The following is a 72,089-nucleotide window of genomic DNA, read 5'->3' on the forward strand; positions in this document are numbered from 1 at the left end:
TTTATTATTACCATATCACTTTAACTGTGTTGTGTTTTATAGTGCAATACTGTATGTTTTTGTGTGGACTGCTATTAACACCCTCACACATACAAAAATAAAAGAGCAACCAGAAAATTCTTAAAACAAAAAGTAAGAAAAAAGTTTGAAGATCCAAAACATACCCAACAAGCTGTACTCCATTATTTCACTCCAGATGTTCTACACATGAATGAAAATATGAAACACTAAAATTCAATCAGTCTGCAGTGCTCAGTGCAAGTCACTTTAAAATTCACAAATTGCATTATGATATATCATGGAATCAAAACAGTCATGAATGAAAGCCAGCTGGGGGAAGCAACCTATAATCCTAGCTTCCATATTGATAATTCTGAGTTCATTTTGTGACAGAAGTAAACCAGAACTTAGAAGCAGTCACCTTTAGGCACAAATGTGAGCGACTATGATCACAATTGGCAATGATTAGAACATCTCCATCTTACAGCAAACATTCAATAACAGAATTGACTCTGATGAAAAGAACATCCATCCCGCCTGAGTCACATTTGTGCATCAACTGGCAAGCATCAACTGGCAAGCAACTCATTCATCCAACGATCATGCACGGTACATGATCTGTGTGCTTTTCCGATCCATCTAGCTTGACTTGGAGTGCGTGCGCGAGATGCATGCTCATATAACGATGACTAGATGATGCGTCAACGAACCACTGAGCAGGACTGGAGTATCATTCAGCCAGCATAGAATGGATGAGAGCCTCTATGAAAGTGGAGCTGAGGGGGCGAATGTTTGCTTTGATAATGCCCAGGATATTGTTAAAGGGATATGATTTGATTTAGAAAAAAAAAATTAAAAAGGGGCAACTAAAAAGAAATTGAAAGGAATATCATACCAAAAAAGATCTAACCAATTGATAGAAATACAAACTAAAAAAGATAAAGTTTATGAACCATGTACATGTAAGAGAATATTTTAGAAATGGATAAAAAATATAAATATTTGACAGGATAGTCATAATTACCATGAGTGTAAAGTATGGTAAAGCAAAAGATTTACCTGTATATCAGTAAATCTATTCTATTTGGCAAAGAGGATAGCAAAGATAGTAAAATGGTCTCCTTGATTTTTGTTTTAGTTTTTAGACTGATGATGTAAATGTCTATTTTCGAACATAATGTAATACACTACACACACCAGTCACAGAAAAATGATTTCAGAATGAATCACATTAAATGACCCTCCCCCTCGCACAGAAGTCCTCCCAACTGCTTATATCAGAAGATGGTTAAGAATCCCCATTCAAATTCCATTAATCAAAACAATAGTTTATAATTATTTTGAAATAATGACAGTCTTGTTAAAAACTGGTTGTCCCCTTAGTGGGCAAGTATTCATTGATTCTAACTTAACATGTAAAGATAGGTATTATTCTTAATAAAGGACAAGTCCACCCCAACAAAAAGTTGATTTTAATAAAAAGAGAAAAATCCAGCAAGCATAACTCTGAAAATGTCATCAAAATTCGATGTAAAACAACAAAGTTATGACATTCTTAAGGTTTACTTAATTTCACAAAACAGTTAAATGTACATCCTGGTCGGTATGCAAATGAGGAGGCCGATGACATCCTCCACTTACCATCGGTATTTCTTTTGTATTTAATATGAAATATGACATATTCTAATTTTCTCCTCAATGTCATGTGAAACAAAGATTTATTACTTCTTGAACATGTGGTATTACCATTATTTTAACATTTTATGTTTCAGTGAAGTTGGTTCTTATTGTAAAATGTGTAAATATTTGAATATTGTACAATTCAAACAATAAGAAACAAAAGAAATAGTGAATAATGGGCATCATCGACTCTCATTTGCATGTCACCGAGTTGTGCATAACTGTTTTGTGAAAAATAAGCAAAATATTAAATGTCATAACTTTCTTATTTTACATCCGATTTTGATGAAATTTTCAGGATTATACTTGCTTGATTTTCTCCATTGATTCAATTCAACGTTTTTCTGGGGTGGACTTGACCTTTAAGCATGAAATGGTAGCTGAGGAACAAATGCATGGTTTTAGGAGACTAAGAAAAAAATATATATATAAATTCACTGAAGGTTTTAATTGTTCATAACTTAAAGACTAATTTTACATCTTCTTTAGATGATGAATCACACTTTGAAAGCAGAAATCATATTGACATCCGATATGTCTATATTGGAATCTCTTTTTAAAATTAATTTCTTCAAAAAACCAATGATTATTCAGAAGAATTTATGAGAGACTTGTTCTACATCTTCAGTAGATCATTAATTTGGAGAGTTGTTTGGTATGTTGTTTTACATCTTCATTAGATATCAAGTGATCAAAGTAGGATATGGCATTTTATCTGGGGACAACTGTTTATGTGGAAAATCTACTTTATAAAGTCACACATGTATATGAATACCTTTAACTCCAAACCCCTTAGAAGAAATGTAATTTCATAAAATCATCACACAATTTTTTTTACTTTATTGAAGTAGCTTGTTATCGACCCAATTGATGTAAAATATATTTTATAAAAATATGTTACAAAAATCGATGGGTGACAGTATGTGAGGTTTCTGTTATTTGCTAATTCAGTTGGCTTTTATAAATGTAATTTTACACAATCTTTCTCAGCATGATTCCAAAGATCCATACATTTCTATGCACTCTACCTCTTGCCTGTACTCTTGCACAGCATAATGGTCAAAATATTGGTCATATAGCATCTAGATATGACAGAAAATAAACAATTTTACAGGAAGTACAACTATTGGAACTTAAGATTTCTCTAACTCTATTCACACATTCTCATCTTGTTCTCTAAAAGCCTCTCCTATTCTGAATATTTTACAAACTTTGCATCAAATATAGCTGTTTCTGATAAAAATTGATTTTTTTATTATAAAAACTGGAACAATCCCCTCAATTCAAGACCAACTGCACCCACCTGTTAAGCAATAGATGATTCCATTAAATATGATGATTTATCATCGTTTCCTAGCAATATGCTTTGAACACTCAACCGAAGAACCTTTAATATGATTTGGGTGTGCAATACAGTTTGAGCCTTGTAATATATATTTTTCAGACCCAATTTTTTATGATTTGATCAGCTAGACAGCCTCCTGTCAACGATTTGGAATAAATAATGAGATATTTTTTGGCTCTCTTTCTGCGATTCATCGCAAGCATGTACACAGACCACAGTTTTTCCAAGACTTGGGTTCATACAAAGTTCAACTGTGTGCTGTGTGTGTCATTACATGCACCAGAGATGCAGCGCTCTCAGAAATCCATCGCTGAACACTGCTGTGTTGTGGACGCCATGGTATACATTCACAAAGGCTAACCGATACATTCATGGGACACCATTGTCAAACACAATATCATGACTGAATGTTCACATTACTATGCCAACGTTCTGCATCTCATTAGAGTACTCAGCTGTTTGATATCTGATTCGCTCTCTTCAATAGCCGAGGGACGAGCTGCTAAATGGGTTGCTCTCCCTTCTCTATGGGCAATGCATGGATTGCAGGATGCTATATAAAGAGGATGCTACGGTGGATTTTACAATCGTAGGAAATGTGCATTGAGTTCCCAATATTTTGAAACGACCAAGTGAGTACAGATATTCAATAAGTTTCATGTTGATTTTTGTCAGATCAATCATACCAATGTTATAATAAAAAATCAATTAAATTTCTTTTTTAATTTTATCTGATCAGTCAAAATTCTAATTCTAGAGAACACCTCCCACTGAACAAAAGTACACTAATAATATAGACCAGAGTGAGTGATATGTAAATACTATAAATTAAAACAATTAGATAACAAGGTTTGTAGGCCTATAGATTCCAAGGAATATGGTGACCACTTAAAGACTGCATGCCTGTATATTCAAATCTTTGGGATAAAGTGACAAAAATATACATGCTTCCATTTTGAAAATCAGTGGAATTAAGAATGATGCATCTCATTATTGCCATCCTCAAAAATTCTCTTTTGTAATTTTTTCTTCAAAATCTTGACTGGTTATATTAGAAGCAACTTTGTAAACCATTTTATTACACAGTAAAAACGCTGTTTTTTTTTTAAATGTTGATACAACTACTGTATGAACCATACAGTAGTTGTTTATTAAAAAATGCTTAAGATATTTTATTTAATTTTAATATTTTATTCTAGTTTAATTTTTAATATTTAATTCTCAATAAACTAAGCATGGTAACTAAAACTGTTAAACTACTAAAAGATTTATATAGTAAATAGTGTTTTATCAAGTTTAAAAAGCTTTTTTCTGTGTAAGGAACACATATCATTATATATATATTTTTTTTTTTCCTCAATTCAAACCAGCACTTTATTAAAGGGTGCATTAATTGCAAGTATCATAATAGACTGGAGATCTATAGGCATACATGCATAAATACATTGTACAGTATGTCAATGTAAACGATTCCTCTCTGTTTTGAATGCTAAGCACAACTCATCCAGTTTGAATGTATCAGTATACAAGACAAACAGAACACCATTTTTATCTTTGCTATACTGATTATAAATGGGCACCATTTATTTATTTATATTTTACTCCCAAGAAGCTGCATTACTGAACCCAATTTCTTAATTCCTACGTGCAGTGTAAGTCCTATTTGGTTTACCCCCATTAAACCTTGAACTAAAGTGCATATTGAAGCACATAAATTATGAAGTTGGTCAAAATTATCATTTTTTTAAATAACTACTAAAACCAATATTATGGATAGAATGCATGCATAGTTTTGCCTTTGTTTTCAAAGTGGGTTGTATACAATTATTGTAGGGCATCTTCAATTGCTAAAAACTGAAAAGAAAAAAATGTTGACATGTACCTCTAGATATCTAGACTATAGTATATATAGAAGGAAAAAATCAAGGTAGATCCAGACCCAACTCTTATTGTATTCATCTGATCCATCATCCACTTCAATACTGAAAAATGTAGGTCCACATCTACCTCAAGCGATGTTCGTGCAGGCTCCACTCCACTCCACTACCACTTCGGGTAGGTGCAGCGTAGTCTACGGCCGTAGTAGGTGGAGCGTAGTGTAGCGGTAGTAGTGAAGTGGAGCCTGCACGAACATCGCTTGAGGTAGTCCACATCCAGATCAAAAATTATAAGTTATACAAAATAGATTACAATAATGTCACATTACAGTAATTGTTAATCAAAGGCCGCTCAAAAACAACAATATGCCATCAGTTATAGAATCTAGCCACTAACTGTTAGATCTAATCTAATTGAACACTTGAAATGATTCTGACTGGTGACCCATGACTGTTCAATAAAATATATCAAGTCAATATGATAATTTGTAAAATGTAATTAAGCAATTGATTGATAAAATATATTTGTTTTATGCCAGTGCATGGTAGATTGATTTAAAAATTGGTAGGTCTAGATCTAATTGTGACTAAGTATCTATAAATGAACTTTCCACTTAGCACCCTTGAAATAAGAAAAGAACTCACTTTAATTCTTATGCCATTCCATCCAAAAACCCACTCTCTTGATAGAAAATAAATCTGACTGTATCAAGCACTGAAAGTGAAGTTACAGATTCTCATCTTAATCCACTGGTAGGTATGAAGTTCCGAGGTCCACCGAGACAAAACTAAATGAGAAGGTATCGATGATTAAAGTCGAGTCAAACTTGGCCCAAGTAAAATCATGCCATGATTCATAAAAGTTTCGACCATGTCCATGTCAACTCAAACTGTAATGTAAGACGCCGATAATTGAAACGAAATTAAATAAATTGCCATTCAAGTTTAACTGTAGACGTATTTTGGCCTGATAGCTTTCATTTCAAATTAACAATCTTTTTAAAAAACTTTTGGAAAAAGCACCAAATCAAGTTTTTTAATGCTTGATTCGTCGATTGTGCCGAAAAGATGTCCGCCCACGCACTCTTTTACTTTCAAGGAGCCTACCGTACCACCAAGCAGGCACGCGAAGACTTGAATAAACTCGTTCATCTCGACTCGATCGACAAGACCGAAACGTTGCGAAGCTAGCAAAGCTGCTCCAACGAAACATGCACGCCACGACACGAGCGTACAGGCTTTAGCGATAGGGACCTTACTACTCCTAGCTTGTAAAAATCAACAGAATGGTAAAGAGCTCACAAAATGCGGGAATTGTTCAAAATCATGGTAGGCCTACTGAAGTCAAAGGCACGAAAAATATTCGTAAAGATAAAACTTTTCTTGATAAAAGAACAAAAAAGTGAGGCAGATAATGCCACTCTTTGAAGGAATCTTGATGAAATTTGAAGTAACTTACCTGAATTTAACTTTGTCTTTGTTTTTGTGGAAATGCTCGAATATTTCTCTCAATGTTTACATCAGTAGTTTTCCTAATTTCCCGCGTTATAAAACTTTGGCCGAGCTTTTTGTTTGTAAGTGCGCAAGCACGGGCGCCGTTTTTGGTAACTGCTCTGAAATGATGTCATCCTTGGGCTCCAAATAAGGGACGGCCTCTTCCAAAATGTGCATCGGGTTGGTTCAATATTCTCATCCTTGAAAGCAAGGGGGTGGGGTGCCTTACTACCTTTAATCGACCAATGGTAAAGAAGAGCTCTGGGTATTGCAACATGTCAGGACACGAATTCCCGCGCTTTTCTGGCAAGAGCCCAGGATGACAGAGTATTTTGTCGATCAACAATTCTCCTTTTTTCACCATCACCAATCGACCGGTCATTTTATAACATTCAATTGGCCCTGGTTTCTCGATTTCACCGACCAAAGATGGCGCACTGCCATCACACACATCAGTGCCGTATCGTCATCACTCAATACCAGATCAATTGATCCTCTCGATAGAGAACATACAACGTTTCGTCACACATTATAATCTTCCATCATGCACAACCTATTTTAGAAAATAATCACAATAAGAGCAAACCCTAAACAAAAACAACAATAGAAAGCTCTAAAAACGAATACATAATCCTCAGCAATATGGCGGATGGGGCATCATCGATGATCTATTTTTGAAAGCAAAATTCGGAATAAAAAAGGAACAATAAATTTAAAAAAATCTGTAGATCGTAGATCACTAAATTCAGTTGTACACTCTAGTTGTACACTCTGTAACTCCCATTACCATATATTTTTTCCTCTCTTGTTTAAGTTTTCAGTCTTCATCTGTCATTTACCAAGAATAATACTATCGTTGAAAAAAAATACTCTAATGCTGTTTAATTAACTGTTTCGCACTCAAGATCTAAATTTGATTTGAAGTTCACTTTGACCTACAAGTAAATGTATATTCTAAAAAGAAGAAAGAAAAGGGGGGGGGGGACAAGAGGTCATGCTGGCCAGCACAGATCATAAACTAAAGATTGACGTTTTTTCAAAATTATGAAAGTTTTGACAATTTTGAGCTTTCCGGCACAATTCACTACTTTGATTGATGTATTGATTGATTGATTTTATTTGCGAAGTTCTCAAATGCAATGGATTTTATACATCGAAGAAAGGAACTCATGCTTATGTAGTAAGCCTACTCACACGATCTACCTTAACTTTTACTCTAATCATCCCACATTGTCTAATCGTAGTTCTATCGCCACCTTTTGCATTTTATCATATAAAATTATGTGTATTCAAATTTTGTCCCCCAGGATGATATTGTTTTAAAAGGAGTGCTGATTAAATGTGTAAGATAATCATTGCTGCACCTCGTTCTGTTACAAGGGAGACATGTTATATACACATGTATGAAAATATGTAATAATTATGATTTTATGTATGTAATATGAAAAAGGAAATTTGGAACATGGCGTTTGATAAGGTTTTCTTTCCATCTTTCTCTTTTAAAAGTCAAACTTTGTTTATTCTTTCGAATCTGAATCTGAATAGCTGAGTTGGCATATTTCGCTTGATGACACATCTACGCTAACTTGGAAACACTAATCTCTTCTCAGAAAAACTATATAATACTTCATTTATTATCATCTTCAACTACGAGTGTCTTTAAGAATTTGGGGGAACCCCCTTGCTTTGAGATAAAAATAGAACTTGTTTACAAACGTATTTTGACCTTTCAGATGTCTGATGCATTATGGGAAAACTTTTTACAAACAGAATGGCGGCCAAAGTCTGCGATAGCGATGGAAGAACTGGATTTTCACAGCCTTTGAAGTGAGATATCTATATAATTTAGCATTTTTTATGTAGAGCTTTATCTAGAATGGGGGTATCGTATGTCTCGGGTTTTATGAATTAATTGTTGTTATGTGGAAATGTAATGAAAATAACAATTATCGGTGCATTGTCGAAGCGGAATCTGGTGCGTCAAGTACGCCGAAGGCTCGGGTGGATATGACTTACAAGTACGGTACAGTACCCGGTCAGTGTGGCGGCACCGTAGTTCGTCTACTGACTAAGTGAGTAAGTCTAACTCTAAGACTCGAGCTCGAGGTTCAGCTTGATTGAATTGACGATGACGCACATTGAATGTTTACTTGTGTATGGGGTGTCTAAACATAACTTTTTAGTTATTATAGATACAATTAGAAATTGACTATTCAATCAAATTGTTATGACCCTGGTACAGGGGCGGATCCAGCCTTTTGGCATTTGCCAATACTAATAATTACCAGTAGGGGGGGCCCGGAATTTTTTATTCAGCCATATTTTCCCTGATCGGCCGCTCGAAGATGATTTTCGGTTTCTTTGAAGGGGTATTCCTAATAGTTACTTCTTAGCTTCATTCATATAAATTGACAGAAATGTAATATCATAATCGTTATTTATATAGAGCGCGAGCTAATTATTTAAAAAATCTGTTGTATTTTCTCATAAATTTTGAACATTCTGGGCAATGATGTGTATGCAACTACATAATTACTACAAACGCGTAGTGCGAGCAGAAATGAACTGATGGAAAAGGTACCTATTAAAGACTGCATGCAGCTAGCCATGAAGACGTACATATCTTACAAATGAAATAATGCTTAAACAGAATAGCCATAGGTATATAGCTAAACAATTGATGCGAGCGCGAAGCGCGAGCGGAAAATTTTGAGATTTAGACCTACTGAATGAGACACTTTATTCATGTTTTGTAAATCATGCAAAGGATGAGTAATTACGTTATTAATGTAATCCTTACATTAATAATGCGAGCGCAAAGCGAGAGCAGAACATTTTTCATATACGTTTTGAACTGTTCTAAAAGGTACCTGTTAAGGACAGCTTGCACTTAGCCATGAAGACGTTACATATTTCAACAATCAAATAATGCGAGCTGAAAATTTTTGACATTTCTACATAAAGAATTGAAAACTTTAATCAATTTTTTTAATCGTGAACAAGATAGCTTCATAACTAAACATGGAAAAAATTGAGGTATTTAGACCTAAAAAGGGGACACTCTATTCATGTTTTGTAAATCATGAAAAGAATGAGTAATACTAATAAGGGATCTTCCTACATTGATAATGCGAGCACAAATAGCGAGCAGAAAATTTTTGATATTGTGATCTGAAACTGAGAACAAGATGAGTATATGAACATACGCGCGCGTGTTTCATATTTAGACCTAGAATCTAGGCATTCTAAATACATCTTTTATCATGGAAATCAAAGCGAGCGCAAAGCGCGAGCTTAAACTATTTTATATTCCGATCTGAAAAAAAGAGTCAATTTCAGCTCTATATTTCAAAAAAAATTTGTAGGAAAATTGTGAGGTGGATATTGATTGCACTTAATAAAGAGTTGATATTATTCATTATAATTACTTTGAGTTTTGACATAGGACCGGGACATCCTTCGGATATGAAAATGATGACTGTCTTCCTATTCCTCTTGCTAAGCGCGAGATGAAACAAAAGGGACAATTTAATTATTAAATCAATATCTTATTCATTAATGCCTAATGAGGGTGCAAAATCTGATGATATTATGACCTGAAAATTGGAAATTTCAATCACTTTTGTAATTATGAATATGATGCATCAGTTAATATATTTTCAACCATTAAATCAAGCGCAAATTATATGTATATATTTTTGTACACTGTCATGAAAAGGGGATTTTAAGTAGTTTGTTGTATAATCAATATTGAGTCATACAAACTCGCCAATCAAAATGCGAGCATGCAGCGCTAGTTGATAGTTTTGGCAATCAGACCTGAAAAGTGATATTTTGAAAACTTTATGGAATACCGTACATGAAAATAATAGGTACCTGATAAATCAAAATTTGCGAACGCGCAGCGAGAGCAGAAAATGTTGATATTCAGAGCATAAAACTGACATTTTACATAGCACTTTTTAAAAATCAATTTGTAAATCACACAAAATAATGAAAGTTCGATTTCCGAGATGAAATATGTTTTGTATATTGACTTCCAAACTTGATATTTAAACTCCATATTGAACAAGATATGGAAATCACCTAACAGGCAATGCGAGCGTGAAGCATGAGCGAAAATTTTATATAGTGACATGAAAGATTATATTCATTTTTTAAGTCTTCCCCTCATCTTATTTTATTCACTCGTCTTCCTCCTCTCTTTTCCCTCTTTCCCCCCCTTTTTTTCTTTCTTTCCCTTTTTCCTATTTTATGCTCCGCCAATAGGGGGGGCCCGGGCCCCATCGGGCCCCTCCCTGGATCCGCCTATAGATGTGCTACTCCAGCTACCATTTTTTTTGTGCAGTCAGTAGAGGCGCACGGCCAATATGGGAGACTCTATCCAATATGGGAGACAATCTCCCATATTTGAGACTTGCTTTGCTAAAGAACAAAAGAAACAACACTACAAAAGCGTTATTTTTCCACCCAAAATGTTGTCTCAGAGGTCAGAAGCCCATTTATTTTGCGTGTGGATGACAACAACAATCCTTATCAAAACAAAAGTAGACAGTGAAAAGGGGTAATTTTTCATAAGGAATATGCTTATCACATTTTTATTTGCCGCCAAGGTAATCATTTTTCAGCAAATGTAAACAAAGGAAATTGGTCTCCCAAACTGGAGACTGTCTCTGAAATTGGATACCAAAATTCTTTACAAAAGTCTCTGATATTGGAGATAATCTCTCTCACGGGAGACAGTCTCCCATATTGGCCGTGCGCCTCTACTGGCAGTGTGCCAGACTAACGTTAGACCATGATGTAGACCAAAAGCTTCGGTCTCTGTTAAATAGATTGTTCCGCTGAACTCCGTTGGCTCCAATCACCAAATACACAGAGACTGAAGTTCTAACTCGATCTGTACAGGGACTCAATGGCCATATGTTTATGTATTAAGTTCGGATAAACTAAGGAAGTGGGAGTTGCGCGACAGCCGAAGTAAATCACTGTTTTTGTCCTTTCAAGTTTATTTTTCCCGTTTTGGTGCATTTCAGGCAAAAACGGAATAATAATCTTTATTTTGGTCCAGTTCTTTTTATATATTTTGATGAAATAAAGACAAAAATTGATGAGCCCCGTCTTGGGGATTTTTTAATGTTAACCCCTAATGGTGGCTGCACGATCGCGAGCCATCTGTGTACAAGGAGAAATAAAAAAAATTAAAAATGTAAAAAAAAACTCCTCGAAATAGACGGCTGCCAGCTGTAAACCATGATGTAGACCGAAAATCAGTTTATTTCGGTCAGAATATACACCGCTCAGACTTTGTCTGGCTTCGCAGTATCCCCTCCGTCTATAGACTAAAGTCTCCCATAGGACTCATAGTGCTGGTGCTTTGCATGACGCTTAACTACAGCGTTTATGCCCTATGGAGAAAAAGCTACTGCACCCCCTCGATTACTGCTTAATTCCCTCTTTTGGTGGGGGAAACAGAGCACAATGTAAAGTTGTTAACGAAGAATTAATCACTTTACCAGTTTCGGGAAATATGTGATTTGATATCCAAAATTTTGATTTCAAAGAGTCGGTGCAGGTTACAACAATCGATTGTTGTCATATTTATTTTGCAGCGTGAGCATACAAATGTGCCAGTCAACCATGTTCATGTTGCCATTTTCAGTTCATTATAAGCAAGAACGTCATGAATTATGCAAATTTGGAATGGCAAAGTGATTGAAGGGTAAATTTTAAGTCACCTATTTGAAACATCCAATACACTTTACAACACAACCATATAGCACATGTGCACTTACATGCATCATAAACAAAGAGTATTGACTCGCTGCGTTCTCAAAGCCTCTCTGTGTGTTGGGATATAAGTTACATGTAAGGCACCACCCCTCTTTCTAAAAACATTTATCACCCCCATTTTCAGAATGGATTGATTGCGAACAATTTTTGAATATTTTTATTTTGAGATCAAATATTGTTAATTAGTGGGAGCATCTCAATCCGTCGCCCGAGAAAAATGGCAGCTAAAATTTGGACTGAGTATGCGAGTCGAATTTTGACTGTGCTAAACTCCTTTGTCTTTAGCTGGATCCCTTTACCAAACATTGCAACATTTTAGGGAATTACTAAGGATTAATATCAGACGTCACATGACACCCTTCAGCATTGCAAATTGAGCAGCATTGAGTGATCGAAAGCCAAGGCTTTTGACTTTGTACCTCTGCTCTATTATACAAATATTCAATGTTGATGAGTGCGATCGTCCAGAATATTACATGAGTGTGCAAGTTGAATAGACTGTTTCAACTTGCACGGAACAACATTGAATATTTGTTTTATACAGCACCGATAACTTACCGTCGAACTAGCAATAACAAAGTTTGGGGTAGCCATGATCTAGTCCTAGGCTCTTATAAAGCCCACATAAACGCTAAAGTGCGTCGTCCAAGTATAGGCAGCCGTACCCTGGGAATGATTAGCAATTAGCAACGTACGTATGCGCATTATGTTAAGCTAGCTTAGCAACGTGCACATATGCGCAGTGCGCATACAGTCGTTGTCGATCTATCTATGTGTTGTATAATTGCTAATATAGCCAAGAATATTTTACAGATAGGCCTATTGCCTACCTAGAGTTTGAATATAACATTTCCTCTCCCCGACGGAGCTATATTTTTCCCAAGGGAAAATATTCTCCCAAGGGAAAAATATACCTTCAGAGGGGAGTTGAAATGTTATTTATTAAAAAGATAGACCAGGCAATGTCTGTTATAGTCTATGTGGATTAGCCATCAGAGATTGCATTCATCTCTGGCTCTCTGATTAACCCGAAATTCTTGCTGCAGCTCTGATCCATTTACATGAATGTCTTAATAGAAAAATTTTGGAAAATAAATCAAGCGCGTTCTTCATGCAATCGACGCGTTAACACTAGCGCGTACATCAAATAAACTACCCGATTACGCTACTTGTAAGCAGCGAGTGACGTCACCTTAGTGAATATAACGCCGCAATACAACGCAGAACTATTCACCGAGGAGACGTCAAAACCTAGAATATAACAAATGCGATCCTCGCAGCTATGGTCACGTGATGGCGTATTGACCTATCACTGATTCATATCTACATAACCTATGTAATATATCATATTGTTCAATGCCTACTTGTACATGAAGCTTGTTGTACACAAGCAAATGGAAGGCTGGATGTCAAATAAAGCTGGGGTAATAGTGCACCTCGGAATAGTTTATTTTAAGACTGATAACACTATATAAATGCCTAATTTGATGATTATGTTATTATTATTTTTATTAATATTATTTTAAGTAGTAGTAGTACATTTAGTAGTAGTAGTAGTAGAAGAAGTAGTAGTAGTAGTAGTAGTAGTAGTAGTAGTAGTAGTAGTAGTAGTAGTAGTAGTAGTAGTAGTAGTAGTGGTAGTAGTAGAAGTAGTAGTAGTAGTTAGTAGTAGTAGTAGTATCATTATTATTACTACTACTACTATTAAAGATTGTGTGATCTCAATATGAGTGGGTTCGAGTCCCACTCTTGAAACAATAGTGTTGTGTGTTAGCATGCCTCACAGTTCATTGCTACATGTAACTTGAATGCAGTTGGAAAACACTTTGTCTATTGGAAAAGACACAAATATTCTTCCTGTGTATCATGTAGAATCACAACCTATGCATGTTTAAAACCAGAGTAGGGTGTTTATTGCACCTGTCACTCCCAGCATACTATATAATGGTAAGATACATATAATACACCCAAAATGAAAGGTGGTTTGTACTAAAAATGGAAGAAAAACAATATTTTGGTGGAAAGAAGTTAATCATTTCATACTCCAGGCTGAAAATGATTTGAACAGATAACGCAATATCAGAGAAACAACTTTATGCCACTTTAAAGCTTTGCATTATTTTGGTATTATAACAGTTGTAAGCATGTCCTTCTATATGTATGTTAATATGCAATGATCAAGCTGATGATGTCTATTCCAACATCCTTTTGTATATACAAATTTTATCCACCAAGAATATAGAAAAATAGAATGTCAACCGATTTAATGCATTTATATTAATTCCTGCAACTTACTTTGCTAATAGTACAAGGGAGTCATATCATAAAAACATGTATGAAAATATCCAATAATTTGATTCCATGTAATAACATACATGTAAGAAAAGAGAAAACATCATTAGCCCACCTAATGAATATTTATGATGGTGTGTGTATTTATAACTGTTTTCACAAAATATTGTTAGAATTTAAGATTCAATATTTTTGTCATTTGTTAACCATATTTTTATGAAATTTCCAGCATTTTACTTTGTGATTTTACTATTTTTATTTATTCAACTTGAAATACCCCTTTAATCTAGAGAGAGGGTTTGTCTTGCAAAAATCCGATGTTGGTAGAAAATGTGTAAATATACATGTACTCAATGAAATTATAAGATTTCAAATAAATTTTTGAATCTTGTCTGATGCTCCTGAATATTCATCATAATCTTTCTTGTAATGTACATGTACATGTATATGTATATGCACTATGGAGTTGTTATATTAATATCTTTGTTTAGTGTCTTTGATATGTTATCATTTTAATTGTCCTTATGCTATATTTTCATCAGTAATTCTAGAACATCAGCTGGTGAGGGGGGGGGGGAGGGCAGCCAGGTGATAGCAATTAAGTTTGCTCTCCTTTTTCCTGGCTGCCAACTGGGTGCATTGGGTAAATTGCAACTAAAAATTGCACTTTAATGATCTGTTTTTAAATTGATTTTGTAACTACATTAATAATGTGTTTGAATTGCCGAATAAGTAATAAATTATAAATAGTATGCACAGACTTATGGGGCATTGCCAAAACTTCTGTTCAATTGCAAGTTAAGCTTCAAGTATGGGGTGCTGGAAGGAAAGTTGAGTTCTAGTTTAACCCCAATCTAGAAAAAAATTGCATTTAATCAAATGATTAAACGCTTTATTTAGAATTGAATTTAAGTTTATTGCAACGCGCATCGACCATTCAGGAAAGACACCATGCGGCTACCAGATTTTTTCGTTTGACTTTCATCACTTATTCAGCTAGACTTTGCATAGGTCGTGCTCTCATTATTTTCAAACTCATTTTCTTCACCCCTTTCATCTTGACAGAAATTCAAGTACAAAATGGCAACCCCCTCCAAGAAAACACTGTATTGCTCAAGTCACAGGTGGACTAGAAGACATCTATACAAAGATAGAATCTGGTTGGCAAAATGCAGATGAAGGTAAAAGTTTGTGCCCCAGTGATTGTTTGTGTGTTTTATTTCCATATATAAAGTGATATAATACATACAAACTACATACATGTAAAACATGAAATGATATAGGTCAAGGTTAGAATACAGTAACAAATGGTATATATGGCTGGTAATTCATATTCACCTGCAATATTGTATTGCTGCTGGTCTTCCATGGAGCCAGTTTACTTGAATAATGGATAATGATTAACGCAATGTATAGGAAGTTGACCATAAAAAATAAAAAATAATTAAAAAAAAATCTTATAACCCACACCTAACCCCCCTTTTCCTGGTACAAATCATTGATTTAATTTCAATAGGCACAGATGTATTTCAAAAAGGTACTCTGAAAAGAACTGAAAGTGGTGACATTACAAATTCCACTTTGCATACTGTGTCATTAGTTTTCACAAGAATAATTTTGCCTGTAATGTTTTGAATTATGCAAAGACTTGGTGGTCATTTTGCTTTATTATTACAGGATAGGATATTATAGGATGATTTTGTCATTACTACCATGACAATGGTTTTTCCACAGAGATTTGAAATTTCAAATTGTGTCTGGTTCAGGTATTGGTACATATTTGTAATGCATCACAAAATTGGTCAAATCACACTCGTGGGATGTATTCTACCCGACATAAATGAATGATATTAAATAACATGTGGGGTTTGGCAAAACATCACCTTAGATTTATTGGTCTCCAAGTATCTTTATTTTGATAATTTGAAGATATTAATTCACTATTTAGTGCATTGTGCTCTTCTTTACTTCAGATTTTTCAAAGTGCATCAATGAGGAAAATTTCTTCCAACCAAATTCTAAAGGTGAGAGCACTAGTATTTTACAAATAATAATAATAATAATATTGGTATATTTACCCAGGGAAGCCACTTCAGTTCTGAAAACTGTTCTCCCAGCAGGCCCTGCTATCACTATTACCCATGTTTTAGCTGGGCTGCCTAGGCGCTCAAAGCATTCAAGGAATTTCTTCCTACCGGGTACCCATTCACCTCACCTGGGTTGAGTGCAGCACAGTGTGGATAAATTTCTTGCTGAAGGAAATTACGGCATGGCTGGGAATCGAACCCACGACCCTATGTTTCAAAGTCAGAAGACTAATCCACTGGGCCAGAACGCTCCACTGTGGGGATAATTTTTTTTTTCTTTCAGCTATATACATCAGAACTGTCACTGTCACTGTCACATTTTTAGTAAGATTTTTAAGGGAAAGTGACACTGAATACAATTTTTCCCATTTGAAAATCTTATAGGATTTTTGAAATTGTACATATTTAAGAATGTTATTATTTAGTATGGTTTTCCTTTCTTGAAATTTGAAACAAAAATAAGATATTAGGTTTTAATAGGAATTAAAAAAAATTAAAAATACGGTTTTCCCCAACCAAGTCTGGCATCTCGGAAGTGATGTAGCAGAATGTAGATATTGATTGAAACCATTGATAAGATTTAATGAAGTTAAATTTGATTTTTATTTTACTTTGTGGATTTCTCCTAATTTACTGGATTTTTTTTCAAAAGGAGGACTGCTAGCAGGGCGATACCAGGTAATACGTATACTTGGACGAGGTATTTCATCAACCATCTTACAAGCTCAGGATACATTTAGACCAGGTCTCTATGAAGTTGCCATTAAAGTTCTGAAACCAGAGTTCTACAGACTGGGCTATCAAGTAAGTATTGAGCATAGACTGTATGAAAAAGGAAAGCCCTGTTCATTTAAAACAAATTTGTAATCAGCCTCAGCTCTATGATTACAATTAGGTATAAAGGACTGAAGGAACACATGAGAACAAGAAACATATGGAAATAAATTTGAAAATAAATTTACATGTTTTAGCATTCAAACATGACTTCCTTTGCATGATCTACATCTTATTTTGAACTTAATGTTGTAAAGCTGCCTGAGGTGAAAACAATATTTCTACTGAATGAATCTGGAAAAAAAATAAGGCATGTATGGCAATAAGAATGATGATGGTGATAACAAAATATCAACCAGAGCATCAACATAAAAGCAACAAATTTTTATACAATGACGTAGATAGAATTATTGCAAGTATTTGATATATTTTAAGTGCATTTAAATGGAATAAGTAAGTCAAGATAAATAGTATGTAACATGTATTATGTTTTGTACCAGAACATTTTGCTAGTTAACCAAAAAAATTTATAACTTGTAGAATATGATGAATTTTAATGCCAGAACAGTATACTAACCGAAACAAATTTATAATTTGTGCAGTAACATGAATGTGAAAATGAATATAACATGCATTAAACTATTCCTTCTTATTAACCTATATCAGGAGAGCCACCTTATTGCAGAGCTGAATAAGGCAGATAGTCATAACTTCTGTGGAATCGTCAGATTGTTGGTAAGTAATACTATTTATTTTTCAAAAATGCCAATATTCCAAACAACTTTTTTGTCATGCCTGTTTGGTCAACTTCATTGGCTTTGTATTACTTTGGTGATTTGCCTCCTCCTTTGCTGATGAGAGATATACATCTTTTGCTGCATTTTTTTATAGTTGATATTGCTACCTTGACAATGAGCGTCACAAGTCACCAAATTCACTTATCTCTTCCTTCCTGAGATATATTGCAATCACAATTTTCTATCAGATATGGATTTGAACAAGATTAACTTTGAGTATAACCATAGATATCCCTAAATTTCTAAAAGGAAATTCTTAATTTAGGTAGATATACATGTAGTTCAGTTTTAGTTGTAGGTTAAATATGCTGTCAGAAGGCTCACATTTGTAATGAATAATAATACTGTTTGTGACAGGTTTAGACATGTGCAACTAAATTTATCTAATAGCTATGAGTGGGTGAGTTAAACAACTTAGAAGACAAAGGATTTTTGTACTTTTTTTATTGAAGTTAGGAACTTTTGTATATTGAACACATTGCAATTGTGCGGGCAGTGATGGTAGTCTCAACATGAGTTAAAACAGAGTCCAATTAAATGACTGTCTAAGTATTTGTATATGTATGAATAAAAATATATGCCAAATGATTCTGGTAGAAAGTAATAACACACTGTCCCACTTGTGCTTATCTGTGTTTGCAATCTTCAGTGATCATTTTTTCAGCATGGATTTTAAGATTTCACAAAGTTAGGTTATATACCTCATCTATATCTACAGTGATGTGGTGACAAATTTGACTTCAAAGATTTTCTCATGCAATCATTGTTTGCTGCAGTTAAATAAGTTTAGCTTTAAAGAGTTCTTGATCATGCATCATCAACTTTCACACAATACATGTAAGTAGTCAGTTTAAAGAAGCAAGTTATAATTGTCATGTTTAATGTACATTACATAAAGAGTATGAATAACATGATATAAACTGATTCAATGCATTATTGGTGATGTTTTCCTTCCAGAATACATTTACACTAGGATCTTTTTTCTGTATGACATTTGAACTTCTACGACCTTGGCCCCTTCACCAAGTGTTCAAAAAGATTACTGACAAGAAAGAGGTAAGTTAAAAAACTCCAAAAATATTCAATTGAAAGTATTGATTTTGTAAGTATTTTTCTTAGCGGTTTACTTGGCGAAGCAAAATGCTTAAACTTGTATTCAGATCACATCTAAGTATTTTACTTTTATCGAGCCAAATTTAAACAAAATACTGACTGGTAATAACCATTGTGATGTCATAAAATTTGAGCCAACTAACGTGCAATGTATGTATCCATCTGTACGCATAATATGTAATTATGTGTATCACATTTGTAAACTGCACGCAAGCCAGACCTAAGTTTGGTAGGCGGCTGACATAGAATTAAGCAAAATATTTAGCCAAAAAATGCAATTGAATACCAATGGTTGATAAGTACTTAAGCAAAATACTGAGTAAAATACTTAAAATTCTGGCTTAAGTATCAAGCTGAATACCGGCCCCGGTATGTAGGTGAGACCATGATTGTTAATATTTCAATTTGCAGACTTTCAGTTTCATTATTTTCACTTAAAGAAATATTAGAAATAGAAGACACCTTGAAAATACATACCAGTACAAACAAAAAAAGTCCTACTTTTTACAAAATGCAGTTGTTATTCAGTCTGCATATTATTCATTTGCTTCCTGATCATGCCTATGGCACAATTCTGTTGAAAAGTAAGAAAATAAAATATAAGTTCTCTCTAACTTTGTTTTTATGTTAAGTTTGAAGTATGTTGTCAAATGAAAAGGAAAGAGTTTTATTAGAGAGAGAGAGGGAGAGAGAGAGAGAAAGAGAAATAACAAAATAAGCATGGTGCTTAGATTCCATCGAAATCAGAAGTAATATTGGATAATGGCATTTTGGAGGGGAGAGATAAAGAGTAATTGGAGTAATAGTGTATTTGAAAAGATTCCTTTAAGTCTTGTTTTTACCACAAAGAAATCATGGGTTCAAGAAGGATTTGCAATCCAGGTACAGTATTGTGATGGTTAAATCATGCTTGTTAATGGAAGCTTTGATTGCTTTCCTCATTTTGAAGAAAATTTCTGTATCCCTGCCGTATTTAGTCTTATAAGAAACATTGTAATTTCAATCTGTATTTTGTGTATTATCTCTGCAGGAACCATTTAGCGAAGTATTTACATAAAAGGGAAAATTCTCTTGGGCTAAGCTTTCAAAGGATTTAAATGGCATTACGTGATACATCAAAGCAATATCATTTCATAGAATAACTGTTGGCTTATTTCACTCACTTGATATCACATAATTTTTTTTAAAGATTCCAAGGTGCACACATTCTTGAGAATGTAGGAATCTATAGGCTAATTATCAGTTTGTTGACACTTCCTTAAAAATTAGTGTTAGCCGATACATACATTTTCCAATTAAGGCAACAATATACAGACTCAACTCAATAAATGATAAGGAAAATCCTACATGTATATCCTAGCTCTAATAAGGGAAGATATGGTACATTTAATAAAAAAAAATTAGTGATCATTTCATCCCAATATGTAAGAAACACCATAATTATATAAATGTTATGGGAAACATTTCAGATTTTTTTCTTTTTTATTCCCGGATGCACTGTGAAGTTATAACATAGGCAATATTGTGTTTCTTGTATTTAGATGCTATTTAGTCATTAGTAGCAGATAAGAATATCTTGCGATCATCAGGTCTCCAGAGGAATAAACTTTTTCCAAGTCAGTAGGATTGAGAAGCAAAAAAACAAAAACAATATAAAAACAACAGAATACCTTCAAAATTTTGGGAAGGAATTGAATTTGTTTTGGTTCTGTCTCAATGCATTCAAGTAAAAAAAAAGACTCCCAGTAGGCCAGAACCATTTAATATGTATGGTTTGTCTAGATGTATTTGATGTACCCACATATCTACAATAAAATCTCATAAATCTCTTTACTAACACTAATGATGTACATGTAACAATAAAAGGCATGAACTTTTAAACCATTTATGAGTACCAGTAGAAAGTTTGAAAGAGAAGTTGAACTCTAGTTCAACTTCCTTTCATAATTCAGAATATTTGGTAAGAAGTCTCAAGGTGCCATGCAACCAAATTTGATTTTTTTTGTTGATGTGCACATGTATGGATGCAAACAAATCATTTATCAAACAACTATATAAAAAAATATTTTCTGAACCATCACCTGGTCTTTGCAAAACATGATGTTTTTCAGGATAGGTACAACTGAGACATGTAGAGATGAATGATAATCATGTACACTTCTTTCACTACATTTCATAATCAGAACAATTTTACAAAATACATTTTTTAAATGTCCCCTTTGAATTTTGATAACCTACAATCTTGCTTTTATTTTTTACTCATTATTATCTTAATGTATCAATTACATTTCTAAACAAGTAATGATAAATATTGATGGGAATAAATGTACTTCATCCAAGCTATTTTTGTATTTTTTTTAAAGTTTATTTTTATGTTTATGAATATTTCATTTAATTTCCAGGAACAGGTAACATATAATAATATGAAAAAAATGAAAACTTATTGATATACATGTATACGGTACATGTTTAACCAACGTAAACAACAACCAATGCCTTAGGAATCCCTGAAAAGAAATATTCTTGTTTAAAGGCTCTTGTCAGTGGGAAAAATAAGTTTGCGCCCCGGCCCACGCGGCAGGCTAGCCTCTGATTTCGGCCACTTTTAGACGTTTTCGGACACATTCGGAGATTGCTGGACTAGTCCGACAAATATACATGACGTACGAGGTTTGTGTACGATTGAATGGGGCTTACGGAATTGCACATTCTACTGTATCTCCCGATTGCTTTCCACTTTAAAAGTTGGTGGATCTAGTTCATAGAAATAGGACATAAGAGCAATCAAGTATCCTTGAACATCCTGTGCCAGATTCAGGTCACGTGACCAAGGTCAAAGGTCATTTAGGGTCAACAAACTGGTAATGTTGGGGGTATTTGTGGAATTGTCATCATAACGTTAAAAGTTGATGGATCTACATACTTTTAGTTCATGAAACAGACATAACATCCTAGGTCACTTCAGATCAATGGACATAGTATTTTATTGTCATATGAATGTTTTCCTTTGTGAATAATTATTCAATGGCTATTTTCAAAGTCAGCACTGATGCTATATCAAATCGCGTAATGCAGGAGAGACTGCCAGATGTGTTGCACTTGTACATTTTAACAGTGGTCATATTTCATGTACACTGTGAGAGTTTTTCATTTTTGTTTCTACATAGAACTGTTTTAATACTAAATACTATCATTTTTTGTGATGATGTTTCATAAAAAAATATGATGGATTTGTTAGAGATTTTTTTATTGACATTTACCCCTTTTATATGTTCTTCCTGGAGCCAGGAGCCAGTAAGCCTATTTTGAACATTTAAATTAATAAAACATAAATAGGAATTACAGATCATGTATTTATATCAGGCAAAGAGATCATTACATCAAATGCACTTAATTTTACACTTTGTTTTGATAAGGATTCTCTAATCTTTCTCAACTTTAGTTGGAAGTAAAGATAATGTGATCTCAGTGCATTTGATCAGTTTTTCAGTTGTAATGAAAGAAGAAAAGCAAAATCACCACATATCTTTTCACAACATACATAATTGTGATTGACAATGCATTATGAGAAATAGGTCATGTAATTCACTTACATGTAGCTTGATATTATATAGGATCATGCACCCTGTCACCTTTGTAAATGATATATAATGAAGTTGGAGCCTGTGTAATCATGGATTTCAATGTATGTTAGGTTTTTTTTTTTGGTTATATTTTCTTTACCAATACTCAACGGTAAACATGTCAGCTTTTTGCTGTAACACTAAAAAAAAATGAAAATAATGTTAATTGAATTTGACATATTTTCTAAGAACAACTTTTAAAATTTTATTCGAGTTTCTTTTCTGAATATTCATTTGTTAGCTTCATTAAGGTAACTTTAATAATGATTGACTTGCCTAAATTTAGGCATACATCTCTTTTGTATGTTTGATTTGATTGTGATTGCTCTTATACCCTTCATTTAAAATCTACGCAATTTTTTTATAACTTCCTGATGAATCAAAATATATTGAGTGGAGGCTTTAAATATTGATAGATAAACTGTTATTCAAAAATCAATTCAAACATTATCTACAAATTCAAAGTACATGTAAGTAGTGATAAAAACACAAATCATAAGATGTGTCTCTATGAAAGAGAAAAAGACAACACTGCCCTTCTGCTGAAGTTAATAAACTTGCTTTCAGACTTTTGCTAGTAAACCATTTCTTCTTTTGTTTTCCAGTGCAGTCTACTTCCCTCAAACTTTAAGAATCTTACAGAACTTGTCAAGTTTGATGAGATCAGTAATCTATTTTTCTCACTTCCTTATGTACAAGTCTGAGATATCATTAGCCTTATTACTTTCGCTGGCGTTTCATGTTTTTTTCTTAAAAAACAAATCCCGACCATTGTTCATTCATGGAACATGTGACTTAGATAGAAACTCATTGGTATTCTCAAGACATGGCAATCATTCAATTTTCATAGGAGGATGAATCTTTCAATCTGGTTCACATGCATTGTACTTGTAGTGGAGTCAGACAGACTGTCTTGGCAGGCTTTTAGGCTAGCATGCCGGCAATCCAGCAAATGAATAAATTGTTTTTAATTGCTCAAGATGAATTGGAAATGTGGTTGTGGGAGGAGTGTAAAGAAGAAAACGCATCTTTTCATCTTCTTCTGACTACATGTCAGTTGCAATGGATGAAGATTATGGATGGTTCTTAGCAGAAAGAAACATCTCAAGGCTTATTTCAATTCAAAGACTATTGATCAGAAATTGATGAATCCTGTCCATGCCACTCAGTTTGAAGGCATTTGTCAAAACAAAATAAAATAAAGTACAAATTAGAATTTTAAGAACTTCCTTTTTTCTACAAAGTTGTGAAAGATAAATTGCTGAAGGATAATACAACAGAGTATGCATACCAATGTCAACCTTCCATAAGCTGAAATAATCACTTAAGTTGAATAAGATTTTCTGATCAGTTTCAGGAAAGCTTGATTATTTACCTCTTCCATGTTGAATTTTGCTTAAGTCAGACAAATAAATTTCACTTTTGACTAGTAAAGAGTCACCTGTGTATATTTAATTCTGTATTTTGTGATTGAAGAAATATTTTGATAACATTTGCTGCCAAAATTATGGTACTGTAGCTGGATTAATATACATGTAGTCTTAGATTAGGCCTATTGTGTACCTTAGGACCACACTATAAATTTCTGTTCATGATTTTCAGTGAATTTTAGTGTATTTCTGAAGACAAAAAAGAGAGATAACAGTCACTTTATTCACGACCTGCACTGTCAGGTGTTAACCCCTCACTCCACTGCTGATGTAGCTGCTGCCCACTGGAAATTAACACACTGGCCAATGCACAGTTTTTGTTATGATAATTCAAAAGGCCCTGAACAGTTTATCTCTGTAATTTCAAATACTAAAATGGATTCAGAACTTTGAAATTAAGCATTCTCCACTTGTATACATGTAGATAGCCTTCAAGCCGTCTATGCCATGTACACTACATGTAGTTTAGGGCTGTTATCGATAACCTATTTATCGCTAGTCTTGTCGATAATCACTTGTTTTTTGCCACTTAGCGATAACAATAACCTTTCGCTCGTTGTCAATAATACCTGCTATTATGTAGGGACATGACAGTGATTTTCCGCGATTTCATGGAATTCACAGAAACGGCATTTTGAAAGTAGATTTTCAAACGGAAAATCGCAGAAAACATATTTTACCTCAAAATGCACAGAACAGCAACAGAAATTACTCTAAAATCTCAACAAAATACAAATATTTACTAGCCACAAAACACGATCTCACTTCGCTATAATCATGACAATCCAAACATCGTGACTGCACTCGACTCCATTCGATCGTATTTCGAAAACACAAGCACAAGCTCAATTTTAGCAAAGTACCAACATACATGAGAAGGCAGCACACAGCCGTGTGTTGCTGCCCTCTGCGTTCAAAGATGTACAGCACGATATCAAAATTGCGGATAGGCAAAAGACGTTGACTGCTCAGAACGATGTCCAAAAAGCCCCAAAATTATCAGTAAAACTTCATCCAACCCTAAAATAATGCTAATAACGTGAAAGGTGAGGATGTATTTATGCTAAATATGTTCATTAAAAGATGTTATGTAATCGTTTACATCCAATGAACGCGGATTTAAAAACGTTCTTGGTCCAGTGGCAGATACAAATTTTGACCAACGCCAGTATTGTGTAATTGCTATAATGCATAAAAAATGTGTATTGATTACTTATGTTCTTTCGTTGATAGTTATCGATATCGGTAAGAAGTTTTTTTTGCAGAATAACGACAGAGAATTTTCTTAACAATAACAGCCCTACTATACCTATGAGAGGAAAAAGAGTATGCATTACCACAGGATTTCTAACTCACTATACTACTATTGTACTTACATGTAAATATTTGAAACAGATTTATGGACTGATTTAGACCCCTATATTAGACAAGAATGAAGAGGAGGACAATACCTCTTTCCCACCTTGCTATTAAGAGTTTAAACAGTGGAATTAAAAAGTTTTTATCCAGTGATAGGCCCCATTTTCACTGTAGTGGTTTCATATCTTCTTTTGATTGCTTACACAAACTGTCTTTAATCCCCCATTTTTGTTTATTTTTCATTCACCCCAAGTTGGTATACAGCAGGGGTTCTCAAACTTTTTCTTTAAAGGGCGAGATGAGACTCTAAATAAACCTGAAAGGGCCAGGGTGAAGTGGATACTTAGAAAAAAAAATGTGCGCGAAGCGCGAAGACCCTTGCGGCCGGGGTCCTAGATGCTCTCTGGTGAATTCTGGCCCTTATTTTGGGAGAATTTAATCCAACAAATTTATAACAGTTTCATATAGAACAAAGGCAAAATTAGAAAAGATTTCAAAATACAGCAAGAGTCAATAGAAATGATAACAAAATTGTAGTACTTTGTTAAAAGGAATGTATATTGTACCTATGTCAATTTAACACATACCTGTAATGGAAGAGACAGATAATGTTTTGTAGTAGGCCTATCAATATTTTTTTAGTCAAAGTAGATTGGCCAACACATTGGCCTTGTGCTCGATTGCGGCAAAATGAATGCATATTTCTCTGTCCATTGTTCATGGAAAACACGATTTTCAGCATCCACCTTTCTTTTCTTTGCAGAATTTGCTGCCATCTTGACCTAGCTAACAATTAATGATGACTTATGTATCCCTGAGAAAATCTGTTAAACTGAACCGGCAATTGAGTTTACATTTTAACCAAATTGATCGCGTGTTGGAATGTGTGCGCACGTGTTTTCAAATGCAACGTACGTGTTATCACGTTTGACGTGAAACTACTTTTTTTTCAATGTAGCACCGCGCTGGTCATCTAATAAGAAAGTAGTACAGACAGAAAAGACTCCACTAAACTTTGTTTAAAAGTCAAATTAATTTGACTGCCATTACTTTTATTACGGTTTCATGGATACACATTGTTATTGAGCTATGTTTCATATTGTGACTTAAAAAACAAACAAAAAATAGCAGAGTCTTGCGGGCCGGATAGGGTGGCTCCGTGGGCCGAATCCGGCCCGCGGGTCGTAGTTTGAGAACCCCTGGTATACAGTGTGAACTGAAACCAGCTTGGTAAATGAATTCTGATTTAACTTCCATTCAATATGATATGATGCACTTCTTATTTTCTGTGTATTTCAAATAAGTGATAAGGTATGTATGTATGTATGTATGTGTGTAAGTATGTGTGTTTGTGTATGTGTGTGTCTATGTATGTATGTATGTAAGTAATTCATGGATTTCTTGGACAAACTGTTGTAAAAATAATTTTGACTGTTAGGAAAAAGAAAAAAAAAATGTAGAGGAGTAGGAGGGGAAAAAATGCTCAGAAAATGCGAGGCAAAACATTGCTTCAATAAAAAAAACCCTCACGGTCATTGAGAGCTGAAAGAGAGAGTCTTTAACCAAAGTGAGAGAAATATAGGGGAAGAGAGTGGGGAAGGGGTGAGGGAGGAAACAGACAGACAGAGAGAGAGAGAGAGAGAGAGAGAAAAAAAGAGGGGGGGGGGGGTAAAGTAACAGACAGAATCATATCCAGAGTGAAATGAGGGAATACAGCTGACCTGGGAATATCTAGCCTTGACAGATGGGGTTTCCTTTCAGTAGTCTTTCTTGCTATAATATCAAAATACCAATAGTAGTCAAAAGATGTTCCAAAACATTCTCTGAAAAAAACCCCAATCACATGAGAATAAAAAATCACGCACAAACAATTATACCCTGTACTTCTGAACAAATCTCTAAGTCTGGAAAAAAGAATCATCCATTTATGCCCTGACTTTAACCCCAACAAATCCAACGGTTACACCAATGCGGCGATCATTTTGACATAGCCTGGAGAAAGGTTTAGAGTTGCCGGTGTGTGAGTCAACAAGAACTAATGACACGTGGAGGGAGGGTGTGGTGATGACTCATACCTTTCCAACATTCCATCTCTACATTTCTCACTCTCTTCATCTTCTTCGCTTTGCTCTTGTTCTCTCTCTCTGTCTTTTCTGCTCTTTCTCTTACTATACTGCTCTTTCTTCAAGTTTTTGGTTCTTGCTTCTATAGTTTCCCTTTTACATTCTTCAAGAACTTTGGCCTACTTTCAAGAACATTTAGGAACCCCTGTATAAATCTTCTTCCATTTTCATTTGCATGAAAGTCCTCATATAATAGTATTAAGTGAAATAGATTATTTCGTTTTTAATCTATAAAAAATACAATGTGCATCCATTCCAATGAATCACATTGGTTGCTATGGTAATAAATGACTTTGACATTTATATGATGTCAAAAGAGCATCATGACAAGATGAATGGTGTACAGACTTTGTAATGGATTCTATAAAGTATATAGCTTCTGAAATTCTGTAATGTATAGGAGACATCCTTGAATGTTCATCATTTTAATGAAGTACTGCTTGCATCAATTATTCTTGTTTAAGATTTCAGCAATAGAAACATTGAGGCCAAGGCTCGAATAACGCTGTTTAAGAACAAAAGATACGACCTTGCCCTACAACGTGAGCTTCTGTTGGATTCATTCCAGGTTGTACAGTGTAGGCAGAGGTAATCAAATTAATGCAAATGACAATTAATGCAGATTAATGGTAAGCTGAATAAATTTCTTTAATAGACATGGATATGTGCATTGTTGCAAATTAGTGCATCTAGACTCTAGAGTACAATTATAGCAAGATTACTAGAGTGAATCAAATGTAGAGGGATGAGTGGGTGAAGACATTAGGAACCCCTGATCATTCCAAAGCAAACTCCATATAAAATTAGTTATTGGGTAATAATTGCTTTATTCTGACCCAAAGAGAAACATTTGCTCATCTACCAAACATTCTTCCAAGTTCCAACCAATCTCTTCTAGTCTTGTTGCATGTCATGTTTGACGTCAGCTTGTATTGATTAACCAGGTGTTTCCACGAACAGCGCTCCATCACCTTGTATCCGGGACGGAGCCAGGGTACAGGGTGGTAGCTACATGTATGGGAGTGAGGGAGACGGGAAGGATGGAAAGAGACATAGAGAGAGTGAGAGAGAGAAAGGGCAGGATAAAAGAGGGATAGATGAACTGAGAGATTTAAAGTAAGAGTCAGAGTCAAGGATTTCTAGTGAATTATATGATATCAATCTTGATATGTTTGTCATTTAATTTCGGCCTTTTGTGTGTTCATGAGAGATAGAGAGAGGAAGAAAAAGGACCAGGAATGTACATGTGGAAGAGGTGAATTGTGAGGGAAAACAAAAAGGAAAAAAACCCACAAAATAATACTATGCCAGACCCTACTATTCAAGGAGATAAGAAAGAGAGTAAGAAGAGAAAGGGTGAGGGGGATGATTAGATAAAACTTCATCTCCTATGTAATGATTGCGTCAATGTCAAGCACCAATGCCCATCTTACCTGGGAATGGCCTTGTCAGAAGATTGAGATGCTATGCTTCATCTCTGCTTTCTCTCCGCTATTGTGACAATTTTTATCTCATTTCGCCCGAACAGCAATCATAATTGTGTAAAAAGATTTTTCTTCATCTTTATTGCAAAAAAATTATAACCTCTTTTCTATAAAAAGAATTTTGGTTAGATATACATTAAGTTATAAGTGAATTAACATTTATAATATAGTAATGGAAGCAGATATTGCAAGCTTTATTTTGTCCTTCTCATATACTATTTGCACATTTTCTATTTTAACTATTTTGTCATCCTATTTTCATGCATAATTCACTGTCAGAGGTAATACTAGATATTTATTTGATAGAATTTGGGATAAAGAAGAGTTAGAAATTTACCTTTCTACTTTGAAATAAAAAAGAGATTAGAGGAAGGAAAGGTGGAGAGAGGGTGTGAAAGGAGATAGACAGACAGACAGACTGACTGAAAGAGAGTGAGGCACACATACACACACACACACACACACACACAGTCAGAGGCTTGTTACTCTACACTGTGATACTTTGTTTATTCTATAATGAAACAACTGGACCAAAATTCCTAATGTAATCATCTGTATGGAGCATTCTGCAAATTAAAAAACAAAAAATGCCCAAGCACTGAAAATTTGATGAGTCGAGCCCATGCAAGTTTGAGTAAATGACACTGAATAATGAGTAAACGACACTGTTAACAGCCATGCAGTTACAGTGTTCCATCCAGGGTTCAATTAAGCCGGACAAACGGGAGATCACCTCATGCATGGTGCTGTAGCCTTAGCCAATGGCAAATAAAAAAACACCGGCCAACGAGTGAACGTGACACAATGTCTCTAGCCCTTGTGTCCCACCCACAAATCAAATCAGGTATAAACTTGATTGAAAATTGGTAGGGTGTGGGCAAACACTGAGTGCAATAAGTCTGACTGGTGGCCAGAGATAGGGGGAGGTCAGGTGTGAAATTATGTGATTAGACTCCATGCTTTTTTATTGGTTTAACATCCATTTGTCAAATTGCTTTGCTTAAAACTGCTTGAAATAAGGAAAAATAACACTGAATGACTTAGCAAAAATTGCATTTAGCTTGTCCAATAAAAAGATTGAATTTTAAGAAACTTTTACATAAGCAGAATTCATGATATATTAAACAGAGGAAGAGAAATAGGCTGGTTCGATATCATATTTGAAGCATTATCATTTTTGATAAGCCAGTAGCAAGTCTCCAGTCATTTGTTACATTATCTTTTTTCAGAGGAAAAAAGGGAATTTTATATTATATTATAGTAATGATGATGATGATCATGATGGAATATTCTGCGTATGAAGTATAAAAAGGCTACAGAGCAAAGATAATTTTTAATGTGAAGAATTCATTCAATCAGCTGACCAGAGAAAATAATGCTTACTGGTACTTAATATTCATCCCTTCACATTCTTATCACAACAATGAATTCAAGATGTCAAATTATCTCTTTTTTGTTTGCATTACCACTAGTTACAGACTACATGTATAGAGGTCTGCAAACAACGTAAATATAGTGGTTGATGGGTTTAAAAATTAAATCAATATTTAAACCTTAGGTTGAAAACTTCCTTCTTCCTTTCTATTAATAGTAGATAATTTGTCTTGCACTTCTTGTCGAGACAAAGATTTTGCAAATAAAAGAGCCATATTAAAAACACATCATCTCTTTATACATATTACACTTATCAATTTATCTTCATAGTTACAAGTTCTTTTTTAGCTTCCAGAATGAGCTGCAGAAGGGATCGATTGTTCAAGGTACACCTTTGTAATTCTTATATCATATACATGTATTCTTAACTCCTTGCTTGCCATTTTTAAAAACTTAAGTTTCACTTGTATTACACTAATATCTTGAACACAGATAATTTCAATCAAACTTACTCCATCATCGAAATATTTAAGAGCTCACTCCTATTTCATCCCAATAGTTTGATCTATCATCTTTTAATATCTTATCAATTTTCCTAAACTCATGCATCTATATTAATTGAAATTCCTACCTCTTGACAGATCATAAGAATAGTGAGTCAGATGATTTCTCTCCCTGAGTAATATCAAGTCATTTATGAAGCAGGAGAAAGTACTTTTCCATCTGAATGTTGTGGATAAAAGTTACAAAGTGACTGATGCGAGTATCACTCTCTGATATCTATTTAGGAACCCAAGGACAGACATTGAGTTTCCACAGAAACAGATCATAACAAAGCATGAACAAAATATTTATTAAGCAACTAAAAAAAAAACTTAAAATACTGCTTAAAGTGCATCATGCACTGAGTGGAAATGATCAACTTTCTTTTTCAGCAAATTAGGATTTTGCCAGTCAATTATGATTGCACCTCAAGGTTACTCTTTGGGTGCGGCAGACCGCCTGGGGTGTAGAGACAACAGAGCTACGTGCGTGTGCCTGGCAATTTACCCTTGTCACGTATCCTCCATCCTAGTTTTGCTCCCAGTATACCCTGGAGATTTCCTGTTCATTCAGCCAAGATTGCTTTTGGCTTTCTCATCTTCATGACTACCAAATTTGTGATTTATGGAAATTATTTTCACACTTCAAGTGACAAAGCAGTTTTAAATATGTCTAATGATGATTACATAATCAGGTTCCCCCACCCCCTGTTGGAAGACTGTCTTAGTGTTTGTCTTTAAGCATTTGAGCAAACATTTCCCCCAACTAAGTCTTAATTCTAGACTAGGCTCAGAGTGTCTATGTGACAAAAGCTGCGATGCTTAAGGTCTATTTGGATTAAGCTCATAACAGCCTGACATCCTCAAATATTTAATGCCTGCTTTTTGGATAATGTAAGGTGTCTAACCAAAGCAAAGAAAAGTTATCATTTGAAGCTTGTTTCCTCTCTGACTGGAAAAGCCTAGAAGCAGGTTTTTGAAATGTTAAAGATAATTTAAGACATAAGTAGGTCACAAATCCAACAAATTTTGAAGAATTAATATTTGGTTCTCTCTAGTAGTACTTTGACATCTACTATAGATGCGGTTACAGATAAGTCGCTTTTCACTTCCAATCTGTCCTCACCTTCACAATTTTTTCCACAAATATATAATAGTTATTGCAGTTTGTTTTCAAAATACAAATGATAGATTAACATTTGACACCTTTAGATGGTGGAGATGGTTTTGTTAGAAATAGTTTGTTCATATCTAACACTGATTTACATATGATGGTCTTCAAATTTGTACTTTAAAAGACTAGTTTAAATTTTTCTTGTATGTCTTTCTGATTCTATTTACCTTATTAAGTTGACCTCTGATGACCTTATATTTGCCATTCATAGGGTGAAGATGGTATTGCCAGTAAGCTAATTAAGATAGAAAAGTTGGTTTATTTCAATTATTCTTGTAACCAGCCATCCAGATGTTCCCAGTCCGTCTTAACTGACGTTTTTTGCTTCAAGCTTGATCAGACCACATAAAGTGGCATTCTTGTTAACCTGCTTGTGTCTAGCTGTTAACCTAGTTTGTAGAGGAAGTATCTCCTAGGTGACACATGCGTAGCAAATCTTTTGTCTACTTTAAAAAAAAAATATCGCATAGAGTCTGCAGAAAGCTTTAATTGTTGCAGGCAATCTGCCCTTAACTGCCAAAAGGAAGCAAGTGACAGAAATCCTACAATATGGCAAATTGAGAGTGCTTTACATCATCCAAACCGTGGTATCACACATATGACTGTGGAATCCCATTTCAGAGAAAATCAACTTCAAAGTTTACTATAATATTCACACTTAGTTCCCCAACCTTTCAACATATTCATTGCTAGAAAAATACATGTTGGAAAGACCAATACAATTGCTTGACATTGGTATATTTATTTTTACACAAAACCAAGGATCAGAGAAAATATCGCAAAAGAGCTACATACGTGTAATTTCGGTTTAAGAGGTTTAGATTTCCTTTGTACAAAAACGCTATAGGGGATACAACAACTCAGACTGCGATTTCAATGCGCGTGGTCAGTCAAATGTCTATCGCTTTTTCATGTGCAAAGTCAATGCAGTGCCAATAGGATGGTCTGGCTGACTGCTCATTTGCATATTAAGTGCGCACAGCTGTTGTTTGCTTTGCTACAGTACACGTTTCCAATGGGAGTTGCGCATTTTATCAAAAATTTGTATGGCATCGCCGTGGAAATCGCCACATACCTCAGAAACTGAAATAAATTGCTGCCTAGAAATTTTGTTAAGAACAGAATATGACGTGTACTTTCATTTCCTGCAAAAATCTCAAAATAAATTTTTTGACCAAAATTTACTGATACGACGGTTCAAATGAACACCGACGATAAGACACCAATGCATTACCATGATGGTTAATCTCCTTTTAATAAATTTTGTTCTGAAGGGGACATTAATATGTAAAAAAAAAACCCAACAACCCAACAGAAAATCAGTTTGGTCAATATGACACTTCCTTTGGTTAAAGTAGGAAAGCAATGTCACCATGGCTTGTTTGATGTAGAAGTAGCCTAGGGCTTTGACATCTTGATAGAGCTCTCAAAGACTAGCTTGAACATTTTCACATACTTTTTAACTAGTGATATCTGTCAATGGAAATGGCCTCATGAATGGCCTCTGGGAACGATGTGTTCTGATGGTGCTGACTCTTACCTATGTAATAGAGGGCCAAGGATTTGAATCCCAGCCAAGTCATAATTTTCTTCAGCAAAAAATGTTCTACATTGTGCTCCACCTAGATGAGGTGAATGGGTATCCAACAGGATTAATTCATTAAATGAACCAAGTGCATTAGGTAGCTGGAGCTAAACCTTGGGTAATATATACTGCACCACTGATAACAACTAGATAATTGGTGCCTCGTTGTTTAGTATTATTTCAATAAAAAATTATCTCAATGCCCAGGTGAGAGAAAATGTATTTTCAGGAAGTTACATGGAAATTATAAGCATTGTATAATGTTTGTGCCTGTTTCTTAAAAGTTTGCTAAGTTATATGACTTTATGAACAGCTGAAATATGGAGTGTCAAAATATTACCTTTCTGGCAATTTGATATAATGTGAGTATTTTTAATAATTTCATACACATTGGCTCAAATAATATTGAACTAAAGATATATGTGACAATTGTAAAGCTTGTTCATAACATTTTACGTGACATTGCTGTACTTCAACTTTAGCTGTCACAATTGAATATAATAGAGAAACACGCTCGGCTGGCCTTATTTAAGTCCTGATCAACTTTACAAAAAGCTTCATGAAATTTATTCCTTGGTTCATGATAAGATTAAATGTGAAAGGGATAATTTTCTGCAGTTGACATACAATTCACTCTCTTGTTTTGTGAACGTGAATTTAAAATATTGATAGGTTGCTTTGAAATCCAAAATATTTTTTTTTCTCTTAGGCTCCTACATTTCAGTCCATAAAATATAAGGTATCAGGTTTCAATGGGTATTAAAGAGAAATCTTAATTCCTGAAAGAATATTATAACTTGCAATGGATTTATTGGGAGCACTTCAATATGATTGTATATTATTGTGGTGTCAAAGCTGTCAAACTGACCTGGGAAATGCAAGGAGTTTCTAGATTATTATATCAAAGCCTTTCCTTTAAATCTGTAGCTAGTCAGGAAGGGCTGCGGCTACTTCCACTTCTATTGATTTTCCTGAATAATTAACAAGGGTTGAGAGATAGACCTGGATTGATTTCCCCTACTCCCTTGGTATTCCAGGCTTCTCATCTTCAAAACCAGTTTTGTGTTGATTTAGTTCCACATGCGATAATAAATCTGTCCTCGGATTATGACGTTTGGGACTGAGACCACTCCCAGTCTGCCGCTATCAAAACAAGGGCGGCAACAAGATGCGGTTCCTTAAAGATGGTTGTTGCAATCGCCTCCTGAAATCAAATATTGAAAAGTAATTCCTAATTCAATCAAGCATTTATGAAAAGGCTTGAAGATAGGATTGTCTTTCTGTGATTCTTGTAGAGCTTTGTTTATTATCCTTACCCATTAACATTTGATGAAATGAGGAGGGATATGACTTTCAATGTCAAAAAAATATTTTACCATCAAATCAAGCATTTATCTGTACATCAATGAGAATGACTTAACTGAAATTGAATCATATATTGCCATCTATGTTTACACCAGATTCCAAATTGAATAATTATTTTTATATGACACCTAGATAGATCCTTGTGATTTGATTGATTGTTTGACATCGTTCATTCAGCCCATTTTACAATGACGTCATCAACTGTGCAATTTTGGATCCATTCATCGTGCAATTTTGGATCCATACGATTTTGTCCATTGCACGCGCGCACCGAGACTGCAGCTCAGGCACCAGCAGTGCGCGTGTTGTAATGACGTAACAATCAACAGACCAAAATCGCACTGCATGAGCATGTTTTGCATCGAAATTCATAAATTTCATATGAAAAAAAAAAAAAAAGATTTTTACTTTTTTTTAGGTGTCATATAAACCAAATAATGAATGTTTTTTTCATTCGTGCAATGGACAGAATACTTCATTCGGTGAAGGATGAAATAATGATCCATTCAATTCGGCTACGCCTCGTTGAATGGATCATTTCATCTTTCACCTCATGAAGTATTCTGTCCATTGCACTCCTAAACATTCATTATTTGTATACTGTTGCTTTTATACTAGACTTAACATGTACATACTTGGCTCTTCTTATTTTGAGCTATATGCTGTAATTTACCTCATCTTTTTGCTATACCATAATCCCATCAAGATTACAGTACATTTTCCCTTTGCATAAGTTTATCTGTATTTACTAAACATTACAAACAAGCAATTTACACAATTTTCCTGAAGATTTATGAAGAGGTAATCCCTTTAATACACCAAATCAAATGTAATTGTATTATTCATGTCTGTAACCTTTATATGAACCCTGCATTCATGTTAATATATGTAATTAGATTCAAGAGACAATGACACAATACTATATTGGTTGGACTTGATGCATTGTGGATATGAATTTAATCAATTGGTCTACTAGTATGTGATTCTAGTTGCAGTGTTTTGCTTTTAACATTGGGCATATGTATGAGAATATGTTCAATGCATGTAGATTTAGGACAGGGTAAAGATTAAGCAAAAAGAAGAGAAGAATACAATCAGTCCCTCATTTGAATGTAAGGAAGATAGAAAAAAATATTTTCATGGAAATAAACCTATACTTTATTATGTTTAGATGCAACATATTGATGAAAGTACTAAAGCGGAATTCCTTTTTACCACTAAAGCAATCAAATTATAGTATGCATTGGCCAACGGAAGTGTCACCTCGACATGCTGTGTCTATAAATGAGATGGCTAGCCCTTCTTGTTGTGGATCTGTTTATTTGTGGTTACCATGACTACAAACCACTTGGTTTTCCTTGGCATCAATTGAGAAATCATAGAACTTTGTGTTTATATGGATGAAGAATAGATATGCCAGATGATAAGCTAATGAATATGTTCTTGAAGGTTTAGATAATGAGTAGATAGCAGCCTTGAAGCAGAGGTGTCGAGTCAGGTTTTTTTTTAGCCCTGTTCTTTGTTTTATGCTGAAAAAGGGGGTCAACAAAGTACATCATTATAGAATTCAAATCCTTGTGTTCTAATTATTAGCCGTAATTGTGGAATGATTTCTAAATTTAGCTTGTAAGAATTTCAAAAATAAGCTATATTCCCGCAGGTCTTCAAAAAAGAATTAAATGTCAATAGTTCAGTTTTTCACTAATGAATGCATCTTTCCAATCTATTCTTTTGAGAAAAACGGTTGTTCTTCTTTTGCTGTGCATGTGAGGTGAATACTTTGTGGTGATTTCATTTTCACAACTTTTAAATTTAGTATTTGCAAAAACCTTTCATCATGCAGAAAAATTGCAACATACATGAAATGTAATATTTTGACTTGGTTTCAACATACCCCTACTCTCAGTTTTATATCTTTCATGATATTTTTCTTTATGAAAAGCAATGAAAAACCAGATAGAAGCTAAATACTCAGTAATGCCAGTTAATTCTTCTCAAAGATTTTGATGGGGCACTCCATTGTCAACTCAATTGGTTGCTAGAAAAAGAATCACATGAAATCATCCATCAAACAAAAGGTGGTATTCTGCTTTTAACAGATTTGATCTGAAGAATCATAACAAACACTATTCTTATCTGGAGTATGCACAAATGAATGTGCAATTAATAATTGTAAAAGTGTGTAATACTAGCTTAGATAAAAATGTGTTGCATTGTACTAGTATCTCATATTGTACCCATAATCATCACCCATGTCTACAGTGAAGGCAAACACAATATTCTCCCCTTCCTAAAGATCATTCTGATGTGGAATATAAAGCAAACAATTACCTTTTGATTCTAGTGAATGTGGGTCATGAGACAAATTATCAATGTCTCAGTTATAAAAGTTGAGATGCCCTTTCCTTTCTGCTTTGCATTTGAAAATATAGCTATATTACATCCAAATTGCCTTACAAATCATAGTTCAATACATTGTTTTCACCAGCATTAATTGTTTGCTTAACAAAGAAGTTTTATTTTGATTTAGTTATATTTTGTAATAACCATACCACATTGTAATATATTGCTCATTGGTACAAGTTCAAGTATCCAAGCATTTAAAATGCTTGACTGCACATGGCACAATTACTTGCTTATGACGCTGCATGGATGTTACTAACCAAGGCTATGTTTGTCATCATTGAGGAGTCATTAGGATCATAGATTACAATAATACCATCCTGGGATTCATTAAGTACACCCTTCAATCACAATTATTGATCTGAGTTCAGCGGAGTGTGGTATGGTCCAGTTTCATCATCTCTACATTTTCCTTTCTGATCACAAAATTTCTTTTGTCTTTTGTTGATACATTTGTATTGTAGTTGCAGTAATTATTATTTAGTGTACAGTACATTGTATATACAATCCCTGCATTATGTAGTGTTTTTTGTCTTCTTGTATTAAGTTTGATAAAAAGAAATTGAAATTTTGATATGTTTTAATAAGTTTATATCTAAAAAAAATGATGATGGAAGCTCACAGGTCTGGCTTAAAATAGGAATTGTTTATAGGTAGAAACATGACAAAAAATATAATCTCATAATGAAGTGAAGTCATGCACCAATCTAATATTGTATCAAGTTGCCATATGTTCCCATTATTATTCCACATTTATGTAAAAAATGACTTCTATTACATGAATCATTATACAGCCAGTGGCTGATTTTTTTTATGATGTATCGACATTTGATTTCCTATTTTTTTTGTAGTTGCACCACAGTCCTTAAAGAAAATGCAGAGTACTTTTTAATTGATTTAAGTTATAAAAAAAAACATTATGAGAACCTAGCTTTATGCAATCCAAATTATATATTAAATAAAGTCATCATGTTAGATATGTTAGATGACATCATGATTCTTGAATTGATCAGCTGTGTGATGTAGGTAAATCAAGTGAGAGTGAATGAAATAGAGAGAGAGAGAGAGAGAAGACATAGAATTATGGGTTTTATAAAATGTACTGGTTACTTTTTACAAACTACCTCTTAAACATATACACAGGTAGATTATTTCTTTTTTAAAAATAATTTGATCACCTCGAAACCCAACCCCCCATTACTTTGTTTTATGGCAGAGATTTTCTAAACAAAATATTTGTTATACCCCGCATAATGCACCCAATGATAGAAAAATGAACAATACATCCTCATTTTGCATTACACATTGTCATCTCAATTTGTAAACTATAAAACTTTGTTTCTAACTTACTTTGACTTTCTTCTTCCTTTCTTGATACCTACTTCACCCTCTTTCTTGCTTTGACACCCAACTCTTCTGTGACGATGGCACGCAATTATCTTCTGACTTCTGCCTGAACCTTCCCCATCAATCACACCCCATCATCACATGGTTCTATTTTTCACCGCCAGGACGTTTATCCAGAATTCAATGTAAACAGTAGTGCCCATCCAAAGATGATGATGTCCAGATACTGGAATTAAGTTGATATGAAAGATGAGATAAGGGAGATAGATTCATTAAGGAAAAAAAGTTGTTGCCCTCCCCCCCCCAAAAAAAAAAGTGTTTTTATCACCCATACAGTACTTATACTTACTTAAAAAGTGAAGCGATAAGGAAGATGTATTCAATCTGCCTTTAGCTTTGGTAAGTCTCCCAAAAATTTGTCTATCAATATTCCAATTCATTATGAATGTTTGTTTAAAACTGTTATGATGTGGATGATATTAAATGAAAATGTGTTTTAGAGGATAAATTATGTGATTTACCTGGAATTCTCTCTTTTTCTCATTTAAAAAAAGAAATCTTTTCCTTCTTTACTTTATATTTTTCGCTTTTTGTTGGTGTATTTGCTATACCCTTATTACCCAAATTACATTATGTGGGTTATACTTATTTTCGTTTTTTATTTATACCAGGTTGTGAACCCTCTTTGAATCCTCTAGAACACACATAGATATGTGTGTTTCTGGAATACAAGAGTACTCGTCAAATATTTACCCCATCTTGTGTATTAGTTGTTCAGTACCAGCCACAAGGTCATTACTATCATGCATTTTCATTAGCTCTTACCACTTTATCGCAGCCATTTCATGCAATGCATTCAAGCAATGAGGGCCTTATACTGTCTTACTTTGACAAAAAGGTATTAAGTAAAATGTTTTAATACTGATTTTTTGTAAATGAGAAAAATGTATCTGTCATTTACACGGATTCCAATGCATCAGTTTGATGTTTACAAGTTATATCTTATAGCTGAATCAGTTTTTGTCTTTGATATTTGACCTGTAAGAAGAAATCAATTTCATATAATGTGAACCCTTTGGAAAATTGATTTTGTTGATATAAGACACTTGCTTCCTTTTGTCAAAGTATGGCAGTATATTGGTGACAGTCAAGTCATTCCCCTCTTCTTTAACACGATAGTAATAGGTGATTGTCTATGGACGATGGGTGTTTTTGCAATCATCATCACCATCATCATAAACAACCAATGTTTGATTGGGGATGAGCTTGTTTAATCCCACTCATTAAAATATATTGCCTCACACTTCATGATGATATGAAAAACCCATCCCCAGGCATTGCTATTTACAGGTGTCAGAGTTCCTTGGAAACTTGGTGATGTGTAAGGATGATGTCAAGAAAGAAAATGACTACATAAATTCCTGTGACATTTCAATAAATACTTGATACGATAATACGATAAAGAAGGTATAGTCATTATTAAGGATACATAACTTCCACATATTTTATCCATGGGGCACTAATTCCCTTTGGTAAGGCATTTAAATTCTCATTACCAGGTCCCTCTGAGAGGACCTTAAGCCACCAGTCCTCTGTTTGCTTACAAGCACTCATGCTTTCTCATGCTTTCTTAGCAATCAGGTAAATAATCACCAACATCACCATCTATTCATGTTTTTGAGGGCTAGTTCAGTAACTGTCAGATTTGGATTGAAATTTTCAGCTGTTTTTTTTTTTTTTTTTTAGATATTCATCAAATTTTCATTTTGAAGTTGCATAATATAAGCATAAACACTTTATTTTTGTCCCCTGTACTAGAACAAACTCTAATTTGATATTTGTTAAGGCAGTCAAAGATATAAGGAGGAATTATAAATCTATTAAATTACCTTCAAAGCTATTCCAGAAAGGAATGAAAATGAAATAAAGGTTGGTGGATACAATGAACCTCTAGGGATGATTCTAATTCTTGTTCAGATATACTTAAAACTGAATTATGATCCGCTTACCAGAGTGGAGACTTGTTCTACATTGTATTCAAATCAGTTTCAATAGCTTCAAAAAGGAAATTGGAGGTTTTAAAGTCTTATTTTATTTCATGCCAGTTTGACAGCTAGTAACCTAATGTATATGTAACATCTATCTGTAGATAGTTTTACCCTGGTTTTGATACCAATTTGCCCCTCTTGCCTAATTTAGAGTATCATTGCTTTCTGGTGCTAACTCCATTTTATTATGAACACAAAATATATTTTTTTCTTAAGAGGGAGATCTTGGCAATGTAACACAAAAGATACAACTTATAAACAATCAAGCATTATTGTAAGTTTATGGCAAACTTTTTACCTCCCAAAAGATACAATCATTCAAGCAAGCACATCTCTGTATGTTACACCCCTAAACTAAAAGCCTCAATACAGCAAGAGCAGGAGATTTTGTGAAAGTTACCTGAAAGTGGGGGTAGCTGAGGTCTTTAAGTAATTGGAACGTAGGCCTACTTATTGAAAGAAAATATCTTGTTTAGAAAATGAAGGTGATTTTGTCATCTCCCACCTAATGAGTTCTCTCTCTCACGTCCCTGGTTCATGCCAGGTCATGGAACAGCTGATTGGGCTCATTTCATATACAGAGAGATAACCTAGGGGAAATAAAGAGTGGTCTTTATTATAATGCAATAGTGTAATAATAGTTGCTATTATAAAAGAAATCGATGTGTTTGATGTCTTACGATGGATTCAGAAATATGGACCATTATATGAAAATTAATTGGAGAGGGAGGGGTGGTTTATCAAATATATTACAACTTTTAATGTCATTTAGATTTGTATTATAGTAAGATATACATACATTCAGTATACATTTACATTTTTATTGGAAGTTTTTTTTTCTATTCATGAAATCACATGTCTCAATGTTTCAGATACTTGTACTTAAAGGGATTGTTCTCGTCAGATTTAGATTAATAGCTTTGATTGATACAATCACTTCAAAGAAATATCAATTTCTGACTTATGCCTTGGCTCATGATTTCTTCATTGTGAAACATAAAATTTGTCTCAGAAAACATTTTTCCTTTTAACTTTTAGTATATTAATGTGTGGAAATAGTTTTCCCTGATCTCTTTACAACATTGGCCTTGGAAGTTTGATATTTTGTTTCTCAAATTTGAATCAAGTATATGGTTCAATGTAAATTACAATGAGAAATAATAATGAAACTATCTTCTTATACATGTTATTATCCTTCAATTATCCCCTAAGGTATAACATACATGTAGAAGTATAAATCTTCTTTTGCCTAGAAAGAGTTATTTACAGGAATCGTGAGACAGTTTAAAGTTGCCACCATTAACATGAAAATACAGCTTAAATAATATACTTAACTGTCTTAAGAATGAAATAAATTTTGTTTTGCGAGGTGTTAACAGCCCATCAACAATTGATAATCTCAAAACAATATTCTGTCCAATAAAGGGTAAACCAGGGTATGAGATAACTCAGTTTTGTAATAAACAAGTTTAAGAAACAGTGTTCTTAGTCCTGTCAAGCTGGTTTGAGTCTCTGGCAGAGAGCTATTATTTTCTCTTATCCAAGGATTAAGTCGTTTAAGCAATCTGGTATGAGAGGAGGAGGAGAAAGATGTAGAGTATGAGTCATCGTTGGATGATGTTTTATACTTACCAGGGATGCTCTCTTCCGACTTTGATTTATTACCCAGGAACAGATGTTCAAATTTTATTTCATATCCCATGTGCATTCTTTTTTTCCTGTTATACTTCCTTCAAACTTTCATTCATAAGTGCTATTTTCTCTTTCAGTTTGTTTTCTTGATATTTCATTTTAAATAGCTGTCTATCAAATTATATCATCCCTTTCTCCTCTTTCTTACCCATCTCTCTCATTTTGCAGTCTGGTTATCAGACTATACTTAACAAGTTATTAGATATGTAAGATGTCTTTCTTATGATTTTTTTAAAATTTATTCATTACTTAAAAAAAAAGATTTCTTCATTTACATGTTCATTCATCCCAAATTTCCATGCATATATTGAACCCATGTTAAGCTCTTATAAATCTTTCACTCAATCATTCTTAACATTATGTCAATTATTCTATCCTATTTTTTTTCTCTTTTTAAGAGTGTCATGATGACACCATTGTTAAAGCTCTGAATGGATTGTTTCAGAAGTTTTCAATCACCCAGACCTATTTTTTCAATCTATCAATTATCGTGATTCTACAGATTTTCTTGCTTTCTCTTTCATCCTCCATCATTTCCTCTATTTAGTCATAGATCTATTTGATTTAATGTACCTCTACTTTCTCCTTTGAAATGATTCTCTCTCCCTCCCTTCCGCTTGCCTATCTCTTCTCATCTCTCCAGTTGTTTCTTTTTTGTTCCTCTTTGGTTAGTTAACAACACTTATCTTTTTACTCCACTTCTTTGTTTATACTATCTCATCTTTCCATATACTCTCCTTGACCCGTACTCCCTTTCTCCATAACAAGCCCATATTTGTAGTTAACAAACCCTGCAAATTACTTTCGATTTCAGAATACCAGGCAACCTCATATCTGTTCTCATCCGGTAAAATAATCATTGCGGTTTCATGGCTGACAGTGTGTCTGTTCAATGCATCCATAAAAATACTGATAAACACAGAGAGAAGGGTGTATAATGTATTAGATGATAAAAAGTAATTCACCAGAGGAACAATGCAGATAACATGAATTAATGTTGCAAGTATATGAAGTCAGAAGTAAACACTTTTACTCTTGATTTAGCTTGAGAGTTGTTCTTGTATGCCTTGTTTGTCCTTAAAATAAATAAATCTTCAAGAAATCTACTTAGTTTTAAACTTCATGTTATAGTGACTTCATATCTTGATTAGATCAATTGTGTCTGATTCAAGATTAGTTCCATATCTAATCTGGATCATTTTTCACAGACTTTCACTTTTCATTTAGTTTATCATGCTCAATGCTACTCATTTTTTTGTGGGTTATGTTTTGATATATGCTGACACACTTCATTTCAGATTCAATTGTTTAGGGTCATGTTCAAGGTTGTTGAAAAATATATCACTTTCCGACCGAGAAGACAATACTATTGTATTATATCATATGTATATTGCTCTTAATTGAAATATATGATACACCTACTTGTATGTATTCATTACAATGTTTATTCCATTTATCTTATGTTTCTTTTTATGATATATATTATAGGAAAATACCTGAATAAGGCTCTAACCCTATCAATTTGACTATATTTCTGAGGAATTTACTTGTCATTATCCATTAGGTCAGCTGATAGTTTATCTTTTATATCTCATTTTGTAAGTTAACATCTGCATGTGGCCTTAATGAGTTATCCTAACAGGATATATATGAAAAGGCTTAAAAGCTCAATCTGAAATTGATAACAGGAATGACCTCCACAGGGAAGATACAAAATGACCATTCTCTTCATTAAAAATAATTGGAAAGAGCACATCATGATTCAGACCTTCAATTTACCAATTATGGTGTACCTCTATATTTGTACACTGATGAAAATGATAAAGGCAATTATTGGAAATGGAACCAGTCTGTACACACTTGCCTACCAATGGGTGGTGGCAGCCATCCCTCTGCCAACAGGGTTTTTGCCAGGTACCCTAGGGGTCATTGGTTCCTAGGGTTGGTCCCTGGGGGGTCATCTTTCCCAGGGTCCTGCATGGCATGGTGTAGAGGATGAGTCATGGTAATAGCATTCACAGTACCTAGACACTGGGCGGTGGGAAATTATTAAACCCTCAAGAGAAAGGTAGGCCAGGGTGAGCGTTGATTGTCAGCTGATAGAGCCATGGATTTAGTGTTATAGAGAAAGAGAGTTGGAGTGATGAAAATATAGGGAGAGAGAAGGCAAGTAAGAGAAAAAGAAAATGGTAGGAGAGAGAGAGAGAGAGTGAGACAGAAAGTAAGAAAGAGAGACAGAAAGCTAGAGATAAAAAAAGGAATAATAGGAGAGGAAGATGAAAGTGGGAGGGGGACTACCAGAGGCTGTAAGAAGGTGAAGGTCTGGTAATAACAAAGGAGGGTATAACTTTCATTTGTGAGATAAAGTTTATGTGGAAAGGATCACAGCTGATCCAGATTTCAGAGAGCTTCTCAGTATCATGTATATGAGTGCTGATATGAGATGATTCAATACAGATGCTGTGACACCTCGTAATGCAAAGTAAAAAAGATAACTTGACAGATACTTCATTTAGCTTTACATTCATTTGGATGATTATGTTTTATGTATTATTTAATTTTTCAAAAAGAAGTGATGCACTTGAGTTATTCCATAATTTCCATATAGATTGAAAGATATTTCATTCGTCTTTATAGTATATAGAATAGTGATGTGATTGACCAGGTGGGTGTTTCATAAAGTTGTTCGTAAGTTGAGAGCGACTTTAAGAACAACTGGTGATCCTTTCTTTTTGGAAAATGGTATATTCATTGGCGATGGTTTAAGCGCGTTAGAAAGGTTCACCAGTCGTTCTTAAAGTCGCTCTTAACTTACGAACAGCTTTATGAAACGGCCCCCAGGACAATTCAGCTGTATTTCATTCAAGATAAATTTGTAATTATACATCTCTCTATGTTATAGCCATTGAAGCTGATCCTCAAGGAGCCACATAGGACCTGTCTATCACAGCCATCCGTGTAATGGCCAATTTGCCTATTGTTTTCCATTGGTGCTTTATACTACATTCTATCAGGCAAACAAATATACATTTTTTTAGGGGGCTGCTTTTCACAACTTAATGCTTTAATCTTCAACATTGGATAAGCTTTAACTTTGCAGTGAATTGGGATTTCCAGAGCTCATTTTTGTCTCACCATAGCAGAGTGAGACTATAGGTGCCGCTTTTCAGACGGAGACGGAATGCTGTACCCAAGGTTAAGTTTTGAAATGACATCATAACTTAGAAAGTATATGAACCTAGTTCATGAAACTTGGACATATGAACCTGGTTCATGAAACTTGGACATAAGGTTAATCAAATAATACTAAACATCTTGCCTGAGTTTCAGGTCACATGACCAAGGTCAAAGGTCATTTAGGGTTAATGAACTTAGACCATGTTGGGGGAATCAACATCGAAATCTTAACCTAAGGTTAAGTTTTTGAAATGTCATCATAACTTAGAAAGTATATGGGCCTAGTTCATAAAACTTGGCCATAAGGGTAATAAAATATTACTAAACATTCTGCCTTAGTTTCAGGTCACATGACCAAGGTCAAAGGTCATTTAGGGTAAATGAACTTTGGCCATGTTGGGGTATTTGTTGAATTACCATCATAACTTTGAATGTTTATGGATCCGGCTCATAAAACTTAGTCATACGAGTAATCAAGTATCACTAAACATCCTGTGCGAATGTTCATGTCACATGATTAAGGTCAAAGGTCATTTAAGGTCGATGAACTTTGGCCATGTTGGGGGTATTTGTTTAATTACCATCAAGACTCTGAAAGTGTATGGATCTATTTCATAAAACTTGGACATGAGAGTAAATGATAATCACGTATCACTGAACATCACGTGCGAGTTTCACATCTCATGACCAAAGCCATAGGTCATTTAAGGTCAATGAACTTTGGCAATGTTAGAAGTAATTGTTAAATTGCTGTCATAACTTTGAAAATTCATGGATATAATTTATGAAATATGGACATATGGGTACTCAAGTATCACTGACAAGTCTTAGGTCACGTGCTCAAGGTCAACTGTCATTTAGGATCAATGAACGTAGTATTCTATCATTATATGAATTGTGTTTTTTGTGAATAATTATTTATAGTAGTTTTCAAAGTCAGCACTGCTGCTATATTGAATTGTGAAATGCAGATGAGACTGCCAGAGGCGCTCCACTTTTTAGTTTCTAGGGCACTTTTGAGCATTTTGGGTGCTAAATCGCCCCCAGCCCCCAAGTAATATTTCCCCTTCATTCTATAAAATAAAAGGGTGGAAAGGGGTAAATCACCCTTGAAAGTGCCAAGGATTGACAGTATTTTTAGTATTAAGAGTAAAAAAATGCTTTCTCTCCTTTGCCCCACTCCAGCCTTTTCACCTTATGTGCTTTTAAAGTCCATGGACAGTTTTACTCTACATGGTGCTGACAGAGTGTACAGTAGATATGATTCATTACATTATGATGAAGAAATATTTATATGAAATGAGAGAATGCCTTTTAACATTGCCCTAGCCTATAATCTAGGCGAAGGCTGCAGTTATTGTCGTTGCTGTTATTCTTTACGCAAACGCTCCGTCTGATGTGGCAAAGACTTTGAACTGCGACGCAGCCGCCGTCTATACACAAATTTTTTGTCTTTGCCGCATCAGACGTATCGCTTGCGTTCAGCATAACAGCAAATACAATAACTGAAGCCTCTGCCTAGATTATAGGCTAACACTGCCCTAGCTTACTAAGTAACCATAGGGAAGATTCCTCATTAATAAAACTGTCAAAGAAACATTTCATAACTAAGTATGAGATAAAACTGACCACTACAAAATAGATTGCTGACCATCTAGCAATCAGATGGTGCAGTTGTGCAAACTCATCTAGGAGGTAGGAAAGCTGTAGATTTGTTTGATTCTCAAAAATATATAATAATAAAGCAAGGAAAGTATGACAAATCACTTTCTTTCCCAATCAATAGATTGCCGAGCAGAAGTGTGAGAGCGTTAAGTAAATGCAATTGGAATGGGTGTTTGCACTGCCTTTACACTGCTAAAGGTGTGAAAGGCAAAGATGTCATTTGAGAAAGAGATTATGAAAGGGGGTTCATGAAGAGTAGAGTGTGAAGGGCAAAGGTATTTTCTTCAGAAAGAGGGTGAAGCCTGTCTTGAGTTTTGGTGAAGTCCCTTAAAAGTGTTGATCACTTTTCTAATATATTGTTACATTATATGAATGTGTATTTACACTGGTTGGATAAAAAGATATAAACATTTGTTTTAGTGGATGCACTTTGTGATTTTACATAAAAATTATTTGGTCATGATGTAAATCAAAATTAAGATTACTGCAGTACTTTTTCTTTTTGATAAAAAAGCATTTATCATGGATCAAATGGACTGAAATTATCTGGATGTAACTTATGAAGGTAGTTTTCTAATACACAATCGTTTAATTTGGAAGATTAGTGTTAAATGGCCTTTTAAGAATAAAAATAAAGATATTAAACAGGGGGAGGGCTCTAAATATCGTCAAAGATTAAGTTAATATTTTTCTCACCGAGCACCAACACTGAAGATAAGTTTAATAGTCACTACCCAATTGTATGGTGAAAATGATATTCTGATACAATTCACGTTACTGAATCTTTACAAAAAGCTTTAGACATTCAGTTTAGTCATAGAACCCCTTCCTTTCATAATTCATCATTATCATTCCCTTTTGAGAAATATAATCCTTTCTGTTCAGTTCTTGAGATATGTAAAGTTTTATGTATATCGGAAAAAAGTACTGCTCAAATTTGAAATTGTATTTTTTCTATTTTAAATTGTACTTGTATGATATGAAATACTGTTTTTTCTGATCTAGCATATTCCATGTTCTTTGTGATTTTTCCATAAGGACAAGGTGAAATCTACATGCAAGCATCCAAGTTTATTTCTTTAGCATGTTTTACTCCTTCGATATTCTTTTTAAAAAATTCAAGTTTTCTGATATGGTGTCTTGAAAATCATATAAATTTGTAAACTCTTTCTTATAGTGTTACAAAAATCCCCTCTTTCCGCCATACTAGTATGCCCATCAGCAAAATAATAATCAATAAACTCATCTGATTGCCACACCCCTATGCACAGATTTTATTTGCACGCTACATCAATTACTAAGCGATGATGATTGCGCTTACTGCTGAAATGTTGATTGTCTTAGAGAAGGAATATTCATTTGATTATCTGCCAGGCTTTTCGTAATAATCTCTTGATGAAAATGACCTTTAGCATATTTCTTGGAATTTGTATTGAAATTAAGCCTAGTTCATAGATATATTAGAGAGTAGTTGTTATTGTCTCCTATATTTTTTACTCCAAGTTTGAATGCTGTAATGAGAGCATTCTGAGAACCTCCTCATGAAAAATAATTTCCTTTCAGCTTCCTACAACAATTTTATATTACTTGATTATTAATTCTTAGAAGAATGATGGTATGAAGATTTTTTTTTTTACAATCTTCTCTCATTTCCTATCAGTTGTTTTTATGAATTTCTCTGATTCTTGACAAAGAACACATTGCTGTTTAATCTTTGATCAACCTTTATGATCTAAACGTTGATAGTTTGCCAATCTGTGAATCTTGCAGTAAACTTTCTTTAATCTAAAAGCATTTTGAAAGTCCCCAAACCAAATTATGGCTATTCAGTTCATTGATCTTCAATGGGTGATGAAAGCGATACATGAAGAAGAAAGATATATTAAGAACATTTGATAAAATAGATAGCTAAAGAACCCTCCCCAGGACCTCATGTCCCATCAGAAATCAATTCATCTAATACAAACAAAGAGTACAGATGACTGCTTGATTTCCTTCCAATATCCCTTGTCTTACTGAAACTCATTTTACCTAACCACTTGCTGTGTTAAATGAAATGTCGTAATGTCTCAAAGCAGTGGCGTGACTTGCATTTTTCGCGCGCAGACTGGACGCCGGTCCACTATTGGGTAGGTGAGGTGTCGACATGGCAACGGGATGAAGCATGTTCGCATGACAACTTTGGCTGGCAACAAGATGACGATGAGGCTCAAGCGGGTGGATGAGTGAGTAAGCGAGTCATCATGGCCACAGGGCAGACATGATCTGTTTTGGTTATGGGATAATGTCAACCATAAGGGACTAAGGGAGATAAGAGTTGCTAGTGAACAAGGGAGACATGTTCTGTTTGGGTGTGAGCTGAGATGTAGAGGAGAGAGAAAGTCCTGGAGGTTGATTTGAGGTGTAAAGAAGTTTAGCTTGCGATTTAAGGATGGATAGAGAGATAAAAAACCTGTAATGAATGTGCCCATGTTTCTTGGTATTTAAAGAAAAGAAGGTAATAAAAAAAACCCAGATGATTATTTTAAATAAATTTGAGTACTTTTCCAAATAAATAGTTGCCATGGATTTAAAACAAAAATTCCTATAAGATAACACTGCTTGAAAAAGATAGTTGAAGATATCTTGTTCTTTTGGGAACATACACTTTTATAGCTTATCTGTAGCAAAACCTATAATGATTTTTATTCTTGATGGCTTAATTTTAGACCCATAGAAATACTTAACTATTCAAACATTAGCTGTTTAAAATCTGCAAATTTGTAAACTCTAATTTTATATTTTGTGACTTATATAACTTACATAAGACAATGGCTAATATTTTACAAATCGGTGCTTTGTGTCCTCTTCTTTGAGTTAGATGAATAAATCTTATATGATTTCCTCTTGTTTTAATCCAAATATTTGTTCTTGAACCAGTTGCTTGGACTCTTTATAAAGTATGAGGTTACCCAAACACATTCTGTATCTTTTGTGAAATCAATGTTTTCTTAGAAGAAGGCAACGGTGGAAATCTCACACCAAACAAACTGACCATTAGCCTGTCAACTGACAATATCTCTGCTTCAGTCTGACCCATATCTTTAAGCTTTTAAGTGAGACAACAGACCCTGATTGTTTAAGAATTTAACCCATCCTGGTTTTTGGAAAGCTTGTCATTTACCATTTTCATCCCTATGTCTCAAGGGGGGTATACCTGTAGCGTACAGGTCAGTGTCTTTTCTAAGAATTCATCAAAGAATTGAGAGATGCATTATATTAGATAGATTAAGGATTACTTCCAGAAGATCTACTTCACAAGCACAAGTGGTTTCAGGTCACTAACCCTTGTCTAAAGATAGACCAGAATCAAGTAGGCACAACTGACCAGTGGTCTTTGGGTTTGGCTACATCCTCTAGCTGGTCAGTCACCTCGTTGATCATCTTTCGATTCATTTAACAAAATGGCTATTTTGCTGAATATTGTAAATGCATATTAACAAATTGATTTATTTATACAGGCAACTGAGTTCAAGGCAGGAAATCAGTCATACCTTGTTACACAAGAGATGTCTAATTATATAGCAAGTGTGTTTTTCTCTCTCAACTTTTTCCCAATACCATGTGACAAAAATCCGACATTAGTATGCGAAAGGTGAAATAATGATTTAAGTTAACTTGAGTGAATTGTTTGGATTTTTTTCTGAAAATTTCTTTGAAAAGGTTAAATAAATTCCTATAAGTATACATGTATTTAAAATCAAACACAAAAATTGTGACTGATATGTTTGGTGGTTGTTAACAAGACCAAACATATTAAGAACATTATTGTATTTGTGTTATTCCTCTCACTTGGAAATTAGGTTGCATATTTATCTATTTTAATATAATTTATGTATTGAAAATAATGAAACCTTCATAATTCTGGTTTTATGCAGCTTTGGTTCAGAAGATATCATAATACCAGTATGAAATATAGTTTGGAAGCAGAAATTTTAGAATGATGTTGTTCATTAACCAATAACACATTGAGTAGCTTCTTAATATTTACCCTTTCCCTGAGTTTGAATCTTCTTTCACTTGAAAAATATATATTTATTGATCTATTGTTTCCAAATATGATTTATTGATGAAAATAAGGTGTGTTTATCATCCATGTGCAGAGTAAAGATGAAAAGAGAATGCAACTATTACCTTAGCAACAGAGAGCCAATTTATCTTTACAATTGGCATGCCAACAGATAAAGATTGCTGGAAATATAGTAATAGTAGTAGTAGTATCTGGTTGATCTATTACTCAGTCACTATAAATATCTTATGATATGAGGGGTGTCTATGTTTGAATGGCCCACTCATAATTAACTACTCAGACAAGCATGCCAGACAATGTCAAAAGAATGAAGATGAAAAAAAAGTGGCCCCCTTATCAACCTTTCTGTAAATTAAACTTGATCTCTGCTGGGGGTATGTGGCGTAGTAAATGGGATGGACTCTAAGCTTAATTAAAAACCCAGCCCCTCCTACCCATGGATACAAACCAGCCAATCAGTGAGTGAGAGTGGATGTTCACTTGACGACGGGAGGCTGGAGAGCTCTGTCTGGTTGTTATCCTGTCACCAAGGGGACTATTGTATCCATGTCGACCAGTTACCAAGGTTTGTTTACACATGTGACCTTGCGACTGATGCCTGTTTTTTTCCCACGATGCTTAAACAGCTAGGGATCTTCCCTTTTCTGTTGGTGATATAAGTGTGATCTTCTGATAATCCTTAGCTGTTAATTTATAATTGCCTCTTCTAACAGAATGGAAATTTCCACACTTTTTAATTCAGATTTAGGATTTGTTGGAGAATTTGAGTGAATCTCTCCCTTCATTGCTTGATGGTTATACAATTTAAGCTGTGAAATTGGTGTGTTTATCTTTTTTTTCTTCCTTGTTGGTTTGTATCAGATACACTTTACTTCTCCAATTCAAGCTTTAGAAATGCATTAATGCAAGTATGGTTATTAGAAAGCTTGAATGTGTGTTATGAGAAAGAATATCATTAAACATTTCTAATCAGGAAGTTGTTAATTTTTCTTGTGATAGCATGTGTATGAATACATTTGCAACTACATGTAAACAATTAAATCTAAAACCACTCTTAACCATTCAAAATATAGGTGACTTTATAAGCAGCTATTCAGCGATTATTGTAGAGGAGTCAGCACATTCAGATGAGTCATTCAATCTGATTGCATCCTATTAAAATCGAGATGCACCTTTCAAAGTTCAAATTACCCTAAATATGGATCCTCTTACAGTAATTTTATCATGTAATTCAATGATGGAGTTAAACATAATACTAAATGTGCAATCACACAGGTTAGGCATAAACTCACCATTGTTGCATTCATCAGTATGTTAACTAAGTTGTGGAGCATATCTGTAGATGTTTGAAATTGCAAGAATTAACCAGTGTCAACTGACCCTATCTGAAAGCATCCATCATTTTTAGACGTAAAAACATAAAACATGCAACAATTAAGAATGAATAATTTCTAACCCTCATTTCAAGCAAACTTCAGTACATAGTAACTCTGAACGTGATTGGACGCATTTATCCAGGGTAGATGTGAACTCACCCTTTCACAAGATGTTGTCCTACACTCTGCATTACAACTTCAAATGTCTCAACTGCTTCAAAAAGAAGCCATGAGGGTCAAAATAAATATAATTTTCCCCTAGAAGTATTCATAATGAACATATTGTTATGTAACAATCTAGAGTAGATGTGAACTCTCTTCAGCAATGAATAACTGTTGGTCTATATCGATACTTTGGACATTGCAAGTTGAAGTCATGAAATATCTATCAATTAAACCTAATTACAACTATTATTGATTGACTTTTGTACTACCATTGGTGTTAGATGTGAACTCACCTGCATGATAATCCTCCATTTTTATATGTGTGTAAGCTTGTTGCAGGTTAAAAATGTGTAATTATAAAGGTTATTTTTGTCTAGATGTGTATAGCATTGAAATATTCAGTACCTTTTTTAGTGGGGTGGGGTGATGGGAATGGGTATCATTTCGTACTCTATTTTATGATTTTTACCTTTGGGCAAATAACAGTTTATAGATTTTAAGTCTTCAATTCAAGACATTTGTAGTGGTCCCTGGTTCTATTCAATCTTGGCTTCTACCTTGTAAAGGGGAAATTTTTGAATAAATAAAAATTAGTAACAGTTACATACTTTTCAGGAAGAAATTCAGATAAGTGTGTTATGAGGTCAATCAAACTAGTTCATGAACAGGTTATGTATGTAATTTAAGTTTTATATAAGAAGGGAACTGAGGACCAATCATACGGTAGAGATGTAATTCTCAAAAGGTGTAATGAGGCTGAAAACACGCCGATGTGAGAAATGAGCAATAAAGATTAAAAACAAAAATAAACACGCCAACATTAATAGAAAGTATGGTGAAAGTTCAGAACTGAAGAAGTGGTCAGCAAACAAAGAGGTTATATTTCAAAAAGAGTTAATGAGCTGAAAAACCCTAATGGCATTACAGAGTGATGTATGGTGAGAAAGAAAGGCAAATTTGGTCTATGAGAGGTAGTATATTTGTAAGATAAATATTGCAAAAAGAGGTCAAGATGTGTGGTAAGCTGAGCCTAATCAGTCCAAATGTAGAGTGACAGGCGAGACCAAAAGTTACTTCCATATAACCACATAATTATTAGAAAATTGCATTTTCGGTCAAGAAATTACACAATAAGGAATCCTTGGCCAGTACCTTATGGTTGAAATTGCATTGTAAAATTCAACTTGCCATTATCATATATCTAATAATAATGATGGTATTTAAATCTAACAAAAAGCAGGTTATTTTAATCCCGATGCCCAGGTCAGTATATTGTTGTCCAGGGGCTGAAGGTTTTATGCATTTAGAGGGTATCTGTACTTTTCTAGCTTACACTGACCATGTACTTGTATCTCTTTTTTCCCTTGCCCATCGTCAGTCACCTGTATTAATAGAATTTGTCAAGTATTATTCTATATCGACTTCTCTTTATTGTCCTCTTTAGGTTTGTCATTATTCCTCCCCACACTGTAATAAATACCTGCATCTTTTTGTTTAACGTATTTCTCTTTCATCATTCATCTACACTTCATGAATAAGTTTCTGTTTACAATTATTTTCTCTTTGTCTGTCTGTATATCTACCTATCTGTCTCAGTCTCTCTCCTTACATCCAATATTTGGATTGATTAATAATTTATCATACATTAATTTGTACCTACATGTCAGAGTGACATTGACATGCCTCAATGATATTAACAGACCAATTACTTTCTGATGTCATACTTTATTATCACCTGCTTTAGTTCTGTTGAAAACATTCATTTCACTATTCCTTTACTTACCATCATATTCGTGTACACCTTCCCATTTCATTATTTATTCTATTCAGTTATATTGATTTTGTTCTATTTTGCCTTAATGGAATTTTTTTTCTGTTGTACCCTCTCCTACTGTATTGTATACTGCATGGCATTATTCTACCCCTTCTCTGTTCTGATAATTCCACTTTCCACATAGCTGCATTAGCAGTCGTCCAAGTATCCCGCTTCATCAATTACACAGGTAGCTTGTACCTTGCAGACATCACCCACTAATAAGCCCAGCTTTATGTCAGCTCTTGTGCCATTTTTCCAAACACTCAATTTTCTTTAATACAATTAGTCCCACCAAATACAAAATCCCCTGGGGGTCTATTTGAAAGAAAAGATGGATGGCAAGAGAGATTCTTAATGAAACGAATCGCCAGGCTCTGTTTAACTCTGCTATCTTTTCTCATCATATTTACCAATTTTTTCCATCTTAGTTGGGGAATGAATCATCCCAATAGCATCCAAATGGATGTTTATGAGATAGCAAACTTATTTTGTTTTGTCTTGTTTTAAATGCAAATTGCCTGGAGCTCAAGAGGTATTTTACTTAATGTCATGTTCCTCGCAAATTTATTTTGTCATAGTTTGTCAAAGAAAACAAAGCCAAATCATACAAATTAACTTTTAGTTGGCGATCAATGAAACATAATCTCTAAATACCAGCAAAATGGGATGCAAATGAGTTGCTCACTCATGCTTTAACAATTTCTTAACTCGCTAATCAAGACAGACAAGATGAACATTTATCACACTCTTTGATCTGATATTCTGCATCATGTCTGTATTTCTCTCAGTACCTGTGTTATCCTGAGCCATAGAATCTTAATTCAATGATACACCCAGCTTAGTATTGTTATTGAGTGTTAACCCATTTTCTCCCCCTCTATCTCTTTATTACCCCAGGTGCTCTGTACTTTTAAAACTAAAAATACTCCCCAATACTCTCCATCTTTAAGAGGAGGTTATACGCAAGCCGTACGTCAGTACTTTGTATTTATGCAAATTTAAATCCTCTTTCTTTTACAGGTAAAACAGATGAAAATGTGGTTTTGAAATAGGGTGATGAGTTGCTTTTTTCAAGTATCAGCCAGGCTTTCGTTATTTTTTAGCTCTGAAGTGAAAGTGAATTGAATTGGAGCAGAAGTAATCTTTTAGAGGTGTGGTTTCTATATATTCATTCCAGAAGTTGAAATTTCTCACCACATATATATTTTGTATATTTCAACCTAGATTTGAGTTAAGAAAAAGTGCAAATTGTTCAAAAGATAAAGGGGCTGCATAAATGGCATGTAAATACAGTATTTGTTTTATCTTATATTTTATGTCGGTTAATATTCTGTGAAGTGAGCTGGAAAATTTCTAATATTTATTTGACTTTTTGGATTGAATAATGAATCATCCTCAATGATTTTCAGGTTTGTCATTTAAGTTTATTTTGTTGTATCTCTGGTCAAATCTGAAAACACAGATAAAAGATCTTATGAAATAGCTTTATACATGGAATAATAAATTCTATTTTTTCCTTTAAAATATTTTTTTTTGTGTGTGAAGGATTATCAAAAAACTTCTTTAGAAGGAAAAATTAAATTATTCATGGAAAATAGGAAAAAGGTATTTTATTAAAATATTATTGTATGCCAAGCATTGATTTATTTAATAACTTAATGAATGTCTTGATGAAAAAAATTCTTTTAAGAAAAATTCATAAATCATTGCCCTAAAAAAGAAAAAAATTGTCACCTTGTTTTATAACATTTCATAATTATACTGACAGAATGCACTTTTTACCCACATGTTTTCCCAACAACATGTGCCAAAGTAGGCATCTAAAATTGAAGGTATGAATACAATGTGTATGGTATCCTTGAAGTCTCAACTGAACTCTTTTTCACACTCCATACAGTGCAAGAAGTTCACAGACAAAAAGTACAATGACTCTTCTCTTACATGTTTACTGCAGTTTGTATAAATTTATCAGTGACAAGAAGTCATCTGACAAACTAAATTGCTGATTTTGGCTATAATTTGATCGAATCAATATCCTGCAACATCACTGGAAAGGAAGGGGTGATATGGGAGAGATTTGACTCTATACAGGTTGTTCTAGACATATATAGTTTGATGAATAGGTATGATGATTCATACAGACACAGATTGAAGGTGGTTGGTGACTATGGTATCAATGAACTTTGTCTATACATTGCTTCTAAGTGGTCCGATAGTCATTCTGCTTGACCAATTGCAAAAAAAAATGATGAAGTTGTAATGTATGTACACTTATTCAATATTTGATATAAAAGCATTTCTTAAAGATGTACTTAGAAGTAAATATCTTTTGTAAGTTTTACCTTATTGAAAAATGAAAGATCGTCATTGGCTTATACTTCAGAGTGTAAATTGGATTTTCAAAATGGAGCATTGTGTTAATAAATTTTCACTTTGTATGTGTGGGCGGGTGAATGATACGCTATAACCACAGTATTCATTGATATACCAAGACAATAGACCTTCTGGTAATTATGTTCTTAATAAGTTACTTAATGATTTTTTAATTTAATTACATTTGGTACTAGGACATCTGATGAAAACTATGTAGGGACAGGGATCTCTTAGTACCCCAGTCAATATTTCCCTGACAATAACAACAAGATAAAACTTGATTCATGGACATTTCTATTGTTACGGACACTGATCTCTTTTTATGCTAGACATCACATTGTATGTCAACAGAATAGGATGAGCTGATCTCTGCTCTGGTGTGTTCAAGTTTTCTTGCCATGAACAATGTGGCAAAGGGAGAGATCACAATAATGTAGCACTAATGTGCTTTTGCTTACATACTGTAGACTTACAGCTTTGGTACCTGGCTTACTAGGTCAAGGACCCAATCGTATCTTGATGAGTTCCTACTCTTTAATGTTGGTACGATTTTTAAAAACTGTCAAGAAATCTGAACATTTGCAAATTTGAGAAGCCTTTGCCATCATAGAAGGGGTATATGTATTTGTGATTTTTAAAGTTTTCAGATATATTTGTATGAGTTTCTCATTGGAAAAGCAACGGCAGAAGGCATAAAAATGGCTTTTTAAAGCTAAGAAATACAGATTTAGCAAATTTTACTTTCAGTCGGATGTTGGCAATATAATGTCTTATTCTTGTATTTTCAAATTGATTTAGTTTTCTTTTCCTTTTTTTTTTGGGGGGGGGGGGTAATTTATCTTTTTTTAAGATACCGTCAGGAGAACTTTAATTCTAATAGGGTTTGAAATATTCATATTATTTGCATGATTATCACACCAAATTCTGACATTGCTGTCATTTTTTATTCCATTTATTTTGATGCGGGGGGGGGGGGGGGGGGGGGGGGTCGGGGGTGAGGGGGGGGGGGGCTTTCACGTACAAATGAATGGCAGGTTTGGCTGAAGTCATTATTTTTCTTTTAATATGGCAATAGAAATAAAAGTATTTACCCAGGGTAGCCACTTCAGTTCCAAAAACTGTTCTCCCAGTGGGCCCTTATATTAGCATTACCCCCCATCCCCGGTTTAGCTCAGTTACCTAGGTGCTCAAGCATTTGAGGAATTTCTTTCTAGTGAAATCATGAAGAATATTGTAAGATCTGAACAAGAAAATACAGCTTTGGATGTGAAGAACCTTTAATTGAACAAATGTCAAAATCAATTGGAGATTAAAATGATTATCATATAGATTAGGAATCATGAGAGAATCTTGAGGTGATATGATATCAAGCTTTTAAATGTTTCATTTGTAGAATTTAATATGGATCATGAGATTTTTAAATCCATGCATGGTTGACAAGTCCTGCAGAATGGACATAAACCTTTCACATTTAAAAAACTTTTATGCCTTTTATTAATGGAATAAAGGAAGATCAAATCCATGGCTTTGAAGAATTTGAATGAAAATAATAAATAATCAGTATGCATGTCAGTCTAGGCATTATTAAATGCTTGTAGCTAGATACAATTTCTCTTTTGAATTCACCTCTTGTTTCACCATCACTATAAAAGAATAAATATTGACACATAGTCGAGTATAATTGCATTTCTGAATAAGCTTTAAATTTGGTCCAATATATTCATTTAAAAATACAAGTAATATGAGAGATTTGAGTGTTTGTTTTTGTATTGGGATGGGGTGAATAATTTTCTAATATACACTTTCTCTCAAGGAAAGGTGACTGCCCCCAAATATTTGAAAGGGCATACAAAACAACAATCGTTTACAGCTAGAAGATAAATCTAATGCAATCAATAACAAACAATTTTTTTGTAAGGCATGGATTTTTACCCTTTTTAAAGAGAAAACAAGCAAGTTGAAAAGAAGGTCTGTAAAAAATTGAAAAGTGCAAGACTTGAATACCCATGTCAAATAATGTATGTAAATGCATATGCCCATAGGATCTTTAGGAAGCTCTCTTTGACCCTTTAGCAAGATAATCGCAAAGTTTAAACTTTTGTTATACTATCCTTTTCAGATATTACTTATACATCTTTTTACACACATGTAGGGCAAGATCTGACCCTTCTAACAAGTTTATAAGATACAAAAAGACAGATCCAGGTACTCTGTAAAGTATATAACTTATTTAGCGAGGACACCTAATGCCAGAGGGCATGATTTTTAATGACAGTGGTGATTCCCCTGTATAGGAGCCCCTGACAACGTGTAGCAGACAACAAGGCGGTCTCCTGTGTGAGCTGGCCTGTTAACACCACTTCTACCTGCCGTTAAAAGTACACTTTCAGGTCAAGATATCACTTAATGTATTAGCTGCATAAAACTTGAGGTAGAGAGGTAGTCACAGAGTGGAAGAAGGTCGATATAGAGCAGAAAGCAAGAGAGACAAAAAATATGATGATGAACATAGTTATACACTGTGAGGGGGGGGGGCAATTAGGCAGTTTCCCTCACCCCTCTAAATGGTGAAACCTTTTTTTCTCCAAAATATTGCAAAATATACCCAAAGTGTGTTCACCAGATACTTAAATTTAAATTAAAAAAAAAATGAATAAATAAAATGCCTGTGTGGTCAGCTTGGTCGCATGGTAACCTCTGATTCTTCTTGGATTTTCTAGGAACAATGCTAGGAGAACAATAGAAGAGATCGTAAATGAATGGAACAGAACATGAAAATCTATTCTTAGAAATACACAAGAAAGGAAATTTTAAGGCATTTTTCTACTGTGATTTCAAGAATATTAGTCATATTACATTCTCATTTCATATTGCATTTCAAATTATTTTTCTTTCGAAGATTTATAAAAGAGAACCAAAAGCTGCAAATCAATTACCCTATGCAACTGTATTATTTCTTTGTAATGATCTTAAAGTTAAAAGTATTCAATTTGGGAAAATGGAGCATGAACTACAAAGAATTACTCTTGAAATTTGTATCTTTGTTTCATATTTTAAAAAGCAGTTTAGATGTTAATAAATGTAGCACTTACTTAATGTTGCAAACGGCAAAGGGTTAATTTCCATCATTTGTTCTTGATGAACAGAAGAATGGCAAAGGCGGTGATGAGAATTTAATGCTTCCACTGTTTGGGTGGAATTAGGAGGAAGGAAGAGAGAGGGAAGTTATAAGAAGTATTAGAGTCAATGAATATTCAAGTAGTAGGTGATGATGGGAAAGAGTACCTGGGAACAATCCTTGCTTGAAAGTCATTTGAAAAAAAGAGACTTATACAAAGGAAGTCCTATGATGTTGAGTTGGCTCTAATAAAAGCATAAATGAAGATGAAATGCATATACATGTAATCACACTCTTAAGTATTGAAGTATTGTTTGAAGATTGTTAATTATTACATTTGAAGATCTTGGGCAGTATTCTGAGGTCATTTCATCTTTGAAATATTTTATTTTATCTCTGAAATGAAATTGGTAATCAGAGATAACTTTTTATCTCTCAGATTTAATATACAAAATTTATTGTGCGTATCTAAAGGTGATATGCGAAAGTAGTGTCCACATAGTCATATCCACTGCATGTCTAACCATTGCAATGCAGATGATATGCTTGTGCCCATGTTACTCGTAAGAAACGATTAGATAAACTTAAATAGGGTGGGGCTATTTTATTACAGCTAAGTCCATTTCAGCAATGTTATTGGGTACATTTTTATATGGAAAAAGATGGAAAATTATATAATAGTTGAGATTAATACCCATTGAGAAATTATTTCATGAGACTTTTCTTCAATGATATGGTCTTTGAAATGATGCTTGTAATGATGTGATATTGACATCGAACAAAAGATGGGAGTACAAAGAAAGTCCTATAAAGACATGCGTATGTACAGTGCAAGTGCATTTGACTTTAATCTTTTGCCACACCTGGCGGAAAGGATTTTAATTGGTTTAATAAGATGGCAGTGCTACAAAACAACCTTACTCATTGGATAATGGTTGGGAAATAGCCATGTCTTACAGAGATGATAAAATGGTTCTCACAATACAAATTCAACGAGATATTAAGGGTATTTTCATCTCACTGATTCTATCTGAGATAGAATATTTTATCTTATCTGAGATAAAATGGATCTCAAAATACCAAACTTGATAAGCAAGACCTGAACTTGATATTATACACACAATGGATTTCAATTTACTAAAGATGAAATAGTCTATATAGTAACTATTAAAGCTTTTCAAGGTCACAGAATCTAGTAGCAACCACCTTCAGCTTACCCCCTCTCGAATCCTCATTTTTCATATTTATCATCTTGTTATTCTCTATAATCTTTTATTCTTCACACATTGTGTAGCAACAGATGTTCTTGATGTATCAGTACATTAATATGGTCCAGTTGATGACCCACTTTTATCTTTAACAAGGCTGATGTTATTGACATGAAGACCTACTTTCATCCGGATATGCTCTAGATAAAACAGTCTAAAAATAATGTCCTAAATAACACTTCTCCAAGGAGCTTTGTGTTTCCTTATCTCCCTTTTCTTTTTTTCTCCACTTTGTTGGGTGGGGGTGTAAGTGGGGACGAATGATTGAGAGGATTCGTGCTACAACAGGTGATTAATCTTGATCTGTCTTGTTTAAGCGGATACTAATGTAGGTAAATGTATGATAAATAATTCCATTTGTACATAGCATAGGCCTATTTTGGCAGCTTTTTTTATGTAGGCGTGGTTTATAAAATCTAATCCCCAGTGAACAAAATTGCACACTTTCATGTGCGCACAAACGAAAGAGGTTACCTAATTCCCTAATTTTCCGGTCTGAAATTGGCCTCCTTTCTCCATCTCTCTAGACAAATCCAAGATAAATAAGGGGAATTACCAGACTGAATGTTGGGAGGTTTGTAAGCAGGTCTGATGATTAATAGTGTCTCTGAGATGAGATTCAATTTGGTGATGTAGGAACACAATTTTTTCTGGATATTCCTCTATAATTTCTTTATCCATCATAAATTTTAAAATCCTATGCCAACAGGTCAAGAATTGAATAGATTGATTTTATTGTTGTTGATCTGGACACCAAAGTGTTATGATTGTGAAGTGCAATTCTATCCCCATTTTGAGCAGGAATGAGTGAGTTTGGTTCATGTTTAACTATCCTTCATTTATCCCTTGTAAACAAAGTTTGAAGGAGGTCATAGTAAAATTGGAGGGTCAGGCAGTTGGTTGGTACAGGTTGGCCAGTACCTAAACTACTTCCTCAATTTATGCCAAATTCTAATGAAGCCTGACACTCATTGGTCTCAGAGTGAAGAAGATATGCAAATTATTTTTTATTATGTGTTAGGGACTGTAAAGTATCTATGGTATTTAATGTGGGTATAAATCACCTTCACTGATTTATCTAGTGTAGTGTTTAATGTTAACTTGATTGCTTAAGTCAATATCCATCCTTTACCAATCAAGTGGGTCACTCAGTTATATCTCTTAAACCTTTTCCCATCAACAGCTATTTTCTCTGAGACTGATATTTGGATTTAAAAAAAAAGAAAACATGTTAGATATCGAGTGAATACCTTCAAAGTAAATACAATATATGTTTTTATCTTATTTTTTCACTGCTTCCAGATAACATTGATCAAAAAATTCATTTCATAAGAATAAGATGAGACAAGTAGAAGTGAGTTTAGACAGTCCTGGGAGCATGTTTGTCCCAGTTTATGATGGATAGAGGGCGGCAGGAAGATCACTTTCGTTGAAACCTTCATCCTTTAAACTGACCATTGTCCGGAAATCTAGGACAGTGTCGGCCAAAGAATAATCACTTCTGGCGTGGAATTACAGGGCTGTTAAATTGGGACCCTCGGATGTCTGGCGCCCATCATGACATTAGCAGGTTTTTTTTTTCTTATAAATCCAGCCTGAATTTATTTGTATTTAATAGCCAAGCCGACTTCCCTTGCCAATCCTGTTTGATTCTTTTCTCTGTCATTTATTTAATCTCTTTTGCTCTTCAATTATTGAGAGATGGAAGCTCTAATGATACCTCTAAAAAATTAATGTGACATATACATTAAAATAATATGGTATTAACTGAACAGATTTGTACATTATTCAAATGTTTTGAATTATTGATAAAACTCACTAAGGGGTGATCAAACTCTGACCTGTGCAGGCCTAGTTTATAGGAGGTGATGGAATATTTCTACAAATCGTTACTTTATTGCATTTTGTGGTAAAATCAGAATTATATACAAGGTCCCAAGGAATTATTTGTGTACTATACCCTAACACTTAACAGCACTGTCAAAGCAATAAGATGAGCTATTGATAATAAAACAAATCCTAACCTGGGGGGTGTTTCACAAAGATTTAAGTATGACTTAGAGTCGCACTTAAATGCCTAGTTACGTATGTTAAGAAAGGCATAACCGCATTGGTCAGATCATGCAAAGAGGACGCGCACTGATCAATTAGATTGTGCGTTGTATTTCAGATATGCGTCGGCATTTAAGTGCGATTTAAGTCATACTTAAATCTTTGTGAAACACCCCCTGCTATCATAAATTGAATGAATTGCATTCTATAAAAGAGTAAAGCAAAGCCTAGTTGCATATTGTAATCAGTCATGCATGAATGATTCCAAATCATTAAATGCAATTTCTAGATCTTTATGTTGATTATTGAAGCATAACTCACAATGATTCAATTATCATGAATTGTTTTTGTATAATATTTTTGAGAGATAAGATGATATTCCATCATTGATATAATTTCTGTTGACATGAAATGAAATATGAATCTAATTGCAACCCCTGTATTGAAGACAATGATGCAACAGTAGTCAGATGACATATATTCACCTAAAAACATGTAAATGAGTCGTCGGCGGTCATCCGAACCGTCGTATCAGTCAATTTTGGTTTTTTTTTTTTTTAAATTGATTTTGAGATTTTTGCAGAAAATTAAGGTACAAGTCCTACTCTATTCATAACTAAATTTCTAGGCAGCAATTTATTTTATTTTCTGAGATATGAGAGGATTTTCACGGCGATGCCATACATTTTTTAAATAAAATGCGCAAATCCCATTGGAAACGTGTACTGTAACAGAGCGATACAACGTTTTGACTGACCGCGATTTCAATGCGCGCGGTCAGCCAAAGTGTCGTATCGGCCATCTGCACTGCATTGACTTTGCACGTGAAAAGCGATATGACCGCGTGCATTGATATCGCGGTCAGGGTTGTTGTATTCCCTATGGCGTTTTTGTACGGGGGAAATCTAAACCGCTCAAACCGAAATTACAAGCATGTAGCTCTTTTGCGATATTTTCTCTGATCCTTGCTTTTGTGTAAAAATAAGGATACCATAGTCAAGCAATTGTCTTGGTCTTTCCAACCATGTATTTTTCTAGCAATGAATATGTTGTAAGGCTGGGGAACTAAGTGTGAAAAGTATAGTAAACTTTGAAGTCGATTTTCTCTGAAATGGGTTTGCACCGTCGTATGTGTGATACAACGGTTTGGAAGACCGCCGACGGAGTATCACCTGCATGTGATGTAATCACATAAGGAGCCTCATTTGTGTTATAAAAATTGTTTAATTTGAAGACAACACTATGGACATATTTAACTAGAAGCTCAATTATCGAATGTTTTCAATGATTTAGGTCAAAATGGCATTCTTCATGAAGAAATATTATGTTTGAGTGTATTATTTTCATTGATGACATAGCCTTTGAATTCATTGATGTAATCCTTATGAAAGAACAAAGAGATTTGTTTATAGTGTTTTATATTTCTTTATAGGTATTGCTATTAGTCCTACCTTTAACTTTGAATACCTGTGTCTGAACCTTTACAATGTATTAACAAAGTCATCCAAACCCACTTCTTGAATTTTATTATTTTAGGTAGAATATTGTTGATGATGTCGATCTTGTCCAGTTTACTTGTTATTCCTAATTAATACTTTATCCCATGCCAAGTAGATGCTATTATGGATAGCAATGGTTTTTAAGCACTGTGCTTCAATGAGATTTGCATGTAAATACATCCTATTTTCTTTAAAACATGATGCTAAATGGCATGATGCTTTTACATATAAGCATGTTGTTTCGTAAAATGATATCTCAATTAGAAGTCAATGAGAATTGTTACATATTTGGTAAATTTCCAAGGGAATAAACAGCAAATAAGTTTTTTCACAGTCGACAAATAATTGATGATGGAAGCTCCTTATTTTTCTTTTGTTGAAAATGGAAATAAGAATGAAACATCACTCTTCTTGTGCTTGCCTAGAGTAAAAAAAGCTATATTGAATGATCATGACATTGAGGATACAAATTATTTTAATGTTCTACATATTTTAAGTAAAAAAAAAACCTTTCTGCAAAAAAATGAGCTTCAGAGATAACATATACATGTACATTAGAATTTGGGCAATTCCAAGCAAAAGTGGACATTTTCCAAAAATTTATATTGGCTCTATTTCAAATCTGGATCAAATTTTTCTATCAAAACTCATATGGGATTTCATAAATACAAAAGGGGAACATAATTGGCCACAAATTTTTTTTCTTACGCATCTCCTTATAGGAAAATCCAAACCATACGAAAAATTCAATACATGGGACTACATATATTGTTTTTTTTACTTAATTTCAACTTAACAGAAAACTATTGCTTGTTTAGTGAAATTTTCTTTTGGATAATCTGAAGGTCATCATTTTACATCATATCAAAAGAAAATTTTAAAATATAAGTTTACTTAACGTTGCCTGTGTGTGAATATTTCAGATGTCACTCCGTAACCGGGTATGGGTTTATGTTTTAAGTTGTAATTAATGAAAAAATACACCAATTTTTTAATGTAATGCAGCATATTAAAGCTAGAACAACATATACCGTGTTTACACTTAATCGGCATTTGAATCGGTTCTGAACCGCGAGCCGATTCAGCATCGGCTTTTTCATAGCGTGTAAATGCGAGCAACTTGAATCGGCTCGCGGTTCAGAACCGGCAATTTGCACCACCAAAGTAGTAGGTTCTGAACCGCGAGCCGATGCAGAATCGGCTTTTTTTACTACGTGTAAACAGAAAGCCAATTCTGCACCGGCAATTTGTGCGCATTTCAATTACTTTACCATTGTGACGTAATTGTAAGCGCACTGATCCAGCGTTGTCTTTATTATGACGTACATGTATATTGTTGGTATGCGTATCATTTCAGGTTTTTGCATCGGCTCGCGGTTCTGAACCGCGAGCTGTAACAACGTGTAAACGCAATCCAAATGCCGATTCTGCATCGGCATTTGGTTCTGAACCAAATGCCGATTAAGTGTAAACACGGTAATAGAATCCAATCAATAACTCAACATTGTGATAGCCATTTAAAGTTCACAGAGTTTGAGTAATATGTTTTCTCCTCAAATATGCATGTCCATTTTACGTCACTCCGTATCCATGTTTATGAATATTCATATCTCATTAATTCAGTGGGTCAAAATAAAAAAATGTTATTATTTTGAAAAGTGGGTTTCAGCAACTACTGCCACGTACCATTTCTTTGCAAATAATGTGTGTGATATCTTTGTTTGAATGCTAAAAACTTGTTTCTGAATGTCACTCTGTAACCGTGGAACTGCCCATTTGTCTATAGATTGTGATCCAGCTAGAGTTTGATATTGGAAATATCAATCTCACATATATTATTTTTATGAGGATTATAGTGTGAATTATTTTTGTTGATGTGTCCTAGTTAGAAATATCTTGAATTAGTTGGTATCATACTGTTGATCCATCGGTACCCCAATAGGAGTGGGTGTAGAGGATAAATAAAGTGTGTGGGTGGCTTCATCAGACTCTTAATTTTCCTCCCTCTCAGTCATCTCTTTCACTCTTTCTATGCCACTCACACCAGTGTCTAGGCCATATTTTCCTCTCTTCATGCTTTTGTCACCATTTTTGGCTCTTAATTCGTCATGTCACTTTTTGGGAGAGCATTTATGAGTGTGGGAATCATCTTGATGGTAGGGCAATTGATACAGGTTGTGCTGGAAACATTGTGGATATCTGTGAGTTCTTGAGACTATCACTGTCAACAATCGGAATGAGTATGGAATATATGGATGTAGAGCGATCCTCATGTGTTTTGTGCAAGTGTTGTACAGTATGGTGAGCTTATAAGACTGATTAGCTTATACACAAGAAGTTCATAATTGAGATTATGTATTGTATACTATGTATTTATTACCTAAATCCACAATAATACCATCCAATGATAAAGTTTAAGATTAAAGTCTCGGTGAGTAAGATGTGTAGAATATAAGCTTAATCAAAATTCTTTGTTTAGATTGAGTTAGAGTTAGGAATATTATGGAAAGCACTGAATTATATTTCAGATATGATAGGAATTGCTGTCATATATACAATGTTTTACATGATTTGAATGTTGTCATGTAAGTGCTATAGTATTCAAAATGCTATAAATTTTATTGTAATCAGCAAGTAGCTATCAAATTCTTTCATTCATTAAATTGCTTGCATTCGAAAGTACTCTTCAGGATTACTTTGAACTTTCGCAGAACACATTAGTGTTCAGTCCAGGAAAGTGTAACGATTGTCACTGTAGCTGCTATTCCAATGTGACTCATTTGTGTTTTTGTTTTGTTTTTCTGCAGAAATTGGTGTTGATCAGAAAGGTTTCTCTGCGAATGCTTCAGATCTTAGGTTTTCTTGGACAACAGAATGTTATCCATGCTGATCTGAAACCAGAAAACATCCTATGTAACTCAGGTAAGAATGTATTGAAAGTCATATTGTACATAAAGAGGCTCTAATAGGAGAAAATTATCATTTGTTAACAAAATTTAGTCATTGCTCCTATGTGTTTAAGATTGCATGCTCGATCTGTAATGAAAAATCATAAGTCAGAACATATTGGAACCAGTGGGATTCAAACCTGCCATCTACTGCTTTCTGGGCAGCGACTTAACCACTGGGCTATTCTGGTTCACGGCTAAGTCACAATGAACTGGATTCAAATACCCTTGATCCTCTTCTTTCTGATTCATTAATATGCAAATGCAGTCCACTGTGGACAATAAAAAGTACATAAAGAGGCTTTAATGGGAGGAAATTATAATTTGTAAACAAATTTTTGGCATTACTCCTATGTGTTTAAGATTGCATGCTCGATCTGTTATGAAAGTCATAGGTCAGAAAAGATGGAACAAGTGGGATTCGAAACTGCCATCTACTGCTTGCCGGGCAGCGACTTAACTACCAGGCTATTCTGGTTCACGGCTTAGTCAAGATGAACTGGAATTCAACTACCCTCGATCCTTTTCTTTCTAGAAAAAAAAAAATCATACAGGATTTAAGAAATAAAAGCCATGAAGATAAAATAACAAGGTCACTATGTCAAAATGCATGTAATGTACTAAAAAGAAAATTAGTTATAACTTGATGAAGTATTTGGTAGAAGTTATCTTAGTGGACAGATATGCTCTCTTTGCCATTGCATAATTTTTAATGTGTGATGATTGGTAATATCTGCACACCCCTTTTTGTACAAAATCCTATAAACCAAGGTGGGCATGAAGGGAAGTTCCTGGAAACACTTGCAGTGCATGTAAGTCTGTTTTGCCTTTGTGAAGTTACAGTGACTGCTCTTTATAATATTGATAGTTGTTTCATTTGAATAATTCATTTAGCCCCCCCCCCTCCCCAGCAATTATTTTTTTAAATACAAAGCTCATGCTTATTGTCATCAAACATATCATACAATTGCATTTATGATACAAATTTTCTTGTTTTATGGATATATTGATACTTTGTTAAAAAAAAAAAGAGTACCAAAAGATCTATAACTAGAATTTTAATTCGTCTTGTGGACGAATTAGGTGATCTGTCTGTCATTCTCATGATCACGATCTAATTTTCGATTATTACAACCATGTCAATGCAGTTCAATATGATCATCATCATAATAAACAGACTTTTATCAACGGAAGAACATACTAAATACAGCTGAAGACAACAAATTAGGTTGTGTAAAAGATCTTGTTTTATTAGAGATGCCAAATGCGATTTCGCAAGTGACTACACGAAATAGTGAAAATAATGTTGCTGGAATCCAAAAATGTAGAATCAAGTTTTGAGAAAAATCAGTATTAATAGAGGTTACACACAAATACATGAGCAAAAAAAAAAACATTGTCAAGTGAGTTTCGAACCAAGGATCCTCGCGTTGCAAGGCAGGTGTGCTATCCATTAGACCACAAAACTTCTCAAACTCTCGTTGTTCAAAGAATGAATATTATCTTGAATTGATTTATGACAGTAAAAATTGCCATTGTGATATGCCTCTATAAATTCTAAATTTTGAGGATGAATAATTAATATAAATGAAAATTTTAGAAAATATTTAGTAAGCGTATAAGCTCAGCTACAATATGTCGAAATCTGAGCGAAAAATGACCAACAATTACGGAGTAATAGTCATATTTGTAAAATTATTAAAACGTCATGAAACAAAAATGGAAAATTTTAGTTCCGACGCCATTTTGATGACGTCATGATAAAATGTAGGGTCGAATTTGACATGAAATCACATCTACAATTTATACTACATCCGAATATAAAAGAAAATTTAGGGGTCAACGGACTATATGAAGAGTTATATTGAATTTTGTAAAGGCATGTTTTTGCACATATTTGGCCTATTGTGAACGCGCGCGTGCGCGCATGATTCAAAGTTTGATTGAAGCTAATTCCTTTACTACTGGTCGTAGAAGGTTGATCAAGGTATCAAATTAATCAGAATTTCATAATAAATGCATTGACGTAAAAGAAACGGCGATTTTACATTGCATACCGACGTTACGCGCGTGAATGCGCGCGAAAACGTGTGAGCGCGCAAATTCTTGAAATGCTTCAAATGACCTGATTCGTACTCTACTTTGATCAAAAAGTGATTTTGAGCATTTTAAAATTTTGACACGCGCGTACATGCGCGTCGTGACGTGTTCATGACGTTTGATGACATGGACAGTTGAACCATGATCTGAAGTTATTTTTATGTTAATATTGTTCATTTTTGATGATTGATGATGAAGATATTGTTGATAATGTGATTTTACAAAATGGCGCGTAGATGACGTCACGATGACCATTTGACGTTGAACTTGTTTCGTACACATTGCATGATAACTGTGCATAATTGATAATATTTTGATGAAAATTGATCGATCACTTTTTTTGATTTTGGTGGAACAAGAAAAGGGTGGAAAAAGAAAAATAAACTAGAATTTTAATTCGTCTTGAGGACGAATTAGGTGATCTGTCTGTCATTCTCATGATCACGATTTAATATTCGATCATTACAACCATGTCAATGTAGATCAATATGATCATCATGATTAAAAACGGACTTTTATTAACAAAAGACCATATTAAATACAACAGCTTAAAGACAAAATATTAGGTTATGTAAACGATCTTGTTTTATTAGAGAATGCCGAATGCAATTTCGCAAGTGACTACACGAAATAGTGAAAATAATGTTGCCGGAATCCATGAATGTAGAATCAAATTTGGAGAAAAATCAGTATTTAATAGAGGTTACACACAAATACATGAGCAAAAAAAAACATTGTCATGTGAGTTTCGAACCTAGGACCTTTGCATTGCAAGGCAGGTGTGCTATCCATTAGACTACACAGCGTCCCGTACTCTCATCGTTCAAAGAAGGAATATTATCTTAAATTGACTTATGATAGTGAAAATTGGCATTGTGATATGCGTCTATAAATTCTCAGTTTTGGGGATGAATAATTAAAATAAGTGAAAATGTTATGCAATATTCAGTAAGAGTATAAGCTCAGCTACAATATGTCGGAATCTGGGCGAAAAATGATCAAGAATTACGGAGTTATAGTCATATTTGCAAAATTATTCAAACGTCATAAAACCAAAATGGAAAAATTTAGTTCCGACGCCATTTTGATGACGTCATGATAAAATTTAGGGTCAAATGTGACATAAAATCACATCTATATTTCATACTCTATCCGAATATAAAAGAAAATTTAGGGGTCAACGGACTATCTGAAGAGCTATATTGAATTTTGTAAAGGCATGTTTTTGCACATATTTGGTCTATTGTTAACGCGCGCGTGCGCGCGTGATTCAAACTTTGATGGAAGCTAATTCCTTTACTACTGGTCGTAGAAGGTTGATCAAGGTATCAAATTATTAGAAATTTAATACCAAATGCATTGACGTAAAAGAAAGTGAGATTTTACATTGCGTAACGACGCTACGCGCGTGAACGCGCGCGAAAACGGTTGAGCGCGCAAATTCTTGAAATGCTTCAAATGACCTGATTCGTACTCTACTTTGATCAAAAAGTGATTTGGGGCATTTTAAAATTTTGACGCGCGCGTACATGCGCGTCGTTACGTGTACATGACCTTTGATGACATGGATAGTTGACCCTTGATCTGAAGTTAATTCGATGTTAATATTGTTCATTTTTGATGATTGATGATGAAGATATTGTTGATAATGTGATTTTACAA

The 72,089-nt window shown here is 34.1% G+C and overlaps 1 protein-coding gene across 1 annotated transcript; it reads left to right on the plus strand.

Moving 5' to 3' along the window:
* The first annotated feature begins 3,331 nt into the window (after positions 1-3,331).
* LOC129265579 (uncharacterized) lies at positions 3,332-23,387 on the plus strand. The gene is made up of 7 exons (XM_064101745.1): positions 3,332-3,657; positions 8,130-8,223; positions 15,547-15,662; positions 16,455-16,505; positions 17,221-17,372; positions 18,009-18,077; positions 19,097-23,387. The coding sequence occupies exons 2-7, from the start codon at positions 8,144-8,146 to the stop codon at positions 19,202-19,204; spliced, it is 576 nt and encodes a 191-aa protein (XP_063957815.1). The 5' UTR covers positions 3,332-3,657; positions 8,130-8,143; the 3' UTR covers positions 19,205-23,387.
* The last annotated feature ends 48,702 nt before the right edge of the window (positions 23,388-72,089 follow it).

This window comes from Lytechinus pictus, chromosome 7, assembly GCF_037042905.1.
Source record: "Lytechinus pictus isolate F3 Inbred chromosome 7, Lp3.0, whole genome shotgun sequence".
Taxonomy (NCBI): Eukaryota; Metazoa; Echinodermata; class Echinoidea; order Temnopleuroida; family Toxopneustidae; genus Lytechinus; species Lytechinus pictus.

Coding starts and splice junctions, on each gene's coding strand:
- LOC129265579 (XM_064101745.1), top strand. CDS start 8,144: ATGGGAAAACTTTTTACAAACAGAATGGCGGCCAAAGTCTGCGATAGC. Junction 8,224..15,546: donor GGATTTTCACAGCCTTTGAA/GTGAGATATCTA, acceptor TCATCTTGACAG/AAATTCAAGTACAAAATGGC. Junction 15,663..16,454: donor TTGGCAAAATGCAGATGAAG/GTAAAAGTTTGT, acceptor TCTTTACTTCAG/ATTTTTCAAAGTGCATCAAT.